Below are 72089 nucleotides of genomic sequence, written 5' to 3'. Positions count from 1 at the left end.
GTCTTTTCTACTCCATTCAGGAGATTAATGCAAACTTCTTAAGAGTAGGGACAATTTGGGGCAGCTAGGTGGTGCAGTGGATAAAGCACCAGCCCTGGAGTCAGGAGGACCTGAGTTCAAATCTGGCCTCAGACAGTTAATACTTACTAGCTGTGCGACCCTACACAAATCACTTAACCCCAATTGCCTCACAAAAAAATGTAGGGACAATTAGGGTGCCCTAATGTTTGTATTCCTAGGATATAGTACAATATTTTGCAAAAATGCTTATAGAAGTAAAGCTATCCATATAGTTCTTATGTTTGTACTAAAAAGGAAATTTCATGAAAATGATGAATGGCTTATTGAAACTTCATAGCTCCTTCAGCAATATCACAATGTGTTGTACATTGTAGATGTCCAATAAATGTTTGATGAAGAATTACTATTCAACAGTGGCATAATTCATAACTAGCCCACAGTCTACTTCTGCTTCTGTGGTACCTGTAAATATCCCTTAAAAATCACAATGACTTTAAAGTCAGTAGTTTCATATCTTTTGGTGTCAGGTTCATTTCTGGTTTTAACTTCATATCCTGATTTATTCCAGGTCAAATACATTTTTTCTCCTTTGATGAGATAGAAAATAGGGAGGATGCTACTACTTGGATTGGGAAGGAGGAGATAAGCATCTTAGTCAGGTATTATAATGGATAAAACCATAGACATAATGCCAAAACTGAGGTCTAGGGTTGATAAGGACACATTATTATCTTCTTCACCTCTCTGAGACACAGAGAAGAAAAAGTATGATAACAGGAGAAAAGTATGAATGGAGATAAATGTAAATTTGAATGATATTTAGGGTATTGTTACCTGAAATGTGAGCCTAATTCTGTATTATTACTCATTAAAAACCCTATTATGCTTCTCCTTTTAAAAATAATTTATAGAAAAATTTTAAAGAATAGATACAAAGTTCTCTTCCTACTTCTTCACCTATTTGGGGTGAGTAGTAGAAATGTCAGAACAACATTTTCCTCTCTGGCTTCTCACTCTGATTAACAGAGTTAAAACTATTTGTTTTAATTAACAGAAGGGCTGGTGAAAAAAGAGACAGTACCAATGGCATACAGTTTATACTGGACCTGGACTTTCCAACTCATCTACAAAGCTAATGTTTGTTTCTAGTGAATCTAAAAGCAGGAATTCTTAACCTGGGTTCTGTGAAACTTTTTAAATGTTTACTTACTGTGTTTTAACTTTCTATTCTTATGTATTTTATTTTATGCATTTAAAAACATTATTTTGAAAGTGGTTTCACTGGACTACTAAAGAGGTCCATGACATGAAGGTTACAAATCCTTATCTTAGAGTATTGCCTGTGGCATTTATTAAGTATAAGTAGGATGTGTGGCACCAGATATATTTTAGATATATAGCACATGACAGAGAAGACAGCTCTTGTACTAAGTGCTTGTCTAACATACCTAAATATATTAAAGATGAAGTTCAGATTTATCAAGAAAAGTAAATGAAAAAAATCAATACCCTTAATGACTGAGAATGCTCTGAAGAGATATGTTATCCAAAGTTGAAAATGGAATGATGAGAGGAATGTTTCATGGCATATGTAGTGAAGGGTGTTCTCCTAAAATGGAAGAACATGCAACAAAATAGAAAGGCCATTGATGATTTCAGAGATCATATGAAAGAACTGGGAGAATATAACACCCTGAAGAGAAAAAAACAGAGATGAGGCTAAAAATATGACAACATTCTCCTCTTGGTGATCAATATACATAGACTTCTTTACTAACAGAGTAAGACAAGTTTGGAAATAAGGAAAATGTGGAATAAAATACTCAAATCACATGAATAAGTTTTCATCCAAATGAGTAAATATGAAGTAAAAGAAATGGGAAGCCCAAGGAGAATTTGGTAGCACAAAATGGTTCCTGTTGTCTTTTCTGTGGGGACAGATGAGTTAGTGAGACTGGAAGAAAAGGGAAACTACTAAAGCAGTCTCAATGTAAGGTAGTGATTTGCAAACCATGTTTAGAAGGTAGATTTGGAGTAGTAAATAATAACAAAGGTAGTAGATGAAAAAGAAAATTATATAATTGACACTTTTATATTTCTTTAAATTTTATGAAGTCTCTTTTTTTTTCTCATAACCTGTAGAGAGAGTTGCATCATTACTTCTATTCTGCATGATAATGAAACTGAGGCTCAGAAAGGTTATGCAATTTACAGGGAATCATACAACTTGTTACTATCTTAGCAAATACATGAATGTAAGTTTCTAAAACATTAGACATATTTTCACATTTGTCTGAGTAGTTTTAGTTATATAGTTAGAATATTAACTGGGGGGACTTAGAAGTCATAAGAAATTTGGGAGAAAATAAGCAATAATCTAGGATAATAACTGGGAAGAGAAATGAAAAGTTTTATGTCAAAACTCTCCAGGTAGGCAAGTTTAAAAACATGAGCACAAGGGAAATTTTTCCTTGAATAGTCAGTATGAAAGCCACTGTGTTGCAAATCAAGGATGATTTTCCCCTATTATTACCATTTTATATTAGTCATTCCAAAATCAGGCAACTCTGGAGTGTGGTACATTCACAGTCATAGGATCTGTATTCATCTCACAGCTGTGCCTACTGTAATCTTGGGTGGGTGTGATCTTATTCAAGTCATATAACTACACAAGGTGTCATTTTTCTGATCTGAAAAATAAGGGAAGTCATACTAGGTAGGTAACCTTTAAAGGCATTTGAGGTTTTAAATGTATATCAAATGAAGTACTATAATACTTCTGCAAATGACTGAATAGAACAGTGAGAGATGAAAGATTTGATTTCGCCCACAGAATAAGTCAGGAAAAAAAGAACAGGTAACAATATAAATATTTATTTTCAGGTACATTTTAGAGACCTACATTACTGACCTTACCACTTTAAGCTTGCTAATTGCAAAACAAAGACTACAAAAGACAGAATATTTTTTTAAATTTACTTTACATAGATTTTACTCCTGTCCTTTAATATTAATTAAAATAGCAAATTTTATACTCTATTCACCTAAAAGAAGGGGCTACCAATCAAGACGTGGTTGTCTTGGAAATGACAAATCTTACCAAAACAAATGAACAACAACATCTCTGTTCTAGCTGTGATCAGTGTTTTTCATGTTTGTGTGTTTGTTTGTTTGCATTGACAATGTACTCTGTTTTTATATGCCTAATAATTTATGTTTTGTCTTCCCAATTTGAATGCAAGCTCCTTGATAACAAGGGTATTAATGACAATATTTTTGCTGTCCTTTGTATCTTCAGTATCTGACATACAATGAATACCTAATACATGCTTCTCAATTGATTAATTATTTTTAGACATGGAGATCTCCTATTGTTGAGAATCAGATGGAGATCCTTCTGGCTTCAGAATTGTTCATGGAACCACAAGGAAGAAGGCATTATATTCTACCACAACTGCATGCACATGATTTCCAGCTGACATGCTCTGTGAACAGAACAGGAGTAATATTCTACTGGGCAATAGACCTGAAATGATGCTGTGAGAAAGAAGATTATAAGTATAAAAGGACAGTGATACCAGCAGGTGAAAGAACAAAGTGTAGAGTTTGGACAAAAAATGTTATTTACTGACTGTGTCAATACCAACACGTTTGGAAGATTAGGCCCCCACCCTGTTGGAACATGACAATCTCTCTTTGGGTGTGAAGGGAATAGTGACAGAATTGGGAGAAAACAAATATAAAATAAAAAGCAAGCCAGATTGATGTCAGGATATCTTTGAAATGATGCAATCCAGTGGGCTGACATAAACAGGAAAACTGGTTATATGCTATTGATTCAGACATGTGAACTAAATAAAGGTTCAAAATATATAATTATTTGATTCAACTTGTACTCCCTAAACAGTCTCTGTACTTTTTTATCATGTTTGCTGACATTCTACTCTACTTTTTTGCCTATATGCCAGTGTTATCAGCTATGGAGTTCAGATACTTCTTTATGATTCAGACCTATTAGACTTTGAGGTCTTAGAGAAAGGACATCTCATTGAAATGTTAATTCCTTGTAGGCAGATTGAAGATGGCAGAGGAAAGGCAGTAAATTCATGGAACTCCCCAAACGATCTCTCCAAATAGCTCCAAATAATGTTGTGAACAATTACTGGAGCAGCAGAACCCACAAAAGTATGGGGTGGGATAATTTTCCAGCCAAAGAGAGATTATAAGGTTGGAAGAAAAGGTCAGTTGTACAAGGATGGGAATGGAGCCCAGTCCTGCAGGAGCTGTGCAAATCCAGCCCCAGGTGACACTGACACAGATCCAGCCCTAGGCAGGCCATGCTAGAAGCAGTAGCAGTTACTTTTGGAACTCAGCTCACAGACCAGTGAGGGGGTTAAGTGGTTTGCCAGAGGGAGATAGGAGGGGTCTCTGATGGTGCTGGGGTGGAACTCTGTTGTGTTCCACATGCTTGGAAATAGGAAGCAGTTTTGCATGGCAGCGACCCAGGTTGGGGAGGGGCACAGGCATGTCCAAGCTTACAACAAGAACGAAAAAGATTTATGATCCTGGGCTAAAGAGCAAGCAGGACTGAGGTAACTTAAAAAATAGAGCACAGCCCAGGGAAGTGTAAAACATGCCTCTCCTCAAATCATACCACCTTGCACCCTCTGAAGCTTGGAAGAGGGTATCCTGGAAGCAGTGCCCCACTTTAAGAAATCAAGTCAAGAAAGAAGTCAAGAAATAGGTCAGTAATATAAAGAGACAGAAAAAATGTAGACCATATAAAGTTTCTTTGGTGACAAAGAAGATCAAAATACATCCTCAGAAGAAGATAACAAAGTCAAAGTTCCTACGTCCAAAGATTCCAAGAAAAATATGAATTGGTCTCAGGCCACAGAAGTGCTCAAAAAGGACTTTGAAGATAAGGTAAGAGAGGTAGAAGGAAAAAATGGAAAGAGAAATGAGAGTGATACAGGAAAGTCATGAAAAGTAAAAAAAGCCAAGAGCTTAAAAGGCCAAATGGAAAAGGAGATACAAAATCTCTCTGAAAAAAATAAATGGTTAAGAATTAGAATTGAGCAAATTGAAACTAATAACTTTATGAGAAATCAAGACCCAATAAAGCAAACCCAAATGAATGAAAATGTAGAGGGTAATGTGAAATATCTCCTTGGAAAAACAGCTGACCTGGAAAATACATCCAGGAGAGATAATTTGAAAATTATTGGACTACCTGAAAACCATGATTAAAAAAAAAGAGCTTAGACATCATCTTCTAAGAGATTATCAGGGAAAATTGCCCTGATATTCTAGAAACAGAAGGTAAAATAGACATTGAAAGAGTACACCAATCACCTCCTGAAAGATATCCCAAAATGAAAGCTTCCAGAAATATTATAGCCAAATTTCAGAGCTCCCAGCTCAAGGAGAAAATATTGTAAGCAGCCAGAAGGAAACAATTCAAGTACTATGGAGCCACAGTCAGGATAACACAATATATAGCATCTTCCAGATTAAAGTATCAGATGGCATGGAATACTATATTCCAGAAGGCAAAGGAACTGGGATTACAACCAAGAATCACCTACCCAGCAAAACTATGTATAATCTTTCAGGATTTAAATGGGACATCAGTGAAAAAGAAGACTTTTAGACATTGGTAATGGAAAGACTTGAACTGAATAGAAAACTTGACTTTCAAATACAGGACCCTAGAGAAGCATAAAAAGGTAAACAGGAAAAAGAAATCATGAGGGATGTTAAAAGATTAAACTGTTGGGGAAGCTAGGTGGCGCAGTGGATAGAGCACTGGCCCTGGAGTCAAGAGTACCTGAGTTCAAATCCAGCCTCAGACACTTAACACTTACTGGCTGTGTGACCCTGGGCAAGTCACTTAACCCCAATTGCCTCACTAAAAAAAAAGAAAAAAAAAGATTAAGCTGTTGACATTCCTACATGGGAAGATAATACTTCTAACTCATAAGAACTTTTTCATTATTAGGGCAGTTGAATGGAATATATTTACACAGAAGCACAGGTGTGAACTGAATATGAAGGGATGATATCTATAAAATATTTATTTTTGTTTATCATGGCTTTTTTGTGGGGCAGTCAGGGGAGAGTGACTTGCCCAGGGTCACACAGTTGGGGGGGTGTCTTATATCTAATGCTGGATTTGGGCTCAGGTCCTCCTGGGTCCAGAGCTGGTGCTTTTCTCCACTGTGTCACCTAGCTGCCCCATGATGACATCTTTAAAATAAAATTAAGGGGTGAGAGGAATGTACTGGGAGAAAGGGAAAGGGACAGATGTAGTGGGGTAAAGTATCTCATAGAAAAGAAAAAAGCTTATGGAGTGGAGAGGAAGATAGAGGAGATACAGGGGAGTGAGCAAGCCTTATTCTCATCAGAATTGTCTCAAAGAAGGAATAACATTCACACTCAAGTGGGTATAGTAATATATCTTGGCCTTTGGGGAAGTGGGAGGGGAAGAGGGAAAGGGAGGAGGGGAAAAGAAGGGAGGACAGATTGGGGGAGGGGTCAGTAAGAATTGAAACACTTGAGGAAGGATAAGGTAAAAGAAGATAGAAAATAGGGGAAATATCGAGGGGAAAGAATAGTATGGAAGGTAATACAGTAAGCAATAGTAATTGTGAAAAAACAAAGCAAAACAAAAAACCTAGAAGTAAGTTTGTCTGATAGGCCTCAGGTCTCAAACACATAGAGAATTGAGTCAAATTTGTTCAAATAAGAGCCATTCCCCAATTGATAGATAATGAAAAGACATGAAGTTTTCAGATGAAATAATCAAAGCCACCCATAGTCAAATGAAAAAAAAAATACTCTCACTATTGATTGGAAAGATTCAGGTCAAAACAATTCTGGGTACTACCTCACACATATGGGATTAGATAATACGACAGCAGAGGAAAATGACAAATGTTGTCTGGAATATTGGGGAAATTAAATATTAATACACTCTTGCTAAATTGTAAACTGACTAAAACATTATGTAGAGAAATTTAGAACTATAGCCAAAGGACTATAAAACCATGCATACTCTTTGACCTAGCAATACCACTACTAGGTTGGTACCCTAAAAGATTTTTAAAAGTTGAATTCAAAATTAGGGTGGTGTCCATCAATTGGGGAATGGATCAACAAAGTGTGGGATGAGATTAGGATGGAACACTATTGTGCTGTAAGAAATGGTGAGCAGGATGCTATTAGAAGGATTTATGAAAAATGTAATCCATCTACAGAGAAAGAACTGATGGTATCTGAATACACATTGAAGTATATTTTTTTTGTTCATTCTAATGTGGAAATGTTTTGCACAACTGCACATGAATAACATATTCAATTGCTTGAGTTCTTAAGAAGGGCTGCTGAGGTAGGGAGGAAGAGAATTTGGAAAACAAAGTTTTAAAAAATCAATGTGAAAATTTGTTTTTACATGTGACTTGGGGAAAATTCTAAGCAAATAAAATTTTAAAAAAGAAATGAAATGTTAACTGCTTGTGGACTCTGAGCCAGTCTCAACTGTTTCAGAAATCGTTGTCAGGAATATAATCTGAAAACAAAATGAATGTCTTAGTCACAATAATACATTCACTATACATTTCCATTTGAAAAAACTAAAACTCCTATAACTGTCTGAAAGAGAGGAAGAGATTTGACTTTTAGTCAACAAAATAACAGAATTTGTATAAATCCTGCATGAAAAAGCTGAAATCAGCTACCTTAAAAAAATAGACTAGGGGTGGCTAGGTGGCGCAGTGGATAAAGCACTGGCCCTGGAGTCAGGAGTACCTGAGTTCAAATCTGGCCTCAGACACTTAACACTAGCTGTGTGACCCTGGGCAAGTCACTTAACCCCAATTGCCTCACTAAAAAATAAATAAATAAATAAATAATAGACTAGATTTGGTATTTGTTACCTATGGCTTTCTTGGATATTAGGGAACAGGAATCCCTAATAATTGAATCAAGTGATAGCTTGGCATAGTGCAAGGAGAGATAGATCTAGAGTCAAAAAGGCCTAGAACTCATACTTCCTAGACATGTGACGCTAACCTAAATCATTTAACCTCTTTGAGCCTCAGTTTTGTTGTTGTTGTTGTTTTTTAGGGAATTGGGGTTAAGTGACTTGCCCAGGGTCACACAGCTAGTAAGTGTTAAGTGTCTGAGGCCAGATTTGAACTCAGGTCCTCCTGACTCCAGGGCCGATGCTCTATCCACTGCACCACCTAGCTGCCCTGTGTGTTTTTTTTTATAAGTAAAATGAGGGTGATGATACTTCAGCTAATTACCCCATAGTGTGGTGTCAAAAGATGTTGGATGCTATATGTGCTGTCAAATGTGATAATTGTGGATTTGTTTTACTTAAATGTTTTCATTTTGTTGCCAGAATGAATATTTGGGGTGGTAGTTAAGGGGAAGAGACATTAAATTCTCTATGAATCTCTTTTTATCAATGCATTTTCATCCTTCTTTTTGATTAAGCTCAGAAAGAGACAGTATTTTCATTTCCTTCTCATCTTTTTCAATAGAGTTCAGAAAGAAATGGTTCCTAGAAAAATTCTTATGCATTATTATTTTTATATTTAACATTTTTGTGGACAATTACACAGTCAATAAAAGGGCTGGGATGCAAATGTATTCAGTAAGATAATTCCAATAGTATATAGGGGAATGACATTAGACTCATTTTCTTTTTAATATTATTATCATCATCTCAGAGATCTTGAAGACTATATGTATATGTTTGGTTGCATGATTGGAGTTCACCACCCTGATCTCCTCACCTTAGCATTTCTATTAGGAAGAGGAACATGACTAATAGCTATTTTCCTGTCCCTCCTCTACAACTCCCTAAAAGTAAACTTTTCTGCCTGTTTAACTTACTGTGTCAATTTTTCCCACCCCAAGCTATTCACATTCCAAACCCCTATTCCTATGACTTAGATTTTCAATAAAAGCATAGCTCTATATTAATTACTTATTTTTGTCATCTACAACCATCCCCACACTTCCTAGTAACTGTTATCTATGATTATAATTTCTGGGAAGAAAATTTAAAATAGAATTTTCTTTGGAAAATGGATTCTATACCAGAGAAGAAAAGTTTAAAGCAACTGAAAAAGGCTTACTACAGAATTATTTGTGAACCATTACTTTTCTGACCAGTGTATAAAAATGTCACTTCATAATCACTTCATAAAAATAATAATTGCCTATAAAAGCAGCATAGCCTCAGCCCCTAAAAACATTACTCTTACTCTGAAATGCATTCTGGATCCATGGAGACCTGCTTCTCACATTTATGGACTTTACCACTCCAATTCCTTTAGAGGAAATGATTCTAGGCCATTTAACACCTTAATCATATGCATCATAAAACCAATTTTTGTTTTCTTTGTAGGATATAATCCAGAAAAAAATCAAAATTAAAATCCAATCCCTTTTTTATCCTGTAAGTAATCCTTCACTTTTGGGAGGAAAACAACAAAAATAAAAACAAAACAAAAAGTCTTTTTTTTTTTTTCAATTCACTCCTTTCTTATTTAAGCTAATCTTTCCAAATGTTGTGAGACATACTTGTAGGAGCTCCTTTTTCCTGGTCTCTTTAGAAGCAAGGATTTTAAAAATTCATTAGCATACACATTTTAGCTGTGTAAGGGCCAAATTTAGTATGGGAAGAGTTAATTGGGTGGCTCGCCTTAATATTGGGGTAAGAAGAGAAACAGCCTCTTTCAAAAAACAAAACAGGTTTATTAATGGGAACAAATCTAATATCCAAGTGAGGTTAACAGGACTAGGGACAAAGAGAAAGAATCTAAATCTCTGGGGTAAAAAGGTCTGAGGCATCCCAAACCTGCCTCCACCCCAACAAGCTCCAAAGAACTAATTTTGCCTCAAAAACACAAACTCACCACCACCCGAAATCTGTAGCTCCAAGGAGAATTAGCTTGAAGTCTCTTCTGTTTTGATCCAAAGGTCAAACACCAGCAGCCCCTCTACCTGCCTGCCTTCCTTCTCCATTCCCCTCAGAAAACTCTCCTCAGAAAAAACTCTCCTCTCCCTCTTCCTCTAACTGCCTCCAACTGTCTCTCCCACAGGAAGGGGCAGTCCTTAGCCATGCTGAGTCTCCAAGTGGCTCAGCACACCCACAAGGGCTATCCCCATTATAATCTGGCCAGGCCCATGTGGGCATGGGGGAGCTATTAGGGGAGGCTTGGTTACTTAATTTGATACTTTAACTCAATAAATATTCCTTGTGGTCAGAGTTCCTCTTGTTGGTTCAATTATCTCCCAAAGTACATACCCTCCTTCTCTTAGGATTTTAAGCTTACATTTTTTTTAGTCTGACCATAATGAAGCAAAGATAGAGTTATGAAAACCCCAAATCACAATTAATTCCTTACATTCCCCCCTTTACTTTGCTAAGAAATATGGGTGTTTCCTTGATGAAGCAGTAAAAAAATGACAGAATATTAAACCTAAGCTAACAAACAATATGCTAATAACAATATAGGAAAGGGAGAAATGTAAAATTTTGTCCAGAGGGGCAGGTTCTCCTGGATTCCTGCTTTGACAATGTCTACAGAGGGAAGGCCTCTGCAGAAAATACATATTATAGATGGTGTATATAATAACAGAAGGAAAAAACAAAAATATTCATTTAAAGCCCTGGAAGTCTTGTCTTTGTTGAATGTTAAGATGCCATCAGGGAAATTGTATTCGGCTCCAGATTCTGGATTCTGGTTTTCTCTGGATACTTCTACTTCTTTAGTTGTTGTACTGCTGGATTTCCATAATCTTTAGTATGGCATTGTCGGTGATCAAATTAAACAGTGAGAGTTCTTCAAAATATTATTCATATAGGACAAATTAAACTTGATACATACAGCATATTATATTCTCCCATGTGGAGGATACTTATACCCATACACAAAACAGAGTTGAGGCAGTTATGATATCAATATCAATAACACTTTTTTCTACCATATGTCTGGATCAAGGCCAAATTTAGTAATGTGTTCATGATGACACCTGAAAATGTTATGGGAAGGTTACCATACCATATGTCGTGGTTCTGTCTACATCCAGTAATTGTGCTAGGCCTCAGGTGGGTGGGTTCTGAGCATGTCACCAGACAGAGTGAAGAAACCATATTAAGTTAAACCAGGTACATGTGTTGGCGTTACCATGACACCAAGATATTTTTGGAGGGAGAGAGGAAGAAACTATCATCTGCAAACTATGGACTTCCTGAATGTATTTGGCCTAAGGGAATCAAATTAATTGTGATTTGGGGTTTTCATAACTCTATTTTTGCTTCATTATGGTCAGACTAAAAAAAATGTAAGCTTAAAATCCTAATAGAAGGAGGGTATGTACTTTGGGAGATAATTGAACCAACAAGAGGAACTCTGACCACAAGGAATATTTATTGAGTCAAAGTATCAAATTAAGTAACCAAGCCTCCCCTAATAGCTCCCCCATGCCCACATGGGCCTGGCCAGATTATAATGGGGATAGCCCTTGTGGGTGTGCTGAGCCACTTGGAGACTCAGCATGGCTAAGGACTGCCCCATCCTGTGGGAGAGACAGTTGGAGGCAGTTAGAGGAAGAGGGAGAGGAGAGTTTTTTCTGAGGAGAGTTTTCTGAGGGGAATGGAGAAGGAAGGCAGACAGGTAGAGGGGCTGCTGGTGTTTGACCTTTGGACCAAAACAGAAGAGACTGCAAGTTAATTCTCCTTGGAGCTACAGATTTCGGGTGGTGGTGAGTTTGTGTTTTGGGGGCAAAATTAGCTCTTTGGAGCTTGTTGGGGTGGAGGCAGGTTTGGGGTGCCTCGGGCCTTTTTACCCCAGAGATTTAGATTCTTTCTCTTTGTCCCTAACTCTGTTAATCTCACTTTGGTATTAAATTTATTCACATTAATAAACCTGCTTTGTTTTTTGAAAGAGGCTGTTTCTCTTCTTACCCCAATATTAAGGCGAGCCACCCAATTAACTCTTCCCATACTAAATTTGGCCCTTACACCTGTCAACCATATGAGGTATTCATTCCATGGTTAGTATTATGTGTCATTATTGGTACATGAGTGGATGGAATTGCCTCCAAAAAAATTATATTTTTGTATCCTAAATGTGGGAACCCATGCACTAATAAATTAGCATACTTATTGATGGAGGAATTCCTCATCCTTTTGTCTAAGCTAAGCAGGGAAAAAGACATTTTAAAGAACTTTTCCTCATTGCTTTCTAGAGTTCCACACAGGTATCTATCACTCTTGAGCTTTCCTTGACTACATAAGACACTTAAGTTTAGAAATCCAACAAACCTTGTTGGCCAGAGCCTCATGTCCCAGATACCACATACTTCCCTTTTCAACAGCAAATCTGTCTCATTTTTTTGCACCCTTACCAAGTAACTTGCTAATTAAACTCATCTTGATTCAGGTACCAATAACTGGTAAAATTTAGCATTTTATTATCACTCCCTCCAAAATCCTAACACAGCACAAACACACGAATACAGTCCTTCAGACACACACACACACACACACACTCCTTCCAAATTTATAAAAGGCTATACACACAGGCTCTGCATAGAAAGCATCTGAGTGTTATCTGTGGTTCTAATCCAGCACAGTTTAGAAAGTCACTGTCCAGTACTGATAGTTACCGTTGCTAGCAATAATCATATTTACTTCATACACACCCAAAGCTAGAAGATGTACACAGGGTTTTAGCTCTCTAGTGTAACGATTGGAATGACGCCACCTGCTGGATACTTACTGTAGAAGAGTTCTGCCCATGAAGCAAAGGTCTTTGAGGGCAAGACCAGGCTTCAGGAAGTGACGCGGACTAGTGGGAGGAGGAAGGAAGAGACTGGCGCTCGGTCTCACTCTTTTTCCTCTGGACTCTGGCGGAGAAGGGAGCTAGAAATGCGCTCTCCCTTTAATAGATAGGAATCTAGACCTTTCTCTCTCTCTTTACCAAATTCTTATTCTCCTTAATAAATGCTTAAAAGTCTAACTCTTGCTAAAGCTTATAATTTATTGGCCAATATTTTAGACAGACTAGCTAGAATTTTAGCCCTTAACAGATGGCTGACCACGAAGAGGAAAGCTAACCCTCAGTCTTCTTCTGATCTGCTGGTTGGGTAAGAAATTTCCCCTCCCTCTCCCTTTAACTGCTAAGTACTGGTGTACTGGCTGTGTTTTTCCTTTAAATTTTTTCAAATGGACCTTTTAAACTCCCTAATTATCCTATTTTTGATTTTAGTCTGTTTAACCAGACAAATGGGAGATAAGATCATGTTAATGCTTTGTTTTTGTGGATTTTCTATTTTTCTTTTTATTTTTGTTAAAAGAGCCAGCAACTTACTCACACAAGGAAATATCTCTCCCTCTCCCAACCATGCTTTTTCAGAGAAGCCTGAAGAGATTCCCGCAGCTTTTCCCAGTTCTAACAGTAATTGTTGCTTTAATTTTGCATGCCTGGAGGCAATGACCCACCCTCTAGAAGCTTTTAATCCCCTAGCACCTGGAGGCAAAGTGGGGGAAGAGGAATCCAGGCCTGAGTTCAAAATCAAGTCTGATTCAAATTGCTCTGGTCCCTCCCCTCCTCTCCAGACCCCACCCTCTACTCCTCACATGGCCAAGCCCATTGCTTCCCCTGCCTGGGAAGTCCAGAGATCTGATGCGCATGCTCAACTTTTTCTACCTGCATTTGCAGCTTCAGGCTCAGCCCTTCCCCATCCTGGCTGTGCTTTTGAGACAACCTTAGAAAGCCCTTTAAATTCCAGATATGCTCGTTTTGTTCATAATTTTGCTAACCTGCTTTTGTCTTTAATTAGTAATCTTATAAAGCATTTGTATGGTGAAAAGACTGACAGACAATATAGAGGGGTTAAAGAAGAAAAACTTAAGCTGAATAAGAATGACAATCATCACCATAGTTCAAGACTCCGCTTCTTTTGCCATGGAAGGGTATATATTGTACAGAAATGTAGAAGTAAGCAGCAAGGTATTGATATGAGTATTGGGGATTTTAGATACCGGAATCAAAAGTGTTCTGAATTCATTCAGAGTATTAATGTCAGTTCAGAGGTTACATAGGATTTCTATGCTATTACATATACATTTTGGAATTAATGGTATAGGTTTATTTTCATAGAGATTTTAATGCTTTTGAGATTGTGTCTTATACTTAGTTTCTAAAACAAGGAGAATATTTGTAAAAGCTTTTTATAGTCATGCGATCAAGTTTATATTTTGTAATACTCTTATTAATATTAAGTTCATATTCATTTAGATTTCCCTAGTTTGAATTTCATTGTCTTTTATTGTTCCATGTGTATTTTTTTTCTATTTATTCATCTCTCTAAATTTTGAAACATTACAAGATGGTTTTGATTTCATAATACAATGTTAATTCTTGGAATATTGTGCTCCCATATTTTGAGTTGTTTTTGTTATTTTTTTTTCTCAACTGATTATTTGATCAAACTCTTTAAAGCATTTCCCTGGCAAATTGGTTGCCATGGCAAGTGTAAAGAAGTATTATTTTTAATAAGCATATTCCAAAAAAAAAAAAGAGGGGAACATTTGTAAAAGTTTTCTTTTTTCAAAAAAAAAAAGTTCTTTGAGATTGTATTGTGCTTTAACTTGTATTTAAATATGTTCAGATTTTTCAAAAAAGTAATTGTATACTAAGTTAAAAAAAAAGGTATTATTTGAAATTGTTGCATAATTATATATTATATTCTGAGTCAAGATGTATTCACATTTTTTGCAATCATTTATTATCCTCAATTTTTAAATCCATATGAGACTTGGATTATGGGAACTTATCATTTAAGACATTAATTGCCTTTATTCTGAGTTATCAGATGCCAGTTGGCCAAGATGCCATCCAATCACAAGAGGAATACATGCAAGAGCAGACACTGAACTGTCACATGAGGGGAGACATGCATGAAGTCAAGGTATGGCCAAGGGAACGGCTTTTGACAAATGTTGAGGTTGGATTCTCTTGGTTTAATATTTTATTTTATTTTTCCCCACAATATCGTACAGATGGCTGGAAGTATTGATCCCACCCATCTCACTTCTACACCTGGCTTCTATGCTCCCTCCTATATGCCTGATGCCATGGACCATCTCAATCCCATGCATCTGATTAAGTCTGACTCAGTTTCCTCCAATATGTTCGGTGGCATGGACGTATATTCCATCCACCTATTTTAAGCCTGGCATACTGTATGGGCAGTACATATTGCTCAAGTGTGGGAATGCTCATATCCCATCATTTCTCTGTTCTTTTATGGTAACCCCCATAATTATCTCAGGTGTCATGATAAATAACAGTGTTGAATTTGGCCTTGACATCTGTTACTAATTATATTAGATTTTAAAATTTCTCATAATGGCATGAGGATAATTAGGCAGATGATGCAAAAAGTGATGAAACAGATAAAAATTATTTTTAATAATTAATATTGCAGCAATTGTCTTCTCAATTACCCTCCATAAGGGGGGGGACTATAGTAATATTATAATTTTAAAGAATGTTTCAATTTTTGTTTTATTATATGTTTCATGTGTAACAACTAAGATTCTGTATTCCCTTAGACATGTTTTTGAGAACTTTCATTGTTTGATTTTATTATTGACAAAGCTATTTTAAAGTTGTGTTAAGCTCAATTTTGTAGGAAATTTCCTGGCTGATTACCAGCATCCACACATCAACCCCTGAAAAGACTTCCATTCTACGACTACACCTAGAGGACATCTGAGAAAAGACTTTCAGAGACTTTAAATGAACAGTTTTGTTTTGTTGTTGTTTTTTTTTCTCTTTTCTCTTTCTGTTATAATATACACCATCTGTAACGTGTATTCTCTGCAGAGGCCCTCCCTTTGCAAGACTAATGTCAAAGCGTCGGTTCATGAGGACAAAAAAAAAAAAATCGCCCCTCTGGACAAAACTTTCCTCTCTTCCTTTTCTATATTGTTGTTCACATATTATTAGTTAGCAATAGTTATTATATTGTTTTTACTGTTCCGTCAAGGAAACATTTTGTTTCTTGAGGAACAACAGGGGGGACTGTAACGATTGGAATGACGCCACCTGCTGGATACTTACTGTAGAAGAGTTCTGCCCATGAAGCAAAGGTCTTTGAGGGCAAGACCAGGCTTCAGGAAGTGACGCGGACTAGTGGGAGGAGGAAGGAAGAGACTGGCGCTCGGTCTCACTCTTTTTCCTCTGGACTCTGGCGGAGAAGGGAGCTAGAAATGCGCTCTCCCTTTAATAGATAGGAATCTAGACCTTTCTCTCTCTCTTTACCAAATTCTTATTCTCCTTAATAAATGCTTAAAAGTCTAACTCTTGCTAAAGCTTATAATTTATTGGCGACCACTCATTAAATATTTTAGACAGACTAGCTAGAATTTTAGCCCTTAACACTAGTAAACCTTACAAATCACTAAAGAATCTCAAGAATGATGCTATATATAGCATCAATTATATTTATAATACTTACTCTTCCAATACCTGATGAAAAAACATTCTTAAAAGTTTGTGTTCATACAAACAAAGCAAATTAAATTCTCTCAAAAGCATAGAGAATCATAGCTTTGTTCCTCTTTTTCCTTCTTCTATATGAGCTGCATGTTTCTATATTTTTAGGTGTTCATTTTAAAATATTCAAGGGAGGATGGATGTCCTGTGTGGATCTACTTGTCTGCTTCAATTTAGGAAGGACAGTTGAGATTAAAGGGAGGAGGGATTGGTGGAGAGGATAGATCCATAAAAGACTTCTGAATAAATTAATTTGCCAGATTACAAGGCTTATTATACTAATTATCCAATTCTAGTAAATCCCCAGGTTCTGAAGTGAATGTTTCTACTTAGCCATGCTCATAGTCACAATTAGAGAGAAAAACCTCATCAAGAAGCAAAATATTCTATAAAAATTAATATATGCAGGGGCAGCTAGGTAGCACAGTGGATAGGAGTCAGTAGTACCTGAATTCAAATCCGGCCTCACATTCTGGGCAAGTCACTTAACCCCAATTGCCACACTAAAAAAAAAAAAAAAAAACCCAAAATTAATATATGCAGAAGGAAATCATGTAAGCTAAAACCATACTTATCACACAAAGATTGTGAACAGTGTCACAATCAGTAGAAAGACACCAAAGGAACAAAGACAATGATGGGGCAAAGAGAAGAACAGACACACAATATATTCAACTAGAAATAGGTTTACAAAATCTCATTTGAATGGAAACTCATAGACCATCTAATTCATTCCAAATTTAAACAAGAATCCCTTGTAGAACATGACTGGCAGGCAACTAGATTTTAGTCAAAGATCTATAGTGAGGAGGGGAGGAGGAAATCTACTTTCTTAATGTATCTCATCACAGTAGTTTTACCTCTAATTTTGTTTTTGTTTTTGTTTGTTTTTTGTGGGGCAATGAGGGTTAAGTGACTTACCCAGGGTCACACAGCTAGTAACTGTTGAGTGTCTGAGGACGCATTTGAACTCAGGTCCTCCTGAATCTAGGGTTGGTGCTTTATCCACTGTGCCACCTAGCTGCCCCCTTACCTCTAATTTTAAGGAAGTTCTCCTTTTGCATAATCTGAGTTTGCTTCATTGCAATTTTTATATTTCAGTCCAAATGCCAACCTATACAACCAAAAAGAACAGCTATAATCCTTCATAGATGCAACATTTTCTTCAAATCCTTTTCCCTCATCCTTGAAGTTTTCTATTCTCCAAGATGAGATCATTCAGGTCCTTCAATTTATCCTTGGATGAACAGAAATAGTAAATGCCTTTTTTTCAGATCACAGTGTAATAAAAATTACATTCAATAATGAGCAATGGAAAGATAGATTAAAATTTTAGAAAAAATAAGTGGGTCAAAGAATAAATCATAGAAACAAACAATAAATTAATTAAAGAACATGACAAGAAAAGATGTCATACCAAAATTTATGGGATATAGTCACATATGTACTCAGGGGAAATTTTATATCTCTAATTGCATACATTGATAAAATAGAGAAAGAGTATATCAATGAATTGGGCATGCAACTAAAAAAAAACTAGAAAAAGAACAAATTAAAAATTACCAATTAAATACCAAACTGAAAATCAAAGGAGAGATTAATAAAATTGAAAGTAAGAAAACCACTGAACTAACAAATAAAATTAGAAGTGGGTTTTATGAAAAAAAAACACAATAACATCAATAAAGCATTGGTTAATTTTACTTAAACAGGAAAGAAAAAAGCAAATTACTATTATCAAAAATGAAAAGGGTGAATTTGCTGCCAACAGTAGGAAATTAAAACACTTTTTAGGAGCTATTTTGCCTAATTATATTCCAATTAATTTGACAATCTAAATGAAATGGATTAATAACTACAAAATTATAAATTATGCAGATTAAGAGAAGAAATAAAATAATTAAATAAACCAGTCTTAGAAAAGAGAAATTGAACAAGCCATCAATGAAATTCCTAAAAATAAAATCCCCAGTGCTAGATGAATATATATGTGAATTTTACCAACCATTTGAGAAACAGTTAATCCCAAATAACTACATGAACTATTTGGGGAAAAAAAGTAGGCTAAGAAGGAGTTATACCCAATTCCTTTTATGACACATTTTGCTGATACCTAAACCAGAAAGAACCACAACAGAGAAAATTTATAGACTAATTTTCTTATTGAATATTTATGCAAAAATCAAATAAAATATGAGGAAGGGAATAACAGAAGTATAACTCTGGGATCATATACTATGACAGGTGGGATTTATACCAGTAATACAAGGCTGGTCCAGTATTGGGAAAACTATCAGTGTAACTGACCATATCAATAACATAACCATCTGATATCTCAATAGATGCATAAAATACCTTTGACAAAATGCAATACCTTTTCCTATTAAAAAAACAATAGAGAGCAAAGGAATAAATGGAATTTACCTTAAAATAAGTAACATTTATTTGAAACCATCAGCATGCTTTATCTATAATGGGGATAAGTTAGAAGGCTTCTCATTAAGATCAAGGATGAAGCAAGAATACCCATTCATTCACCTCTATTATTTAATATTGTACTAGAAATATTAACTATAGAAATATGAAAAGAAAAAGAAATTGAAGGAAATAAAATAAGCAATGAGGAACCAAAACTATCACTCTTTGCAGATGATATGATAGTATACTTAGAGAATCTCAGTGTGTTAACTCAAAAGCTACTTGAAACAATTAACAACTTCAGCAAAGTTTTAGAATAAAAAATGAACCCACACAAATCATCAGCATTTCTATATATTACCAACAAAATTCAGCAGCAAGAGATAGAAAGAGAAATGCAATTTAAATAATTGTAGACAATATAAAATACTTGGAAGTCTACAGTCAAAACAAATCCAGGAATTATATGAACACAAAGGAACCTTTCACACAAATAAAGTCAGATATAAACAACTGGAAATTGCTCCTAGGTAGGCTGAGCAAATATAATAAAAATGACAATTTTACTTTAATTAATTGATTAATTAATTGATTGATTTAGTGTCATACCAATGGAACTATCAAAAATTGTTTTGTTAAGCTAGTAAAATAATAATTTAATTCATCTGGAAGAACAAAAGATTAAGGCTATCAAGGGACTCAATTTTTAAATATGTGAAGGAAGGTGGTCTAGCTATATGAGATCTCAAACAGTCTTATGAAGTTATAATTACAAGAACAATCTGATACTGATTTAGAAACAAAGTGTTCAATCAGTGTTCTAGATTAGTTATTTATTATAACTATATAACAATATAGTAAATTATTATGGTAAATGCCATAGTAATATAGTAAATAGTTTATCTGATAAACCCAAAACCCAAGCTTTTTGAACAAAAACTCATTATTTTGCAAAACTTCCTGGGAAAACTTGACAACAGTATGGCGGAAATCAGGTACAGACCAATATTTCACACAATATATCAATATAAGGTCAAAATGGATACATGGTTTATATATAAAAGGTGATACAATAAACCAATTAGTAGAACATGGAATCATTTATTTGTCAGATCTACAGACAAGAAAAGATTTTAAGGCAAAAGAAAATATAGATAACATTATAAAATTCAAAAAATAATTTTGATTATATAAAATTAAAAAGGTTTTGAGCAAACTAAATAAATGGAACCAAAATAAAATAGGAAAGAGGAAAACTGAGGGTGGGGGATTTGCAACAGATGTCTATGATAAAGGCGGCATTTCTCAAATATATAGAGAAGTGAATCAAATTGATAAAAATACAAGTCATTCCCTAATGAGTAAATAAATGATCAAGAGATATGAACAGGCAGCTATCAGACATAGAAATCAAAACTATCTATAGTGATAATGCTCAAAAGCACTATTGATTAGGAAAATACAAATTAGAATAACTCTGAGAGACCTATCATATTGGTTAATAAGAAAAAAAAGAAAAACGATGGATGTTTATGGGGATGTGGAAAACCTAGGACACTAATACATTGTTGGTGGAGCAGTGAACTGATTGAACCATTCAAGAGAGCAATTTGGAAATTTTCCCCAAGGGCTATAAAACTGTTTATACCCTTTAATCCAGCAATACCACTGCCAGGTCTATATTCCAAAGAGATAAAAAGGAGAGGGGGACCTACTTGTACAAAAATATTTATATCATCTCTCTTGTGGTGGCTAAGAATTGGTAATCAATGGGATGGCAATCATTTGGGGAGTGGCTAAACAAGCTGTGGTATATGATTGTGATGGGATATTATTGTGCTATAAGAAATGACAAGTGGGATGATTTCAGAAAAACCTGGAAAGACTTACATGAATTGATGTAAAGTGAATTGAACAGAACCAGGAGAATTTTGTATGCAGAAACAGCAATAGTGGATGATGAAGAGCTGAAAATGACTTAGCTATTCTCAGCAACACAATGACTCAAGACAATCTCAAAGGACTAATGGTCAAGGATATCTGCCTCCAAAGAAATAATTGATTGTTTGAATTCAGACTGAAACTTGCTATTTTTCACTTTCTTTTTTTTTCCATTCTTCTTTTATATTTGTGTCTTCTTGTACAAAATGACTAATATGGAAATGTTTTACATATTTGCACATGTATAACATATCTGACTACTTACTGTCTGGAGAGAGGGGGAGAAAAGAATAGAATTTAAAACAAAACTTAAAAGCAAAGGTTAAAAATCATTTTAACATGTGAGAAAAAGTAAAATATATATTAAAATGATAAAAAATATACTTGGATGGCATGATTATGAGACCCTTCAGCATCCTCATTTCCCTCCTTTGGATAAGCTCCAGCTTATCATTCTACCTTATATATTCTAATACATGATGCCTAGAACTGACCACAATTCTCTACCACAGTAGAATATAGCAAGACTTTAACTTCTCAAGAATTAACTACCAGCCTGATTTTAGATTACTGGATTGGCTGTAAAGTACTAAATTCAAGGTTATATTTGATGGTGGTAATCTAATATGCAGTGTTTCTTGGCTCTTTTCTGTTATAGAGCAAAAACTCAGTATAAATTCACAAATTTAATGTTCATATAAAATCATGTAGTCAAGGGAATTCTTCTAATTGAATACAAGCCTGATACACTTGTTGGGATCTCACCAGCAACTGATATATAGCATGAATTTGTGGTATCTCTATATTTCAGTTCTTTTTGAGCTGGTACAAAGGGACAAGGAATATATTCCTTGACATTGTGTTCCTGGGTAAACTGAAGTTTTTGGCAAGGGCCCCAATAGTCTATGTCAATCCTAAGGTAGAATGAGGAATCCAGAGAATTAATGTTAGCTGGGTCATGACTGATGAAGAAAAATGGCTTAAGAGAAGCTAATTAAAGTCTCTTCTAGAACAGTTAAAGGCTCCCCCTGTCTTTACTCTCAAGCCTGGGGGAGGAGGCAGTCCAGAACTCTTAAAAGTTATAGCTCCTGGGGCAGGACCTTCTTATCTAGAAATGCCCAGGCAGGTTCTGCCCAAATTTGAAGAAGGATTTAATATCATTCAGCAAGAAAATTGTGTCAACATACTTGGAAAGAGGGCTTATAATAAGGTAAATATTTTTACCTCTGATTGGAGCTAAGCTGTGAAAGGATTTTTCTCTCCCCTGGACACAAGTTTCAAAAAAGGAAACAAGTTGAAGCTCAGAAAGCATGTTATCAGCTAAACACTCACCAGCAGCGTCTATAACTTGTTTCATTATCACCTTTGCCTGAAGGAATCATGGCCAGTTCAAGCCAATCCCTTAGGTATCTTTCATGTCTATATACAAACAAAAAACCAACCTTAAACAGAAGGAAATCTGTTCTCTCTCTCTCTAGCTCTCTCTCTCTCTCTCTCCCCCTCTTTGTGCATGTGTATGTGAGAGTGTCTTTGTCTTTCATATATATATATACACACACACACATTTATACATTTGTAAATACATACATATATGTGTTTATATACATGTGTATGCTATTGTGTAATGTACATGTGTATGTGTGTGTGCAGACAACACATCTTCTTTGAGGTCAGAACCAGTTACCAAAAGCCCCAGGGAGACAGAGAAAACAGAAAGATCAACAGGGCACATCATGCCTAGATTGTTACCATTGAAATAGATCCCCTGGGCTCTCATCTCCAAAGGACTTCCATGCCTCCTGGACCCATATCTAAAGCATGCTACATAATAAATTTTAGTGGAATGGTAATAGGAGCAGTCCACCTAATCCAAAATAAACTGCTAGGACTGTGTGGAGCAAGTTCTTTTATTAGATGACTTGCATGTTATCTGGGGGGAGGGAGAGAGAGAGAGAGAGAGAGAGAGAGAGAGAGAGAGAGAGAGAGAGAGAGAGAGAGAGAGAGAGAGATGACATTGGGTTGTTAGAGAAAGCTACCAACCTTCAGTATGTCTATCGCTAAATGCTCATTCTGCCCTCTACAATTACCTTTTTTATTGTTCCATTAAGATTTCTGTTTATTCCCCTCTGTCTTGTGGCAGCACTTCTATGTCCATAGCCATGCTGTTCTTTTTTTAAAGAATATTTTATTTTCCCCCAGTTATATGTAAAGACAATTTTTATCTTTTTTAAAAAGTTTTGAGTTCCAAAATTTCTCTTTCCTCCCCTCACATCCTTCCTCCCTAAGACAGTAATTAGTTTGATAAAAGTTATGCATGTTCAATCATTCAAAACATATTACCATTTCAGTCATGTTGTGAAAGAAGAAACACACCAAAATGAAAAAAAAAGTAAAAAAAATACATAAAGTGAAAATGGTATGTTTTGATGTAAATCCATATTCCATTAGTTCTTTCTCTGCAGTTGAATTTCTGTTGCTTTTGTTATTGACATGGTCAATTATGCTAATAGTTTTCCCAATATTGAATCAGCCTTGCATTCCTTGTATAAATCCCACCTGGTCATCATGTATTATCTTTGTTACATATTGCTATAATATCTTCGCTAGAATTTTATTTAAAATTTTTCCATCAATATTCATTACAAAAATTGGTGTGAAGTTTTCTTTCTCTGTTTTGGCACTTCCTGGTTTAGGTATCAGTACCATATTGGTGTTGTAAAAAGAATTCAGTAGGTCTCCTTCTTCACCTACTTTCCCTAATAGTTAATATAGTGTAGGAATTCATTGTTCTTTAAATGTGTGGAAGAATTCACTTGTGAATCCATCTGGTCCTGAGGATTTCTCCTTAGGGAGTTCAGTGCTTGTTCTATTTATTTTTCTAATATGGCATTATTTAAGTATTCTATTTTCTTTAGTGCTTGACTGGGTAATTTGTGCTTTTGTAAATATGCATTCATTTCACTTTTATTGTCAGATTTATTGTCACAAATTGGGCAAAATAGCTCCTAATTAATTATTACTTTAGTTTCCTCTTCATTTGGTGGTGGCTATCCTACTCTATAGTATCTCTCCCTTATGGGTATTTCTAGTCCCTATCACTACATTGTTGATGCAGTTGCCTACAAAATTTTTCATGCTTAGTGTCCTATTTACTGTCCTACCTATCTCTGTCCTAAGGGAATACTGTCCAGAAAAAGGAGCATAGCAGTAAACATATTTGAAAGTACTTGTGAGGCTTTTATATTTGGGGAATGTTATTGCAATGATTTTGAAAAGCAAATAAAATAAAATGCTGAACTAGTTCTTATTTGGGTAGTAAGGAGTTATTTATTCCTGACTTTTAATTATTGAAGCATTTCTTTGCATATTTGCAAATGACTAGCTTTTTTTAATATAATTATGATATAATTTATACGACTAGGTCTTGCAAAAGTTATACACACTAATACTTTTTGGACTCTGTATAGTACAACTTATTGATAGAAGAATAAACATTCATTTGCTTATCACTTACATAATAATTCTTTTTTCAGGTTATATGTGATGAGTTACCAAAAATCACTCATTTGGCTGCTCACCTAGTTAAACTTAGAGAGATATGTTGCCCTAATAGTTGTGCCACAGCTATTGTGCTGTATATCACAAAGTAATAGAGTAGAAAATGGGGGAAAGAAAAAAATATAACACATTATAAAGACTCAATTCTTTGATAATTTAACTATATAACAACTTATTCTTTCTCATATCAAATCATATTATTCTCTCTGCAATCATTAAAATCAAACTCAATAACATCAAGACAAAAGAAAAGTTGTAAGTTATTCCCCATGTGGCACAATAGAAGTTTTTCTCCCAAGGCTTAAATTTTAATACAGCTCATGGCTGTCACTTTAATTATCATCTGCTCTAGAACATAGGTGACCTTGTAAACTCAGTGCCAAACTTCCTGTGTAACTTGGACCACTCCCCACTGACACTCACTCATAATGACAAGGAGCTAGGTTTTCTTCCTTCATTTAAAAAAAAACCTGTCAGAGATAGCATCATTGAGTTATTAAAAGCTAATTAATTCAATTCAATTTAAGAAATATTTGAGTGCCTGACATGTACAATGCCCTATATTATGTGTTAGCAAAAATGAAATAGCCCCTATCTTCAAGGAAATTATTTCTTTGGGAATATAAAACAAACACATATAAAATATAAACTATATGTAAACTCACAGAGCAATAAGAAAATACTTTGTATAAGAGGTGGTATAATTATACTGTTTTGAAGGAAATTATTGATTCAACAGAGTGAATGTTAAGAAATATATTCTAAAAATTTTGAAATCATCTACATTAAAGCACAGATGGGGGCATGAAATAGCATTTATAGACAAAACTTCATGGGGGAATTTGACTGGGGAAAACGTATTGTTGAAATGAGGCAAGTTCAAATGAATAGGTATTTTTTTTAAGATGAAGCAATTTTAGATTTTTTTGAATATTTAGATTTTTAGTTTTCATATTATCCTTTTATCTTGTTATACTCCTACCCAACTGAGAAAATTATCCCTTATGAAAATAATAAAAATAAAGGAGGGAAGAAACAGTTTGGCAAAACTAACCAAAACATTGACTAACTATATGTGTTGTACCATACTCATCATTCTGCACCTCTGGAGGAAAAAAAGGTACATTATCATAACACTTCCTTGGGCCGAAATTAATCATTACAATTATAAAGTATTTTGGTTTTTTAATTTTTATTGCTGTTTTCACCATTTACATTATTTTAATCATTATATATATGTACACATACATACACATATACAAATATATATGTATGCATGTATATATACACACATAAATATATGTGTGAATATATTTATATATATGCAAGAAAGTGAGGGGAGTAGAACCATATATGTTTATGTAGGTTCCTGGTGTGTGTGCATGCATGCATGCATGTATGTATGCATGCATATTCCTTGTATGTAAATATATACATATGCACATAGCTATTCATGTATACATATGCATATACACACATATATGTGTACATACACACATGTTCTTATATAGGAATATTTAGATATATGTACCGATGTATTACTTGTTCTGCTTACTTCACTTTGTATTGGCTCATATAAGTCTTTCCATATTTTCCTTTATTTTCCATATTTATTCTTTCTTACAAAACAGTAATATTGTATTAAAATAATGTACTCCAATGCATTTAGTAATTCCCCAGTTGATGGAATTCTGTTTTATTCCTGCTTGTTTCCTAAACATATTTGTTAATGGCAGGAAAGAAACCAATAAAGGAGAAACTGAAGAAGAAAAGAAGGGGAGTGAATGAGTAGGTTAGTCCTTAATTTAAAAAATGAGGGAATTACATAAAAAAAAATAAGTGGATATACTGCCTTTGGCACAACAAGCAGCTATTTCATCTTCAGGAATTTGGGGAAAGAACTTGAAAGAGAGGTTTTTCAGTGTAATGGTAAAGAGATAACCCAACACTTAGTCTATTCTTTCTTTTGTTCCAATGTCACAGTCATGAACCATTCACTATTAGACAATGTAGACAGGAATTCAATGTCTTCTGGTAAATTCCAAGCTTCCATCAATATAAGAAGATGGAAGGAATGTAAATTGAAGAGATCTAAAATAAGGACTATGGAGGGATAGGGCTGAGGTGAATAGAAGTAAAATACAAAGAGTGACCAGTAGGAAAGAGGATTTTTGCTTCACTAGATATTGAGTCTGAATCTCACAAATGAAGGGAAAAGAAGTAAAGAGTCTGCCTATCACATAAAGGGAAATTACTGGTTGAGAGGGAGCCTATGGTCCTCTCATGACCTAGTGCAGGCTATCATTGCTTCTGATTCCCAGAATCCTAGGGAGACTATGTCATTGGCAAAGGGACAATAAATTAACAACTATGTGCCTGGGTGATGAGATCTAATCATATCTACATTCTCATTCTGTCCCTACTTGTCCATTCTTCAGTATCATCCCCCAAACAATTGAAGATGAGACACAAAAGATGCTCTGCACATTGTATAGGCCATCAGTTCTTGATTTCTGAGATCCATCAAAAAGGAAAACCTTCCTTAATACCCTTGGTACAATAAGGCTCAGGATCCGTGCTCACCTAGAGTTACCTTTGGAGTAGATCATCTACTGCCCCTGGGGCTTAGAGGCTAAGGACTTAAATGGAAGTGAATGCTGGCCCCTTCATTTCCTCAGTATTCAAGAGGCCAAGGCATCTTATAATTCTGAGATACAAGCAGCAGAAAGAAAATAAAGTAGTGATTGGATACCTCTGTGTCACTGGACTTAACTCCCTCTCCCTCTCTATCAAATTGGAGACTTCATCTCAAATTGGTAGAGGATAAAGAACAGCCAAAGGCTAAAGAAGTTGTTCATAATTACTATCCATTTTCATAGTCAATAAAGGGAAATGCCTTGCAATCATTAAAATGTTGGATTATGTCCAGGTAAGTACCCCTGAAAGACAATGCAACAGGTAAAAGAAGATAATCAAACATCTAAGCTTTTCCAAGAGTATGCTACATGCTAAAATGCATATATAGAAAGATATACAGGAGTACCAATCTGTAACACAAGTATACTACTCTCCTTTTCCTTCCCTAAAGCACTACATAGTTACCTATTTTAAGTATTATGAGGGCTTACTTCAAAATATGGCAGTGGAAACCCTGCTTTTTCTCTGATTATAAGGCACAAAATTGACATACAATTCAATTAATTCTTTTCTACCAACATAAAATGCCTCATGTTGGTCTAATAAATCAGTTAGTGATAACACTACAAAGATATATGGCTATAGACATATACAGGTGTGTATTTATATGTGATTCACATATGTGTGTACTTACATGTTTACAATCTCAACTCCTCAAGGGATTACTGATCTTACTCATATGTGCATTTCATCAAAAGTATAGATCACAACACATCCAAACTTCTTCATCCTATAAAATTCTTGTCCATATACTCCAAAACATCTTTTTTGTTAAATGTTTAAATATATTTTTATTTATTTCATTAAATATTTCCAACTACATGTAAAATTTTTAACATTTTAAAAATTGAGTTCCAAATTAACTCCTTTGTTCCCCTTTTCACCCTCCTTGAGAAAGGCAGCAATTTTATATAGAGTATACATGTGAAATCATGCAAAACATATTTCCATATTAACCATTTTGAAAAACAGGGCAAAATAGTCAAGAAAAAATACAGAAAATTTAAAAAGTGTATCATTCAATCTTCATTCAAAGTTCATCAGTTCAGGGCAACTAGGTGGCACAGTGGATAGCGCACCAGCCCTGGACTCAGGTGAACCTGAGTTCAAATCCAGCTTCAGACACTTGACACTCACTAGCTGTGTGACCCTGGGCAAGTCACTTAACCCCAATTGCCTCACCACAAAACAAAACAAAACAAAATTCATCAGTTCTCTCTCTGGAGATAGATAACATTTTTCATCATGGCTGCTTTGGAACTGTCTTGAATCATTGCCTTGATCAGAGTAGCTAAGTTTTCATAGTTGATCATCATTACAATATTGCTGTTTTTATATATAATGTTTTCTTGATTCTGTTCTGTTCCCTTCACTTTCCACAACTTCATAAAGTCTTCCCTGACCTTGCAGTCGTATTTCTGGGTCAAAGGGCATTTATAATTTTATAGTTCTTTGGCTGTTGTTCCAAATTGTTCTCCAGAATGGTCATACTAATTTACAATTCCAATAGTAGTGCATTAGGATACACATTTTTGGATATCCTCTCAAGCATTTGTTGTTTTCCTTTTCTGTCATACTAGCCAATGTGATAAGTATGAGGTGGCATCTCAGAATATTAATTTGCATTTCTCTAATCAATAGTGATTTAGAGCATTTTTATGTGCCTTCGATAGCTTTGATTTCCTCTTCTGAAAACTGCTTATTTTTACCATTTGCTCATTTATCAAGTTGAGAATAGTTCTTATTTTTATAAATTTAGTTAAGTTCCCTGTATTGCTATAATTTTTGTGAGGTTTCTATTTTTTCTTCTAATTCTGATGGCATTGGTTTTGTTTGTGCAAAAAGCTTTTTAATTTCATCCAATCAAAAGTGTTTATTTTAGTTTCTGTGATCCTATCTTTCTTTTTTTGGTCACAAATTTTTCCCTTATCCAATATATCTACATAGGAAGGTTTACCAACATATGAGAGGCCATGTTTCTGAGATTTTAATATTAAAGTACATTTCAGTGATCAGACTGTCCATCTGTTATACCTTACACTCTCTGCTTTAATGGCCCATCTCCCTTTCTGACTATATATTTCATACATAATACATTTCACAGTACTTCATGTACTCAAATTATCTTTGGTAATGTTCCTTTCTCATGTTTATCTCTATCACTCTTTTAGTGTCCAACAAATTTGATACCTTGGAGAATGTGGGATTCTTTGATTTGCAGTAGCATAGTACAACATTAGAAGAATATTGGAACTGAAAACTTAGATTATTTCAAGTAGTAGTTTGACAATCTTTGGTAATAGTGTATAATTCCTCCAAGGTTATCCAATCTGTCTCTTTTCTCATGTCAATTAGTAGGATTAAGCTCATTATCCAACTGTATTGTTTTTCAAAATATATTTCATTTTCCACATGTTTTAGCATTAATATCTAGTTTAAACAGGTATGGTTCAGCTGTTAAAACTGCACTCTGTATTTTTTCCTCATCTTGCTACTTCCTTCTAATTTTGTATCTTTGCTCTAGCAAGTTGAAAGCATGACTGCACAGAGAGAGCTGATTCAATTTGACATTTCAGTGGATGTTCTGAAAACATCTTAAACACAACATGTCTAAAATGTAGCTACACCCTCACCTTTTCCAAACTTCCCTGATTCTGTCAAAAATACCACCATCTTTCAAATCTCAGGTTTATACCTTTGGCATTACCCTCTGTTTCTCATTCTTCCTTACCAGTCACTTCCATTTTCTTAACTATTTCATTTTGAAGTGAAATCACTAGAAGATCACGATTATGTAAAAGTCATTCCCCAGTTGATAAATGGTCAAAGGAAATTAACAGGCAGTTTTCCGATGAAGAAATCAAAACTATCTAAAGTTATGAGAAAAATGCTCTAAATCACTATTAATTAGAAAAATGCTAATTAAAACAACTCTGAGGTACCACCTTATAACTATCATACTGGAAAAATGTGACATAAAAGAAAAAAATAAATGTTGGAGAGCTGCAACACTAATAATGCTCATTGGTGGCATTATCAACTGATCCAAACATTCTGGAGAGCAGTTTGGAACTATGACAAAAAGGCTATAAAATCCTATATAACCTTTGATACAGCATCCCAAAGAGATGTTTTTAAAAGGGAAAAAATTCCTATATGTACAAAAATATTTACAGGAGCTCTTTCTGTGTGGTCACAGAGAAATAGAAATTAAGAGGATTCCCATCAATTATGGGAACAAATTGTGGTATAGGATTTTAATGTAAAATTATTCTTATAAGAAACAATGAGCAGGGTGGTTTCAGAAAATCTTAAAGACATACGAACTGATGCAAAGTAAAATGAGCAGAACTAGGAGAACATTATACACAGTGACAGCAATATTTTACCCTCAAAACCTGTGAATGACAGCTATTTTCAGCAAAACAAAGATCCAAGACAATTTCCAAGGACACATGATAAAAGAAATACTCCCTCCAGAGAAAGAAGTGATGGAGTCTGACTGTAGTGCAAAGCATACTATTTTCTACTTTCTTTCATCCTTTTTTGGTTCATGTTTTCTTCTACAAAATAACTAATAGGGAAATATATTTTACATGATTGCACATTTACAACTTATATCATATCTCAGTGAAGGGGAATAAGAAGTATGGAAGGATAGAATTTGGAACTCAAAAAAAGTGGAATGTTAAAAATTGTTTTTACATTTAATTAGAGAAAAATAAAATAAATTTTTAACAGTCAGGAATTTTCTTTCCCTGGTCAGTGTGAGAATTAGAATGGCACCCCCTGCTGGGAAAGAGAATGCAGGGAACCTCCTCCATGAGGAGAAAGCATGTGATTTAGAGAGCTAGAATTTGAGCTATGATGTCTAAAACCTAATGAGTGGTTGCTTTAAATTAAAAGCTTTAACAAGAGTTTAAACATTTAACCATTTATTAAAGATCATTAGAAGCTAGTGATCAGAGAGAAAGAGGCCAAGACACCTTCCCCTATCTATCTAACAGAGCCAGAATCTCTCCTTCACTCAAGCAGAGGTCTGGGCCGAAAAAGACCTTTCTTGCTCCTTCGTCCTCACAGAAGCCTCCTCTCCAACAGGAAACAGGGCCATCCACATACACATAGCTCCAAGCTAATTGGCTGGTAGCTCTGATTGATAAGTCCCACAGGTGGTTCTATAGATGTCACTTCTGGACATCAGGTAACTTCTGGACACTGGTTAACTTCTGGATGCTGAAGTTACATGGTCTCTAAATCACATGCTTACTCCTCATGGCAGAGCTTCCCTGCAATCTCTTTCCCAGCAACAGGTGCCATTCCAATTCTTACATCAGTCTAGCTAAGTGATTCTGGTGGAAGGTGCTTAATCTCTTTAAATTTCAGTTCTCCCATTTGTAAAATTAAATTAAATAAATTAAATTAAATTAAATAAATAGTAAATAATGATAATAAATAGTAATAATAATAAAATTAAATAAAAATAGTCCTTCAAAGACTTCATATCTATGATACCAGCTTTCATGGTCTATGAGTCTAAACAGAAAGATCTTTGGGGAAGAAAGTAAGGTGTAAGTCAATAATTTGCTCTGAGTTACAGATGCTTGACAGCTAGCAGTGATCAGTAAATAACACTGAGAATTAAAGTGTAACCACTGAATACAATTTCCCCCTATCAATCTCTCTAGGTTTATATCTGCAGAAATAAGCATTCCTTCTCCTTGAATAAAACTCATTCAAAAAATATTCAGATATCTAAGAACAAATAAGGAAACCAGAAAACCTTGGATGGAAGAGCTTATTTTTAGAAATATTGCTTCTGAAATCTCAAAACAGCAGTTGCTAGTAGCAAACAGATAAACTAAATTGCAGAACCCATTAACAGGACAACATAGCTGACTCACTGCCAAAAATTGTTCATGTGTAATTCTTCAGCAAGGTCAGTGGCTGTAATCCCCCTCGTAGATCTGGGGATATATCCCGTCTGGCTGGGACAAGGTAAGAATTTGCCATCTCAAAATTCAGAAGCATAAATGCATCCCTCAACATTAGATGACTACCTGGGCATTCAAGCAACCAAAAAAACCTTAACTACTCATCTTTTTTTTTAACGTACTGTTTCCAATTATGAAAAATATATACATATTTATAGATATGTGTGTTGATACAGTATTGGCATTAGTAACAGAGTTTCAGTGAATAAGAAGTTGTTCTAAATAAAGAATATGGGGGAGGCTGAGCCAAGATGGCAGAGAGAAGCCAGGAACTTGCATGAGCTCTCCCAAGCTTCCCCAAAAAACAACATTAAATCAATAATCTAAATGGATTCTGAAACTACAGAACCTACCAAAAGAAAGAGATGCAATGTTCCAACTTGAGATAACCTAGAAGACTTCAGGAAAGGTTGGTCTCACTCAGACAAAAGAGGAGCACAACACTTCACAGGCAAAGAAGCATAGCATGGAGGTTTTCAGGGCAAATCAGCAGGAAGCTCTAGGTCATAGCTGAGCAAAAGAGGTCCCTTGATCCTGGCTCAGCAAGCCGGTGGTGCAGCAGGTCAGTTGTGAGATCCACCAGCACTGGCAGAGACAGCAGGCTGCCAGCTGGAGGGCCAACCACAGGACAGATATGACTGGGTCTGACCATGCCAGTGCCTAGAGCAAGTGCAGTGAGCAAGCCCAGGGCAGTTAGAAATCCATAAGCCAAAGAGGCCTCAGAGTAGAAAGCCAGTGACACAGCTCCTATCTGCCAGCACAAGAAACTTGAAACAGTGACCCTTGTGCCCCTGGAGCAGAACTCAACTTGAAAAAAAACTAAGCTGCAATATGAGTCAGAAACAAAAAAGAATTCTTTCCATTTAGAGCTTCTGTGTTGACAGGGAAGAGCTAAACACAAACTCAGATGAGGACAATACTCTCAGATTGCCTACATTTGAAGCCTCAAAAGGGAAGATGAATTGGTCTCAAGAACAAAAAGCCTTCTTGGAAGAGCTCAAAAAGGATTTTAAAAAACAATTTTAAAAAATCAAAAACAAAAAATCAATTGAGAGAGGTTGAAGAAAAATGGGGAAAGAAAAGAAAGCAACACAAAATTATGAAAAAAGAATCAGCAGCTTGGAAAAGGAAGCACAAAGATTGATTGAAGAAAACAATTCCTTAAAAAATTAATTTGGCCAAATGGAAAAGGTGCAAAAGCTTAGTGAAGTAAACAATGCCTTAAAAATTCAAATTGTACAGATGGAAGATAATGACTCCATGAGACACCAGGAATCAGTCAAACAGAATCAAAAGATAGAAGAAAATGTGAAACACCTCATTGGAAAGACAACTGACCTGGAAAACAGATCCAGGAGAGACATTTTGAGAATTATTGAACTACTTGAAAGCCATGATCAGAAAAAGAATATAGATATTATATTCCAGGAAAATTATCGAGGAGAACTTCCCTGATATTATAGAATCATCATTGAAAGAATCCATTGATTACCTCCTGATAGAGACCCCAAAAGGAAAACTTCAAGGAATATTGTAGCCAAATTCCAGAATTATCAGTTGAAGGACACAATACTCCAAGCAGCCAGAAAGAAACAATTTAAATATTATGGAGCCACAGTAAGGATTGCAGAGGACCTGTCAGCTTCAACATTAAAGAATTGCAAGGATTAGAATTTGATATTCCAGAAGGCAAAGGAACTTCCATTGCAGCCAAGAATCTACTATGTAGCAAAACTGATCCTTCTCTTTCAGGGTGAAAAGATGGACATTCAATGAAATAGGAGACTTTCAAGGTTTCCTGATGAAAAGACCAGAACTGAATAGAAAATTTGATCTTAACATACAAGGCTCAAGAAAAGTTTAAAAGGGTAAACAGGGGGGGAAAAGTTATTCAATAACATTAAACTGGTGACCCTCATACATCCCTCCATGGGAAGATAATATTCTAACTCTTGAGAACTATTTATCTATTTGGGAAGACAAAAGGAATATACACAGAGGGTTTAAATATAAATTTTCTTTGATATGATGATATAAAGAAAATTAAGGGGTAAAAAAGGAGGTTATAGCAGAAGATGAAAAGGGAGGTGGAATGGGATGAATTATATCATATGAAGAGGTGCAAAAAACCTATTACAATAGTGGGAAAGAAGGGAGGAGTTAGCATTGTTTCAATCTTACTCTCAGATTTGGTTCAAAGAGGGAATAACATATATGTTCATTTGGGAAAAGAAATTTAGCTTATTCTGTGGAGAATTAAAAGGGTAAGGGGAAAAGTGGGCAACTGATAGAAGCTGGGGAGAAAAGGGTAAAGAAAAGGGAAGGGAGCTGATAAAAGGGAGGGCAGATTGGGGGAGGCAGGGGAAAGAAGCAAAACACTGGAGAGGAGGAATACGGTGAAAGAAGGGGAAAAGGGGACAAAGGGGGTAAATAGAATGGAGGGAAGTAGACAGTAATAATAACTGTAAATGTGAATGGGATGAAATCTGCCATAAAATGGAAGCAAATAACAGAGTGGATTAAAAACTGGAATCCTACAATATTCTATTTAGAGGAAACACATTTGAAGCAGAGAGATACACACAGAGTAAAAAGTTGGAGGAGAATATGTTATGCTTCAGCTGAAGTAAAAACAGGAGTAACAATCCTTATCTCAGAAAAAGCAAAGGAAAAAATAGATCTAATTAAAAGAGATAAGGAAGGAAACTACATCTTGCTAAATATATGATAGATAATGAAGTAATATCAATACTAAAAATGTATGTTCCAAGTGGTATAACAACCAAATTCATAGAGGAGAAGTTAAATGAGTTACAAGAGGAAATAGACAGCAAAACTATACTGTGGGGGATCTAAATCTTCCCCTCTCACAATTAGATAAATCTAGCCAAAAATAAATAAGAAAGAAGTTAAGAGGTGCATAGGATGTCAGAAAATTTAGATATGATAGATGCCTGGAGGAAATTGAATGGGGATAGAAAGGAATAAACCTTTTTCTCAGCAGTACATGGCACATATTCAAAAATTGACCAAGCATTAGGGCACAAAAATCTCATAGTCAAATGTAGAAAAGCCAAAATAGTAAATGCATCCTTTTCAGATCATGTTCAATAAAAATTACATGCAATAAAGAACCATGGAAAGGTAAACTGAAAATTAATTGGAACTTAAATAATCTTATTCTAAAGAATGATTGGATCAAATAACAAATCATTGAAACGATCAGTAAGTTCATTCAAGACAATGACAATAATGAGACAACATACCAAAATCTATGGAATGCAGCCAAAGCAGTGCTTAGGGAAAACTTTATATTTCTAAATGATTACATGAATAAAAAAGAGAAAGAGGATATCAATGAATTGGGAATAGTCTACCTTTCAGATCTTTGGAAAGGAGAAAAGTTTATGACCAAACAAGAGATAGACAATATTTTTAAATGCAAAATGGATGATTTTGATTACATTAAATTAAAAATGTTTTGTACAAACAGGAACAATGCATTCAAAATTAGAAGGGAGGCAGAAAGCTGGGAAGCAGTTTTTAGAGGCAGTATTTCTGATAAAGGCTAATTTCTAAAATATATCTGGAACTACATCAAATTTATAAGAATCCAAGTCATTCCCTAAATGAGAAATGGTCAAGGGATATGAACAGTCAATTTTCAGATGAAGAAATCAAAGCTATCTATTGCCATATGAAAGAAAATTCACTAAATTACTATTGATTAGAGAAATGCTAATTAAAACAATTCTGAGGTACCACCTAACACCTATCAGATTGGCTAATATGATGAAAAAAGGAAAATAATAAATGTTGGAGAAGCTGTGGAAAAATCAGAACACTAATGCATTGTTGGTGGAGCTGTAAACTGATCCAACTCTTCTGGAGAGCAGTTTGGAACTATGCTCAAAGGGCTATAAAGAAGTGCATGCCCTTTGACCCAGCAATACAACTTTTGGATCTTTTTTCCCAAAGAGATCATAAAAAAGGGAAAAAGACCCACATGTACAAAAATATTTATAGCTGTTCTTTTTGTGGTGGCAAGGAATTGGAAATTGAAGGGATGCTCATCAATTGGGGAATGGCTAAACAAGTTGTGGTATATAAATGACATGGTATACTATTGTGCTGTAAGAAAGGATGAGCAGGTGGATATCAGAGAAACCTGGAAGGACTTACATGAACTGATGCTGAGTGAGATGAGAAGAACCTGGAGAACATTGTACACACTATCAACAACATTGTGTTTTGATCAACTGTGATAGACTTGGGTCTTCTCAGCAACACAATGGCCCAAGACAGTTCCAAAGGACTCATGATGGAAAATGTTCTCCAAATCTAGAAAACAGAAACAAAAAAAAAAAACAAAAAATTAAAAAAAACCCTATGGAATCTAGATGTAGATTGAACTATATTTTTTCTATTTTTTTTTGTTTTTTGAGATTTTTCCCTTTTGTTCTGATTCTTCTTTCACAGCATGACTAATGCAGAAATACATTTAATGTGATTGTACATATATAACCTATATGAGATTGCTTTCTGTCTTGGGGAGGGCATAGGGAGGGGAGGGAGGGAGAAAAAATTTGAAACTAGAAATCTTATAAAAACAAATGTTGAAAATTATCTCTTCATGAAACTGGAAAGTAATAAAATACTTTTATGGGGAAAAAAAGAATGCAAGTAATTCCCCAAATAAGAAATTTTCAAAGGTTATGAATAGGCAGTTTTCAGATGAAGAAATCAAAGCTCTCTATTGCCACATGAAAAGATTCTCTAAAACACTATTCATTAGAGAAATGCAAATTCAAACAACTCTGAGGTACCACCTCACACCTATAAGATTTGCTAATATGACAAAAAAGGAAAATAATAAATGTTGGAGAAGCTGTGGAAAAATTGGAACACTGATGCATTGTTGGTAGAGTTGTGAACTGATCCAACCATTCTGGAGAGCAATTTGAAACTATGCCTAAATGTCTATGGGACAATGCATACCCTTTGAACCAGTAATATTATTATTAGGTTTATATCCCAAAAAGATCATAGAAAAAGGAAAAGGATATAGTTACTCTTTTTGTGGGGGCAAAGGATTAGAAATTGAGGAATGCCCATCAACTTGGGAAATGGCTAAAGAAGTTGCCGTATATAAATGTAATGGAACACTGTTGTGCTATTCAAGGCATTTTGAGCAGGCAGATTTCAGAAAACCTGTTAAGACTTAAGTGAACTGATGCTGATTGAAGTGAGCAGACACAGGAGAACTTTATACTCAGTAACAGCAAAATTGTGTGATGATCAACTGTAATAGACTTGGTTCTTCTCAGCAGTTCAGTGATCCAAGACAATTCCAAAGAAATGATGATGGAAAATGTTTTCTATGTCCCAAAAAAGAACTATGGATTCTGAATGTAAATTGAACCATACTGTTTCTACTTTGGGTTTTTTTTTCTTATTTGAGGTTTTTCCTTTTTGTCCTAATTTTTCTTTCACAATATGACTAATGCAGAAATATATTTAATATGATTGTTCATCTATAGCCTATATCATATTGCTTTCTGTCTTGGAGAGGGAGGAGGGAAGGGAGGGTGGGAGAGAAATTTGGAACTAAAAATCTTATGAAAACAAGTGTTGAAAACTATCTTTACATGTAACTGGAAAATAATAAAATACTTTTATGATTAAAAAAATTTTAAAAAGGAGAATTAGGACTTTCTAAGCAACTGAACAATTCTTAAATTTGACTTTTAGTAATAGATATCTGGTTCTGGGGGCAGAACCAAGATGGTGGAGGAAAGGAAGTAAGCTCTCGGAACTCGCGACACGATCGCCCCCCAAAACCTCCAAAGAATTCCATAGGACAATTCATGGAGCAGCAGAACCCACAGAAGAACAGACTGAGATCATTTTTCAGCCAAAGATGGCTTAAAAGTTCGACAGGATGGGGCTGCTGTGGCGGAGCGGGACTGGAGCCCAATCCTGTGTTCATGCTGACACAGATCCAGTCCCAGGCAGGCCAAGCCAAAGAAGGAGACTCCCAGATCCTCTGAATCAGCTTCAGCATCAATGTTGTCTGGAACTAAGCCCATGGTCTGGTGAGAGGGCTGAGCGGTTGGCTGGGGGGAGATTACAGGGGTCTCTGCTGGTGCTGAGGCAGAACTTGGGTGTTTCACCCTGGCTGGGAATCAGTAAATAAACTTAAGGGGCAGTGGCTCAGGTGGGGGAGGGGAGCAGGATTGTCAGAGATAACAACCACAGCAGACAAAGTTTTGTTTCCTGATTAATTAGCAAGTTGGCCTGGGATTATCTATGGACCAGGGAACAGGCCAGACAAGTGAAAAACCTGAACCTCCTTAAATCCTAACACCTTGGACCCTCTGAAGTTTAGGACAGTATATCCTGGAAGCAGTGACCCACTTTAAGAAGGAGTTAAAACTCAAGTAAAAGAGGTGCAAGATGAGCAGACAGAGAAAGATGTGGACCATAGAAAGTTTCTTTAGTGACAAGGAAGATTGAAGTACACCCTCAGAAGACAATAGCAATATCAGGGCTCCTGCATCCAAAGCTTCCAAGAAAAATATGAATTGGTCTCAGCCCATAGAAGCACTCAAAAATGACTTTGAAGATAAAGTAAGAGAGAGAGGGGGAAAAGAGAGAAGAAAAAAATGGAAAAAGAAATAAATATTTGCAGAATACTTAGTAAATTTCACATGTTACAGAGATGTAATCCAGGAATTTAATAACTTGGTTTGGTTTGGTTTGGTTTGGTTTAATTTCTCAAAGTAGCCAATCCAAAGTGCTTTCCTTAGGTTTCAGGTGCGTGATATATATATATATATATATATATATATATATATATATATATATATATATATATATATATATATATATATATATATATATATATATATATATATATATATATATATATATATATATATATATAACTTAAGCCCTGAAGTCTGGAAATCTGGCTTAAATGCTTATTCTGACACTAATCAGCTGTGTAATCATAGCCAAGGATCATAACCTCCATTTCCTAATCTGTAAAATATGATTGATAATGATGTTTGCACTTCAGGACTCATAAAGTTATTTCAATGTAAGCAATTTATAAAACCTTGAAGTTCTATAAAAATGTGTTATCATTTCTAATTTGATCTAACATTTGTTGAACATCTAATATGCACAAGGGATGGTGCTAAGCATGGGGATACAATGACATGAAAACAATATAACAATTCCTTCCATTATATTCTCATAGGGCATATTCAGATGATCACATTGTATAATCTGAACAGGATGAGCATCCTAAGAATTAGAGGAAACAACATAAATTTCCCATGAGAGAAAGCAAATAAGGTGAATGTGGAAAGGAAACTAGAGATTCTAAAATGTGGTAATCAGAAGAATGGATGATGTAGGCATGAAGGTAGGAAATGGAATGGCAAGGTCAGGAAAAACTAGAGCAGTTTGCCTAGAATGTCAATTGTGTGAAAAAATTTCTATAGACCAGGCCTAACTCAGCCTTGTCCTGTCATTTAAGTTTATGATTAGAATGAAATGAGACTCTTGTGTATTCATAGTTGAAAAAAGAAAGTTTACCTAGCTGTAGCATAGAAAGAATTTTCCACAAAGATAAAGTCTTGATTCCACTTTTTCCATGGTCATCTGCTGTTGTCAGATAAGGAAACCATGACTCTTCATGTGCAGGATTTTTGTATTTGGGCCATCAGGAAGCTACCTTAGTTCTTCAAGCCTTAGTCACTTGAGCCAATTTAGATTTTTTATTTTATTTTATTTTATTATTTTTTATTTTATTTTTTATTTTTTATGAGGCAATTAGGGTTAAGTGACTTGCCCAAGGTCACACAGCTAGTAAGTGTTGTGTCTGAGGCCACATTTGAACTCAGGTCCTCCTGAATCCAGGGCTAGTGCTCTATCCACTGCACCACCTAGCTGTCCCCCCAATTTAGTTTTGAGGAGGTTTTCAATACCTTTTAAGGAAAATATAGGTTAGTTTTCTGTAGAGTGTATCTTTAGGAACATCTAGTTCAGTTTATGTGGCAAAGAGTATCATAACTGCTGCTTCTATCACAAGCAGAAGCCAAGGTCATCTGCTGGAATCCAGGCTATCTCCAGCCATCTTGATTTCTGTCCTGCCACTGGACTTAGATGACTGGAAGAGAGAGTGAGGTTGATGACTTTGTGCAACCCTGCTTCACTTAAATCCAATTCACACAAGTCAAGATATCACCTGTGACATTAATGGTCTGCTTCAAAAACAAAAGCCAAACAAAATTGTAAGCAATCATACTGTATACCTGGGAACTAGAGCCAGGTTATATATGGTTTGAAATGCTAATGAGTGTATTTTTACAGTTCATAATAGGTATTGAAGTTTCTAAAAATTTAAGTTACCTTGTGAGTCATATATTAAACCAAACAGTTACATACCTACCCCATATACTTTCCTGAATATTGTTAAATATTTTTGGTGTAATTTTCCCCAAAGTGATTAAGGTCTGACTGAGCACACCCTAGGCTCATGGTTAAATTAAATACTTAAACTACTTATATTCATTTTCTCCTTTCCTTAACCCCTTCACACTCCCACAAAATTGCCTATATTATGATGTAATTGAGTCATCCTGCTAAGGAAAGCTAATTTCAAAAGATGTTAGAGGTTCTTAAGTGGAGTAGGATTTTGAATCCATGTCTAAAAGTAGCTAATGATTGTATAAAAAATCATTCATTAACAAGGGAGATTAAAAATCAGTGCATATGTAAAGGAGAAAAAGCAATAATGAAAACCCACTGATCACTATATCAGTCCAGGATATGACTTCATTCTTTAATACTTAATGAGCAGACAGTTTATGAGGTGAACTTCACATTACTCAATTTCTGTCAATAAGTTAAAATGTGACCTTATGCAAGAAATCACTTGAACTCTTTATTCTCATTTATCTCCTTGAAGGAAAAAAATGCAACAACATTTACCGATGAGGGGTTTGCTTATGTTAATTAACTATGGTTGATAAAGCAATTTCCAAATATTGGATGAAGGATATTATATAAATGTGAAGCAGGATAAAATTGTTGCCTCTTGTCCTAATGATTCATAAAATGGAATTTAGTTAAAAGTAAAACTGTAACATTTTTCATGTTGGTGGTGATGGGCTTTTTTCTTCTTCTTAGCTTTAATGAAGTGTTTTGCCAACTCATGCCAAGACTGCTTAGAACTATGCATAAGTTTATGACTTTAATAAAAAGCCTGTTTCCCATGAAGTTGATCTACAAGATTGATCTTTAGGAATGGTACCAGAGTTTGGTAAACATATACCATTCTCAGAAATTTTATTAATGTGAGCCATGAAGGATGAAGTAGTTATTCATATGTCTTGTCCAACCTGACCCCACCAAAACTGGGACACATTTTAGTGTGGCATTTAAAATTTTATGGGGTTAATTTTTTTAATTATATGGGGTTTCCCTTATCAATCTGAAGTTTTGGGGGGTGGTTTGACTGTTTTCTCTCACAGCCTAGCTAATATCAGAATGTTGTCCATGACTACTCATGTATAACTTATTTTGAAATGCTTGAGTTCTAGTGGGTGGGGGATGGGAATGGAGGATAAAGAGACGTTGGAACACAATTTAAAAAAAACTGATGTTAAAATTTGTTTTTACATATATTTTGGGAAATAAAATTCTATTCAATAAAAAAAGGATAAGAATGAAGGACAAACAACAACAGCAAAACATTATATGGGGTTGCCCTATTTCTGTCCCAAGTTTTAGGGAAACTTAGCTGGGGTTCTAATATATAGCTACTTAGAAATTGTGGTGGTAAGGAATTAGAAATTGAGGGGATGTCTGTCAACTGGGGAATGGCTAAGAAAATTGTGGTATATGAATGTAATGGAATATTATTGTGCTATAAGAAATGATAAGCAGGCAGATTTCAGAAAAATCTGGTCTTACATGAAATGAGCAGAACCAAGACAACATTGGATACAGTATCAACAACATTGTGTGAGGATCAACTGTGATAAATTTAACTCTTCTCAGCAATACAATGATCCAATATAATTCCAAAGGACTCATGATAGAAAATGTTCTCCACATCCAGAAAAAAGAACTGTGGGATTTGGATGCAGATTGAACCATACTGTTTCTACTTTTGTTTTGCTTTTTCTTTCTTGAGCTTTTTTCCTTTTGTTCTGATCTTCTCTCACAACATGACTAATACAGAAGTATGTTTGATATGATTGTACATATATAAGCCCTATCAGATTGCTTTCTGTCTTGGGGATAGGGGAGGGAATAGAAGGAGGGAGAAAAAATTGGAACTAAAAATCTTATAAAAACAAATATTGAAAACTATCTTTACATATAATTGGAAAATAATAAAATATTTTTATGATAAAAAACCCTTGAAAACATGGCTTATAAAAAGATTTTTTTTCTTAAAATGATACAAAGGTCTACTTAAGAACATAAGAAAACATTATTTCTAATGTGGACAAGCTAGAAGCCTTCCCAGTAAGATTAGGAGTTAAGCAAGGATGCCCATCATCACCAACATTATTTCATATTATGTTAGAAATGCTAGCAATAGCATTGAGAGAAGAAAAGTAAATTGAATGAATCAAAAATGGGCAATGAGGGGCAGCTAGATGGTGTAGTGGATAGAGGACCAGCCCTGGAGTCAGGAGCACCTGAGTTCAAATCCAACCTCAGAAACTTAACACTTACTAGCTGTGTGACCCTGGGCAAGTCACTTAACTCCAATTGCCTCACCAACAAAAAAAAATTTAAATTAAAAAAATTTAAAAATAAAATTTAAAAAATGGGCAATGAGATAAAATTATTTATCTTTGCTGATGATATGTTGGTATACTTGAAAAATCCTAGAAATTCAAATAAAAAGTTAGTTGAAACAATATTAGCAAAGTAGCAGGATATAAAATACATATGAATATCAGCATTTCTATAAATAACTGACAAAACCCTACAAGAAGAGATAGTAAGAGATACCCCATTTAAAATAACTGTAGTCTGCATAAAATATTTGGGAGTTTATCTGACAAGACAAACCCAGGAATTATAGGAACCTAGTTATAAAACACTTTTATGCAAAAAAGGTAATTTCAATAATTGAAGAAATATTCATTGTTATGGATGGGCAGAGCCAATATAATAAAAAGTTTAATTCTACCTAAACCAATCTATTTATTCAATGTCATCCCAATTCAATTACCAAAAAATATTTTATTGAGATAGGAAAAATATAATAAAATTCAGTTGGAAGGACAAAATGTCAAGAATATCAAAAGAATTTATGAAAAAATATATAATGGAAGGAGGTTTAGCAGTATCAGATCTTAAACTATGCTATAATGCAGTAATTATCTAAACTATCTGATATTGGTTAAGAAATACAAAGGTAGATCAGTGGTACAGAGAACACATTCAATATACATTTGTAAATTATTATAATAATCTCATGTTTGACAAAACCAAAAATTTAAGCTTTGGGGAATACCCTATTTGATAAAAAACTGGAAAACTGGAAAGTAGTCTGGCAGAAATTGATACTGACAGATAAGAAAAGAGGTATCTTGAGAAAACTTGAAGAACATGGAACATATTAAGTATCAGACTTATGTACAGAAGAAGAATTTGTTAATAAATAATAGCTAGAGAGCATAGGAATATGTAAAATGGATGATTTTGATTATGTCAAATTAAAAAGGTTTTGTAAAAATAAAAACAATGTAGCCAAGATTAGAAGGAAAACAGAAAATAGGGGGGGGGGGATTTATAAACAGTTTACTGGATAAAGGTCTCATTTCAAATTTATAGACTGCTTTTTCAAATGTGTAAGAATATGAGTCATTCCGCAATTGATAAATGGTCAAAGGATATGAATAGGCAATTTTCAATGAAGAAATCAAAACTATACCTAAGCATATAAATATGTCCTAAATCATTAATGACTAGAGAAGTGCAAATTAAAACAATTTTGAGATATCATTTGGCAGCTATCAGATTGGCTAAAATGATAGAGGTCAAAAATGGCAAATGTTGGAGGGAATGTGAAAAAATTGGGACATTAATACACTGTTGGTAGAACCGTGAAGTCATTCAACCATTTTTGGAGAACAATCTGCAATCATTCCCAAACAATAATAAAATTGTGAATACCCATTGATCCAGCAGTACCACTATTAGGTCTGTTTCACAAAATGATCAGAGAAAAATAAAAGAACATATAAGTTCTAAAATATTTATAGTAACTTTCTTTGTGGTAAAAAAGAATTGGAAATTCAGGGGATAACCAACAACTAGGGAATGGCTAAACATGTTTTGGTATATAATGGTGATGAAATACTACTCTCCTATAAAAAATAATAAACTGGTTTATTTTAGAAAAACATGAAAAGAAATGAAATAATAAAAGAAAAGTCAAGTGAGCAGAAACAAGAGCAAAAACTATATACAGTACTGGAAATAATGTTCAAAGAATAATTTTGAACAACCAAGTTATTCTGAGTACTATAAATACTCAGATAAACTACAAAGGACCTATGAAGGAATTCCCTATCCACCTCTGGAGAAAGAACTGATAGAGGTACACATAGTATGGTTTTACATATATTTATAATTCTGCTTGAAATGGTGGCCTTCTCTAAAAAAGGGTGGGGAAGGAGGGCGACAATTAAGAACTTAAAATGGAACCATAGATAGATAGATAGATAGATAGATGATAAGTTTTTATATTTATATATTTGTTCATTCATCCATCCATCCATTTATTTATTCCTTCATTTATTTATCTATTCATTTATATATATACATATATATACACATATCCTTTTATTTATGAATAGATAAGTAAATAAATAAATGGATATGGGTATATGTAAATGAATAGATAAATAAATGAAGGAAGGAATAAATGAATGAATGGATGAATGAATAAAGAAATGGATGAATGAATGAACAAATATGTAATAAATAAATTGAAGGATAAATAAATGAGTGGATGAGCAAGCAAATAAATAGATGAATTGAGTGAGTGAATGAATGAATGAATGAATAAGAAATAAATGAATGAATGAATGAACAGGCAGATGAACAAGCAAATGAATTAATGAATGAATTAACAAACAAATGAATTATCTGTTAAAAACAAATGAATGAATGTACAAATGAATGGATATATGGATGGTTGGATGGATGGATGAATAAATAAAAACATAAGTGAATTAATAGATAAATAAATAAAGTGATTAATTAATAGCAAAGAAAAATTAGAAATAAAAGAGGCAATGAGACCCTAAAGTACAATGGCTATAATTATAGAGAAAAGGGGACAGATAAGAGAGGTGTTAAGGAAGTGGAATCAATATTTTGTATATCATGAGAGAGAGACAGACAGAGAGACACAGGGAGAGAGAAAGAAATAAAGAGAAAGACAGAGACAGAGAAAGACAAACAAAAAAAAATCAAAGAATGACTCCTAGGTTGCAAAGCTAGTTGACTAAAAGAATGATGATGTTGTCTACAAAAAAAATACAAAGTTAAAAAAGAAAAGAAGAGGTTAGGAAGGGGGTTGTGTTAAGACCAGTGTAATGATCCACTTTCCTGAGGCAAGCAACAAATTTATATAGCTTTTCATTCCTTACTCTCTATTCCCATTACCAACAATGTAACAAAGGACCTTTTCACTTCCTGCTGACTTTTATAACTTCCTTGAAAGACTTCACATATTGACTTTCTCCATCTTCCAATCTATTTTTCATGGCCCTGCTAGAATAATATTTCTTAAATAAATCTGGCCACCACTTTACTTGGCTCAAAAATCTTCAGTGGATCTATTTAGCAAAGATTAAAATTACTTTGCCTGATATTCAAGGCTTCCCAGAAATTGTCAGTACCCTGCATTTCCAGACATACTTTCTATTATAATTCTGTTCATAGCCAATTTTCCATCTACATTGTTCTATTCTCTCACATGTAAATGTTCCAAGCATCATTTCCTTTTCTTGACTTTGCTCAAAATGTTTACAGTGTCTGATTGTCTTTATACTTCTCTTTATTGAATTCCTATCCAACTTTTAAAAGTCAAATCAATTTGCCAAAGCCTTCAGATAACCTGTCTTGATTCCATCAATTAAAATGAGTGGATGATCAAATATTATAAAGGTTGAGGTGGGAAAGGAAGTTGAAAAATAATTACCATGGGAACAGGAAGGAAGTTGGAATCTGATGACACATCATGTTGTAAAAATGACACTGAGTTCTCAAGTCTAGGCCAATGGAGCACAATTGCTTTGATTATAGTCGATTTTGTGAGGCTTAGCCCAACTAACTATGAAGATGTTCATCAGCAGTATATTGGCCTCTTGGTTGTGAATTGTTCAGTCATGACAACCCACAAAACAAAGAAAAATACAAAATGGCTCACAAGCATGAATTATATCAATCTGGACATACTTTAAATGAAATCAGAAAATAGAAGAAGGTTATAGACAAAAGTAAAGCACACAGTTTATCCTTGTGGCAGCAAGTAAAGGCAATGGAGTTTACTTTATCAAATTCTTTGAAAGCAACATTCAGCACATTTTCATGGAAAATTTAGGATTATATATTGTGAGACTAATGGTAAACATCTGAAAAAGTCAACCAGAAATGATGTACTTCAGACATAAAGATGGAAGAGTTTAATACAAAGATTTGTTTTCCTTACAATCCTAATCCATTCTTATTCTGCATGCATTGCTTTTTGTTGTACAGAATATTTTAACTTTTCATGACTTGTTAATTTTATTTAAATTTTGGTTTACTTATATTATTTTTCATTTTTTCCAGTTTGAATATTCTAGATTTTGTCAGTATTTATCCATTTCTTATAAAATTTCAATTTTGTTGGCATATAATTTTATGCAGTATTTTCTTCTTACTATATTTCTTCACTGTCTGTGCTATTCTTTCCCTTCTCACCCTGTGTTATGATTGTTTGACTTTCCTCTGTGCTAGGTTTTATGAATTTAAGTAATGATATTGTTTTTGCTTATCTTTTTAAAGATTGCATTGTTTATTTGTTCAATTTTTTGCTTTCAATTGTTACTTTCCCCTTCAGTCTTGATCTCTGTATATTTTGCTTATTTGGTTTTATAATAATTTATTGATTTTCTATTTTTTCCACTATAAATTCAACTCATTAATCTCTTTTATTTTATGTTTTGCTAATACAAAGATTGAAAGAGGAAAAATGCCTTCAGGAAATGCTTCAGCTATATCTAGTATATTTTGAAATGCTTTCTTATTAATATTATCTTCAACATAATTTGTATTTTTCTATAATTCTACCATTAATCCAATTTTTCTTTTCTTTCTTTCTTTTTTTTTTTGCAGGGCAATGGGGGTTAATTGATTTTCCCAGGGTCACACAGCTAGTAAGTGTCAAATGTGTGAGGCCAGATTTAAACTCAGGTCCTCTTGAATCCAAGTCTGGTGCTTTATCCACTGCACCACCTAGCTGCTCTGATCTAATTATTCTTAATCAAAGTTTTGGGGTTTTTTTGGTGTCTAAGTGGTTTATGTTTTAATATTCCCTTTATTGATTGACATTCAAATTGTATTATGGAAGATAAAGAAGTATTTAGGTTTGGGGTTTTTTTCCAAATAGGATTTTAATAAAAGCACAGCATTCTGAATGAGATAATCACCATCCTGACAAGCTTAGATTATTATTTATTTTTACAGGGCAATGAGGGTTAAGTGATTTGCCCAGGGTCATACAGTTACTGTCAAATGTCTAAGGCTGGATTTGAATTCAGGTTCTCCTGAACCCAGGGCTGGTGCTATATCCATTCTGCCATGTACCTGCCTCCAAACTTAGATTATTGTGTTCAGCCATATGTACCATATTTTAGAAATTATAGCAATGAGCTAGAGGCCATCCAGAGAATAGTCACCAGGAAGGTTAATGGCATTGGATTGTTGAGGATCTCATCACCTGCATATTTAAAGGAATTAGAAATGTTTAGTTTGGATTAAGGAATACTTCTTTAATTGAAGGAATACTTTATTTCCATTTAACTTGAGTTTTAATAGTCACTCTGCTCTTTACTTTGATATTTAGTTCCTAATTTCGAGTGGTACAAAAGTTGCACAAGGTAGGAAAATTTTAAGTGTTTGCTACATGCTACATAAATGCCAAAATTATAAGGAGAAAATAGATCAAACTTTTCAGGGTTGGGTTTATTCTCCATGCCATTGTTTAGATTAGAGTTGGTCCAACAGTGACAGAAAACAGAATTGCCATTGTCAGAATAGCAGTTTAATGGAGAGGGAAAGAAAGATCAGGGGTTTGGGTTTATTGTTTTCTTTTTCTTTTTTCTTTTTGCTCTGGCATAAGCCCCACAACCTCCACCCCCCACCCTCAGCAATGGGCAAGCCTCAGGTTGTGTAAAATGAGCAAGATAATCCATCAAATGATCCTTATGGTCCCATTCAACTCCAAACTATAAGATCCTATTTTTTTTTCTTTGTAACATAAAGGGATCAGTTGGAGGAACTCAGTTCTAAGCTTGAAGAAAAGAAAACAGTGCAGTCATGATGAATTTCTTTAAGTATTTAAAAGACCATTGCCATGCAAAGGAATTGGATTTGTTTTGGTTGACCACAGAGAACAGAACAAGGATGCTGTAGAGAGACAGATTTGGGCTCAATCTTATAAAAAAAAAAAGACCATGAAAATTAGAGCCATCCAAAAGTAGAATAAGTTGCCTTCAGAAGTATGAGTTCCTCATCTCTGCAGGTCAGCCAGCAGAGACAATGTGATCTCTGAAGAATATTGCAGAAGAGATGGAGCTATAGAATGGGCTAGATAAATTTTGAGATCCTTTTAAAGTTTGAGACACTGTGATTCTATGTCATCAGATATGTTTTGAAGATGGAAAGCCTCAAAATGCCACAAATCTTAGCAATGACATGCATTAGAAAAGTCACAAAAATCATAGAACTTTAGTCACTTAGAAGTTCTTTTAGAATATCCCAGACAACTGTGGCTTGAACATTTCCAAAAACATGGAACCTCCTAACTACAAAGCATCTTATTTCTTTTGGAGGCAGCTCTGTTAGAACTTTGTTATTTTGGTCCAAAAACTTCCTGCATTTGCCTTTTCCCAGATGTCCAAAGATTTGCTTTTTAGGTTAGGAAGAATAACATTTTTTCCCCCGAACGACACTATTCAAATATTTGAGAATAGTTACTGTGTGCTATTTCCTATTTCCCAGATAAATTTATTTAGGTTCTCTAATACATTCTTCATATCACATGTTGTCCACAGTCTTTGTACTCTTCCCCTAGATGCCCTTCGTTTGGTTACTGTTCATGTTAAATAGTGTCAATCAGAATTAAACCATAGTGAAAACAACACTTTGAATATGGTAGGTGTTTAAGAAATATTTGTTGAATTGAATTGTTGAAAATAAAACTCCAGATATGGACTCAGTGCAGAGTATGATGGGATCATTGCCTTCCTTGAGCTATACAATATTATTCTTCTAATGCAGCATGATTATATTAACTTTGTTTGACAATAACATCACTTTTAAATCACAATAAGTTTGGATTTTACTATAATACCTTTCAAATAAACTTTTGAAACAAATCTCCCTCATTCTATACATTTAAAAATTCATACATATATTTCTACTCTATTTTATCTTGATGATTTTGGCCCATTTTCTGTACTTATGGCAGTTTTTTGAATACTGATCCTACTGACGCTTGTGTAATCTGCATATCTTATGAGCATGCTTTTTCCATCTTCATACAAGTCATTGAACAGAAGCAGGTTGAAAAACAGAACCTTAGAAACCTTCTGTCACGTTGACATCACTCCATAAATCAATAATCTTTGGGCATGGGTGTTCAACCATATGTTCTGTGATGTGGTCTTTGTCTTCTTTAGAAAAAAATATGCTTACTCCAAGTAATCACTCCTCCACTTCTAAAAGCATCCAAGTGTTTAAGATCTTGTTGTAGAATTTTGGCTGGGATCAATGAAATACTTTGCTCAGTAGTTTCTAGAGTCCAACTTTTTCCTTTTTGGAAAAATATGGTTTTTACCTTATATACATATCTGTTCTTGTATTGTACCCGAATTATTTCCCAGGATTTCTCAATTTTCAACATTCACATCTGTGATTTCTTTCATTGTATTCTAATAAAATCTATCTGAATCTGGAGACTTGAATACATTTATCACCCCCATCAGGATTTTTTAGCCTTGCCATTTTGAAAAAAGTCTCCTTGATAGAGAAAATGTAAGCAAAATTACAGTTAAATAGCTCTATTTTCTGATTGTAATTTTTTAGCATTATACCATCTGGTGGTGTGCTGGTAAAAGTTTAACAACTAGATCTCCAAAAATATACACATGGCACAGTTTTAAGTTTAATCTGCATTATTAGCATATTCTCCCTCATTTTCTTTCTAGATAATCAGGAAAACAATAAAGCAAGCCCTGATTTATATCATTTGCTAATTTCTTAGGTATATATGATCACAGGGAAAATTTAACATATGACTCTTGCAAGCTAGTTAGAAGTGCTTCCATCCCATTATTGTTATTATCTGCCCCATGCAGTGAGCCTTTCCCTTCCTTATATTTCTTGTTGACCTGAATACCCACTTAAAAGCCCATTTTGTTGTCCTTATCTTTTTTGAAACATTCAACATGTCCTGCCTGGGCTTTAGTCTTACTGACACTATTCTCACATATCCATTTTTTTCTATCCTCACTAGCAAGTTCTCAGGTGTGGTCACATTGGTCTCACTAGCTACTTCTCTTTTTATTTCTTTTTTTTTTTTGTGAGGCAATTGGGGTTAAGTGACTTGCCCAGGGTCACACAGCTAGAAAATGTTAAGTGTCTGAGGCCGGATTTGAACTCAGGTACTTCTGAATCCAGGCCCGGTGCTTTATCCACTGCGCCATCTAGCTTCCCATCTCTTTTTATTTCTTCATTTGAATTATTTGTGCAATCTAAATCCAATAAACATTTTTTGAGTGCCTACTTTGTACTGTCCTAGACAAGCAGGGAGATACATTTTGCTTTTTTTGGTGAGGCAATTGGGGGTTAAGTGATGTTAAGGGTAAAATTCTAGCTAAACTGTCTAAAATATCTAATGAGTGGGCAATAATAAATTATAAGCTTTAGCAAGAGTTAGACTTTTAAGCATTTATTAAGGAGAATAAGAATTTGGTAAAGAGAGAGAGAAAGGCCTAGATTCATATCTATTAAAGGGAGAGTACATTTCTAGGTCCCTTCTCCACCAGCATCCTCAGGAAAGAGACCCAGTCAGAGTGCCAGGTTCCTCCTTCTTCCTCCCACTAGCCAACGTCACTTCCTGATGCCAAAGAAAAGACACATGTTCTTGCCCTCAAAGACCTTCCTTTCATCGTGGAACTTTTCTACAGTAAGTCTCCGGAAGGTGGCATCATTCGAATCCTTACAGTGACTTGCCCAGAGTCACACAGCTAGTAAGTATCAAGGTTCTGAGGCCAGATTTGAACTCAGGTCCTCCTGAATCAAGGGCCAGTGCTCTATCCACTGTTCCACCTAGCTGCCCCCAAGATGCAACATTTTTGATACAACTTTGTTGCTGCTGGCATGGACAGTTTTATAGTAAGAAGAGGATATAGGAAGAAATAAAAATACAAAATCATAATAATAAGCACACAATATGAAGTAAAAGAGATGCAAATAAAATTTTCTATGAGGTTTGAAGAAGGAAAGTTCATTATTTGCTACAGAGGGATAAGGAGAACCTGCATTTGAGTGACATTGAATATAGAGTCAAGGAAATTAACTTCCAATCTGGCCTTTCAACTAAGTGGCTATGTGACTTTCAACAAGTCATTTTACCTTTCTGGGCTTTCATTTGCTAATCTGTATAATGGTAGCATTAGATTAGGTCATCTCTAAGGATAAATCCTTAATAATCTTCAAAGGATAGACCTGCTTCTTTGCATTTAAAAAAATATCTCAGGCTTCTTAGGTTATCTTCCTTTTTAGAATCTCAGGTTCTAATATCAGGCCTCCCTTCATTCTTAACTTTTAGAAAACTCTTTTCATGAAGTACAATGATGACAATGAAATCAATTTAGTAAGTAAATAGCCACAATCTGTCCATGGTAACAAAATAAGCATCAAATTGAAGAAAATTTACACCAAAAGAAGTGGTTTAGGGGCAGCTAGGTGGCCCCACTGGATAGAGCACCAGTCCTGGAGTCAGGAGTACCTGAGTTCAAATCCGGCCTCAGACACTTAACAGTTACTAGCTGTATGACCCTGGGCAAGTCACATAACCCCAATTGCCTCAAAAACAAAAAACCAAAAAAAAAGAAGTGGTTTGCTAAAGCATAACACCTTAATAAATATTACTGCTTAGAATAGAAAAATGCTGTTCATGAAGAAGAATAGAAATTGTGCATTCTGATGGTTGAAGTGGGAGGGGGGTCAAGGGAGGGATACAAGCAATGGCTCAGTGAACCAGTGAGCATTTAGAAATGGAGAAGCAGTGGAAATGAGCTAGACTTCTGAGTCAGGAGGAACCTGGGTTTGAATCTTATCTCTGATATTTACTATGTAAGGGCCTAAAGTTCTAGCTATGATGTCTAAAATCTAATGAGTGGTCACCTTAAATTAGAAAACATGTGGTATCAATCTTTGGGCATTATTTATTAAAATATATTAGGGGATAGTAAGGAGAAACATGTGGATAAAATATGAGATTTGCCTGATCTCCCTATCCTGCCTGTCTCTGCCACCAAGCCCCCATCCAGCAACAAAAAAGGCTTGCGCCTCCCAGAAGCCTCCTATGAAACAGGAAATAGGGCCATCCACACACACACAACTCCAAGCTAATTGGTTGGTAGCACTGATTGACAGGACCCACGGGGCAGCAAAAGTCACTTCCAGATGCTAAAGTCACATGGTTTCTTTTCAGGCCAGAGCTCACAATGTCCCTTCCAGCAGGGGGTGCCATTCCAATTCTCACAGTCCCCCCTGTGATTAATGCAAAGAAACATTATTTCCTCACATGAAGCAATATTACAGAAGCCTATGACTAACAAAGTAAAGGGAATGAAAAGAGAGAAGAAGAAATTGAGTGACACATTGGCAAAGGCTAAAGGGTGCACTACCCTATTAGCAGGTGGGCATTACAAACAGAAAAACTAAGGGGGCAGTCCCCTTTAGTAAGTGGGCAATATAAACAGTGTATACAATGTGTAAAAGGAAAACAGGAAAATGTCCATTTAAGTCTTTGGAAGTGTAATGGGCTAAAAGTCTAGCTATGATATCTAAAATCTACTAAAATCTAATGAGTGGTCACCTTAAATTAGAAGCTATTATGAGTCCTACATGTCAGAGGGAAAAAAGAAAGAAACATAAGGGGCAGCTAGGTGGTGCAGTGGACAAAGCACCAGCCCTAGTTTCAGGAGGACCTGAGTTCAAATCCAGCCTCAGACACTTGACACTTACTAGCTGTGTGACCTTGGGCAAATCACTTAACCCTCATTAGCCTACAAAAATAAAAAAAGGAGAGCCATGCTGTGATTATTTTCTCAAGGGGGAGAACTGTATCTTATAATTGCTAAAGCTAACATTTCTAGTACAATATTAAATAATAGAGGTGCGAATGGACATACCTGTTTCACCCTTGATCTTATTGGGAATGCCTCTAACTTATCACCATTACATATAATGCTTGCTGATAGTTCTAGGTACATACTGCTTATTATTTTAAGGAAAGAACCACCTATTCCTAATCTCTCTGGTGTTTTCTATTAGGAATAGGTGCTGTACTTTGTCAAAATCTTTCTCTGCATCTATTGAGATAATCATATGATTTTGGTTAGTTTTCTTATTGATGTGGCTGATTATGTTAATAGTCTTCCTAATGTTGAACCAGCCCTGCATTCTTGGTATAAATCCCACCTGGTCATAGTGTATCATCCTGGTGATCACTTGCTGTAATCTCTGCTAATAACTTATTTAAGATTTTGGCATCAATATTCATTAGGAAAATTGGTCTACAATTTTCTTTCTCTGTTTTGGCTCTGAATGGTTTTGGTATCAACGCCATATTTGTGTCATAAAACAAATTTGGTAGGACTCCTTCTTCACCTATTTTTCCAAATAATTTGTATAATATTGGAATTAATTGTTCTTTAAATGTTTGGTAGCATTCACTTATAAACCCATCTGGCCCTGGAGATTTTTTCTTAGGGAGTTCATTAATGGCATGTTCAATTTCTTTTTCTAATATGGACTTAAGGATTTTATTTCCTCTTCAGTTAATCTGGGCAATTTGTATTTTTGGAAATATTTATCCATTTCATTTAGATTGTCAAATTTATTGGCATACAGTTGGGCAAAATAGTTCCTAATTATTGCTTTAATTTCCACTTCATTGGTGGTGAAATCACCCTTTTCATTTTTGATACTAGTAATTTGGTTTTCTTTTTTCTTTTTTAAAATCAAATTAACCAATGATTTATCTATTTTATTGGTTTTCTCATAAAACCAGCTCTTAGTTTTATTAATTAATCCTATAGTTTTCTTGCTTTCAATTTTATTAATTTCTCTTTTAATTGTCAGGATTTCTAATTTAAAATTTGTTCTTTTTCTAGCTTTTTAAGTTGCATGCCCAATGCATTGATTTCTTTCTCTTTTTATTGATGTAAGATGTTAAAGATATAAAATTTACCCCAAGCACTGCTTTGGCCGTATCCCATAGATTTTGGTATGTTGTCTCATTATTGTCATTCTCTTGGATGAAGTTATTGATTGTTTCTATGATTTGTTGTTTGACCCCTCATTCTTTAGAATGAGATTATTTAAATTCCAATTAATTTACAGTTTACCTTTCCATGGCTCTTTATTGCATGTAATTTTTATTGCATCATGATCTGAGAATGATGCATTTACTATTTTGGCCTTTCTACATTTGACTATGAGGTTTTTGTGCCATAATACATGGTCAGTTTTTTAATATGTGCCATGTACTGCTGAGAAAAAGGTATATTCCTTTCTATCCCCAGTCAGTTTTCTCCAGACATCTATCATATCTAACTTTTATTAGTCATTTTTTTGTGAGGGGCAATGGGAGTTAAGTAACTTGCCCAGGGTCACAGAGCTAGTAAGTGTCAAGTGTCCGAGGCCATATTTAAACTCAGGTCCTCCTATATCCAGGGCCAGTGCTTTATCCACTGCACCAATTAGCTGCCCCATATCTAACATTTCTAACATTCTATTCACCTCTTTCACTTCTTTCTTATTTATTTTGTGGCTAGATTTATCTAATTCTGAGAGAGGAAGATTCAGATCCCCCACTAGTATAGTTTTGCTGTCTATTTCCTCTTGTAACTCATTTAACTTCTCTATGAATTTACATGCTATACCACTTGTCCCATACATGTTTAGTATTGATATTACTTCATTATCTATAGTAAGTTTTAGCAAGATGTATTTCTTTCCTTATCTCTTTTAATTAGATCTATGTTTGCCTTTGCTTTGTCTGAGATAAGGATTGCTACCCCTGCTTTTTTGACTTCAGCTGAAGCATAATATATTCTGTTCTAACCTTTTACCTTTACTCTATGTGTATATCTCTGCTTCAAATGTGTTTATTGGAAACAGCATATTGTAGGATTCCAGTTTTTAATCCACTCTGTTATTTGCTTCCATTTTATGGCAGAGTTCATCTCATTCACATTCTCAGTTATTATTACTAGCTGTCTACTTCCCTCCATTCTGTTTATCCACTTTGTCCTTTTGTCCCCTTCTTTCACCCTATTCCTCCTCACCAATGTTTTGCTTCTTACCCCTGCGTCCCCCAATCTGCCCTCCCTTTTATCAGCTCCCCTCCCTTTTCTTTACCCTTTTCTCCCCTCCCTTCTATTAGTCCCCCCTTTTCCCCTTTGTCTTTTACTTCCCTAACAAATATACTAAGTTTCTTTATCCAAATGAACGTATATGTTATTCCCTCTTTGAATCAAATATTGTGTGAGTAGGGTCGAAACAATGTTCACCCCTCCCTTATTTCCCTCTCTTGTAATAGTTTTTTTTCACCTCTTCATTTGATGCAATTCATCCTATTCCACCTCCCCATTCCTCTTCTCCCCATAAACTACCTTTTAACTCCTTAATTTTCTTTATGTCATCACATCAAAGACAATTTATATTTCTACCCTCTGTGTATAATCCTTCTGTCTGCACCCCCCCACATACACACACATTTCTCAAGAGTTATAGGAATTATTTTCACATGTATGAATATAAGCAGAACATTGTACACAGTAACAGCAATATTGTACAATAATCAACTATGATACTTAGCTCTTCTCAGCAATACAATGATCCAAGACAATTTCTAAAGATTCATATTTGAAAGTTGTATCCACAACCAGAGGAAGAACAATGGAGTCTGAATGCAGATGGAAGCATACTATTTTCACTTTGTTTGTGTGTGTGTGTGTGTGTGTGTGTGTGTTTGTGTGTGTCTTTTCCATTTTGTACTATTTCTTCTTTCACAACATGACTAATGTGGAAATATGTTTAACATGATTGTACAAAACAAAAAGAAAAGACAACAGACTATGACTGTACAATAGCCATTAAAGAAATTGTACTGATGATATAGCCACCAACAAAACTAGTGACATTGCCAGGGGTTCTGGAAATGATGTCCATTTTATTCATGACTCCATCTCAATCACCTATAACACTACTTCAAGCACCCTGTACTTCTACAATGTGGACTTCATCCACAAAGGGAATTGCCCCATATTCATGGGACATATCACATAGTTCTTTCTTTCTTTTTTTTTGTTTATATTTTTTTTAGTGAGGCAATTGGGGTTAAGTGACTTGCCCAAGGTCACACAGCTAGTAAGTGTTAAGTGTCTGAGGCTGGATTTGAACTCAGGTACTCCTGACTCCAGGGCCAGTGCTCTATCCACTGCGCCACCTAGCTGCCCCTCACATAGTTCTTCAAATGTATATACTGCTTCATTTCTTAAGTAAACTATTTCAAATTCAACAATCTTGGGGGCTGATGTGGCTGAGTTTTTTTGTAGCTCTCTAAGATAGCATACATTATTTTGGTGAAATATACATTTTAGAATTCTGCTATTATGAATTACTTAGATAATGGAGAGATGGCTCCCAAAATCAAAATGAATTTCACAGCCTATAATCATCTTAGCAAACATGATGGTAAAGTCATTAGCAACAAAATGGGATGAAAACAGTAATGTTGTATCTTTACCATGGAAATCAGTCAATTCTTGCTTCAGATGAACATAAAACTTATTAGTTTCAGAAGTGTTTCTAGAACTACTCATGTCAGTACCGTGTTTTTTATGTCTCTATCACTGCCATACACAACCAAAGACGGCAACTCATTCCTAGGTAGGTATGTCTATAAGCAGACAGACATTTGCTTTTTAGTAACAAAATACTCATCTGTCATGGGGAATACCTGTGTCCTTCAGTTCATGGTATTAAACACTTGCTAAGTATGACAACTTTTTTCCTCATCAATATTTTTTTCTCAAAAAAAATGATCATACTCGAAAATGGAAACAGATTTTGACAAATTATCCTGAAAGATGTGGAATACCTTTTCTGGTCTGCTTTTATATGACATCCTAATAATTCTTTAGCAAACTATTTTGGTCTTTTTTACCAGCCATAAAATTAGTCACAGTGGTGTTAACTAGAGGTTGAGCAACTTCTTTCCTTAAAACTTGCATTTCCTGCCCATCCTTTTAAAACTCTATATTGGCTTTATAAAAAATTTTACTGGTTCTTTGGTTCATCTAAGCTGCTATGATGAGGCATTTACTGGCACTAACCTAACTCACTTACAGAGAATGAATGGGCAGAGGGAAGCAGGGATCCACAAGGAGTCTGCTGAGAATCACCAGCGTACTGGACCAAAGTTTTGGAAATCTTTCTCCTCATTGACTGGAGGTGCATCTTTATATGCTGGAAGTGAGATAATAAAGTGGTCATAGTCTGAGAAATAAGTTTGGATCAAAATTCCATCATCTGGTGGAAGTTTTAGATGGATAAGGATAGAAATTCACCAGGCTTCTTGAAAAAGGTTTGGGATATTCTTGATGAGAACAGGACAGGATTAGGACAGGATCCTGAATGGTATCTGAGAAGGCTGGGCTGAAACATGCTGGTGGGAGGGACTAAGGTCACTATTCTGGTTTCTAGTTTGAGAAGACCTAGAATAGATTAACTCCTCTTCCTTAGTTAACCACATTAGGATGCATATGGAAGTTATAGTGTGTTTAAATATTTCCATGTTTTAATTTTATGTGAAATGTAAACACCTTGAGTTCAGAAATCATGGCTCGTTTGATTTTATATTGCACTTAGCTCTTGGCATAGTGCTTGCAGTAGCAGGAAAATAATAAACACATGTTGAATTAATCAGTTAACATCAAAACATTTTTATGCTAAATCAGTACCTTCCATATTAATATGTATGATCATGATATAGGATCTTACCTTAATGGAACAATTAATAGTAATGCTTCATGTTTGGAAAGGGCTTTTTACCTTTTAAAAGTATTTTTGTTTTGTAAAAGAAAAATTATTGTATCTCTTATAATATTTGCTATTCTTTTAAAAAGCTGAATTTGCAAAAAAAAAAAAAGATCTTAAGGGATGTTAGTTCCTCCCAGATATTTTACAAACAGTTTGAATATCTGATATCAAGTAGTGGATGGTACCTGTATGTACAATAGCTACACTTATTCTAGATATGGATAACTAAATATTGTGAAAGATTACAGTACATAATTGAGTCAATTTGGTTTTACATAATAAAATTCTTTTAAATCTTATTTATTTTGTTACATTTTAACTTCCAAGTTGTCTCCTTTCCTCCCTCCCCACCCTGAACCAGAGAAGGCTGAGATTTGACACAAATAGGTGGGTGTACACACACACACACACACACACACAAACACATATACATACATGTGTAAATATACACACATACATGTATATATATATACATATAAATCATACTATGCATACTTCTATTTATCTGTTCTTTCTCTGGAGGTGCATAGCATTTTCCTTCATAAGTACTTTGTAGTTGACTTGGATATTTATAATACTCGGAATAGCTTAGTTGCTCACAGTTATTATTTAAATATTGACATTATTGTATCCAATGCTCTCTTCATTCTAATAATTTCACTCTATTATTTCATGCATCTTTCTATGTGTTTTTTCTAACATTAACCTGCTCATCATTTCTTACAGCACAATAGTATTCTATCACAATCATATACTGCAACTCACTTAGTCATTTGCCAATTTATGGTCATCCCTAAATAAAATTCTTTAATAATGTAATAAACAAATTAATAAGCTGGGGTAGAACTAAAGCAAAATTTGAAGGAAAAAAAACAGAAGTCGGAAGTAGAATGCGTTCACTCACTGATTCTAAACTTTAATTATTGATAGTTAAACTGAAGTTGAAAATTTACTCTAAATCTTTTCTTAGAGTCAAAAAATTTCAAGATCATACACTTTCTGTCCTCTTTGCAGATTTTCTTTTGTTTGATTGATTTGTTGGTGTATCCATCAAGCTATTTTTACCAGGCTTTTTACCTGAGGGCAGATTATCTCCTTTATATCCCTAGATATGTTCATTAAGTGTGGAACAAAATATTCTTCTGGAAATTCAATGTCTCTTCATGGACAGAATAACAAATTTCTTAGGTGCCAGGACTCTGGCTCTATGCTTCTTTCTCTATTTTCTCTCCTGTGGTTAATTAATGAAAGTCTTCAAAGAAGCATGGAAGCCATGTACCTACTATTGCCCTGCAAATATGTTTCCTACTAAAGGGGAGAAAGGATTACTGATTAGTTTGACAACCACACTTCCGCATCATTCAACTCTAAGTGAATGGGTAAAAACAATATCCATTCATCCATACTATATGATGAAGATTCTCTTAATGTTCTACAGTTCAAAGGAACTTTCAACCTTTTCCATTAAAGATCTCTTTACCTCTGTCAGGGAGGGAAGTAAGGTGCAGTATAGTAGGACAGGGCTAAAAATTGGCTTTTTTTTCTGACTATTGTTTATAAAGGTTACATTTTCACCCTTTAAGAACTCTGAAGCACATTTTAACACAAATGAATAATCTTCACACTATCGATAGCTATCTTCCTCATACCCATTTTACAGGTAAGCTAATTTAGATACAAGGCTAAGAGATTTTCCCTAGATTTCAAAGTAAATAATTTTCAGAGCTATAACTAGAATCCAGGTCTCCTGACTCACACCATTTAATCTTTACAAGCAAAGTATAAATAAGAACCTGAGTGATAAAAATGTTAATTGTTCTTAGTATGTCCTTAGTTAATATACTACTAGATAGATTCAATAGATTTTGATACATCATTTCCTTATACATTCTTCTCATTCTTTTCCTATTTTTCTCTTTGTTTCTCTCTGTCATCAATTTTCTCTTTGTATTATTTTCTGCCTGTTCATAACCTATATCCAGAGAGTATGTTTTTTCTGCTCTTCACACATGGTTTCTATTTTTTTTTAATCTCTAACTTTTTCTTGTTTATATGTGAAAAATTTATAAATAATTTCTACTGTATCTTCAAGACACATCTTTTTATATCTTCCTGTATCTGGTTCTAATATGTTCTTTCCTCTTAAAACCACAGCTCAGCTCACTCTACCCTACTCAGGACCCACAAATACTCTAGAATCTTAGCTTTTTGTCTTTTTTTTGGTATTGAATCCAAAACTAATCCCCCCACTCTCTCCCTCTATGGCATTTTTCTACAGGCCTTGCTCAGCATCATGTGACTCCAACCATAGGTCATACGGTTGCTATTTTTGCCTTTTATACTTATCAGTTCCTCAGAATTGAACTTTATTTGTACTGGGAACCAGAAAGTAAGGTACAGAAAGACTCAGAAGATTCTAGCAAAAAAATGCAGTCACATTGGTTCATTTTGAGTTCAGTTCATTAGCTTCTTCTGTTCAGTGTTATGTGAGCTGGAAACTATGGCTAACACTCCCCAAAACTGCAAGCCCATAAAACACTAGGCATTAATGTGCAACTGAAACAGATTTAATGGAGGAACTCATTCTGTTCACCCTATAACTATTGCATGAACTAGGGGATTATTTGAAAAATAATTACAGAAGTGGCAAAGCGCTCACATTTATCTTTGGGGATTATGATCCAAATGATATTCCACTCTATGATCAGGACTTTTCCACTTAAGCTGTTTTATTTTTGGACAAAGCACAAGTGGATGGTGGTGATGTCTTTTTCATGTTAAAATTTTCCAAAAGGACTAAACCTTGTCAAGCCCAAATGTCATTAGGTACAGAAAAGGGGGCAGGAAAGATATTTCACTGGCTACTTTCCTTTCCCACCGAGTCTGTGAGGCTAAATTAGGTAAAGACACAAACACTGCTATAGGTAAGTCATAGCCTTAGTCATAGATTCCTCTCACTGAAAGGGGCATTGGATATTATCTACTCCTACCCTCTTATTTTACAGATGGTATATCTGAGGCTTAGAGGGGGGATGTGCTTTTTTCCAAGGGAGTTAGTGACAAAGCTGGGATAAAAACATGCCCTGTGTGAAGAGATAATCTGTCATTAAAACCACAGCCTTGGGGGAGCTAGGTGGCACAGTGGATAGAGAACTGGCCCTGGAGTTAGAAGTACCTGAGTTCAAATCCGGCCTCAGACACTTAACACTTACTAGCTGTGTGACCCTGGGCAAGTCACTTAACCCCAATTGTCTCACTAAAAACAAAACAAAACAAAACAAAAAAACAAAAACAAACCAAACCACAGTCTTTCAAATACTCCAATGGACCTGTGATCTCATCAATTTGCGAACTTTCTTTTTAGTTATAGATCATGACCCATATATGCCTGTTCAATCTGCATTACTCTTATCCAACACTTTCCATAATTAACTGCAGGAGATCTACCTAACTTCCAGTGGACCTTCCTTGCATTCTGTTCACATTACAAGAACATGAATAGACAATTGTTATTCTTAGTACTTTCTGGACACCTAGGTGGTGGTACAGTGGCTAGAGTACCAGGCCTGGAGTCTAAGAAAAGACATTTGCTAGCTATGTGGCCCTGAACAAATCACTTAACACTGTTTGCCTCCATTTTCTCAACTGTAAAATGAGCAGGGAAAGGAATGGCAAAACACTCCAGTTATCTGCTGAGAAAATCCCAACTGGGGTCATGAAGAGTCAGACATGACTGAAACAATTGAATAACAACAATTGCTAGTGCTCACTATGTAATGATCTTATATTTTCAGTTAGTCAGAAAACACTTATTAGTTGTCTACTATGTGTCAGCCACTATGCTAAGCACTGGAGATACAAAGAATGGCAACAGATAGTCCTTGCTGTCAGAAAACTCATAAGCTTTTGAGGGACATAACAAGTAAACAAATATGTAGTAACAAGCTATGTACAGAATAAAAAGAAAAGAATTAAGAGAGGGAAGTCACTGTAATTAAGAGGGATTAGGGAAGGCTCCTTGCAAAAGATGGGATTTTTAGTTAGAACTTAAGGGGAAACCAGGAAAGCTAGTAGACTGAAATAATTTTTGATAACTGTATTCCTATCCTATCTTTCTACAACAAACAAAAAACAAAAACAAAACTCTTCACTAAACCCTATTATCCCCTCAAGTTATTATCCTATTCCTTCTGTGTGTTTGTGTGTGTATTTGTGTGTGTGTGTGTGTGTGTGTGTGTGTGTGTGTGTGTGTGTGTGTGTGTGTGTGTTTGTCTCTCTCTCCCCTCTCTGGTGAAATCCATGAAAAGATATCTACATTTGATTCCTCCACCTCCTCTGTTCTTATTCATTCTTCAACCCTTTGTAATCCAGATTTCAGTCTCATCCCTAATCTGAAAATATTCCTTCTCCTATTAATATTTCTTAATTGCCAAATCTAGTCACCTTTTCTCAATTTTCATTCATCTCAACCTAATTCATTTGATGCTGTTGACAATTCTCTATTATGAGTTTTTGTGATATTATTTTCTCCTGATTTCCTGTCTGCTCTTTCTCCATCATCCATATCACAACCCCAAATGTAAGTGTTCCCTTAAGGTTCTGTCTAAGGCCCTCTTCTCTAGACCCTCTTATATTCTTTTCTCTGGAAATTTCACCAATTTCCATGGCTTTAGCTATCATTTCTTTGCAGTGATCCATCTCACCAACTGGCTATATTAAGCCCAGCAGCTTCGTTGAGTTTCAATCTGCATCTTTTCAGATCAACTCTAATAACTGAGCATGGCAAGAAGGTCATTGTGAGTCTTCAAGGTTATGCTAGTGGATATACAGCCATTGTATATCATGTCCTACAAAACAGAAAAGGTTTGAAGTGGAGACAAAAATATGCAGCACATGCAATCAGCTTTTAAGATTGAAAAGTCTTTAAGGATTCCATTAGGCTACTATCTAGTATTCAAGATCCTTTGCTAATTACTAACAGATGTTCATGCCAGCTTTTATGTAAAATATTATATTTCTTCTTAATTACAGGTGATTTCCAGAATCCTTTTGACTCCTCTCTGACCATCTGTAGATCTGATATCTCAAGGTCTTCTCCATATTTTCCCAGTAGCTTTCTTAGGTCTATTAAGTTTTTGAGTCCCCTTGGGTTCCCTCTTTCACTCATGCTCTTTTATGCTTAGCCTATCTTTCCTTATCTTATTATTAGTAAGTCCCCTGTTCATGCCCACACCCAAAATCTTAACTGAGAACAATAATGAGATCAATTCTTTGGAAGACAGTTGAGCTCTTCACATACTTAAACAAAAGAACTCAGATCCAAGCATGTTTATTAGTTTTTAACCCTGCAAAATAAAAACATGGTTTTCTAGCTATAAAATGTAATGAAATGTAAAATGTAAATTTACCCACACAATATATAATAATAATAATCTTAGTATTAGTAATCTATAATTTTAGTAAAATTAGCTTAATAATTAAACTGATGTGTTTAGGTCTTTGAATCTTTGCTGCAGGGGCAGCTAGGTGATGCAGTGGATAGAGCACTGGCCCTGGAGTCAGGAAGACCTGAGTTCTAATCCGGTCTCAGATACTTAACACTTACTAGCTGTGTGACCCTGGGCAAGTCACTTAATCCCAATTGCCTCACAAAAAAAAAAAGAAGAAGAAGAATCTCTGCTGCACAAAATGATACTGAGAAATGAATAGAAAGAATGATTGATAGATTGATAACTCATATCAAAGGTGCTTCTGGTACTATACTTCACTATTCTCAAGCCTGCACTCAGAAACCTAAACAAAATATCACCTAATGCAACAGTTCCCAACTTATAAGGATATGATGGAATTATATTCAAAATTTGATTTAAAGTGAAGAAAATTCATGATAGCTAATTGTTTGGCTAAAAACAAATTACAGCAGTCTTAAGTCTTATTGTATCTTCTGGTCATATATTGTCCCACATGTATGGAAAATTATATAGTCCATGTATGAAGAATATTTTTCTTTGGAGTAGTTCCTTTACAATTTACTATGCCCATGAGTTCTGCCACACTGCCATTGATTGTTATAATCCTCCATCAGCATGGTCTGCTTAGCCCTTTCTACAGGCATGACATGCTTATGACACTGTTGAAATGGTTATAAACACTGATGTACATCTCAGATAAATACTTCTTCTCAACACCTTCTGAAGTGTGTATGCTAAAGATTACAAACAGGACTTGCTATAAGCAAATTTTCTATATTATATTTTTTCAAACTTAACCATTAGTAGGCACTGTTGACCAGTTACTTGATTCTGTTCAATAAGAAGAATATAACCATGGGAAAAATGTAACCTGAAATCTAGCAGTTCTGCCCTCCTCCGAACAACAGGGGAGTTTGGGGTTCAATGCCAGCTTTTCCCTATCTCTTTGCCCTTACTTCCTATATTCTGTTAGTCCATTCATGCTCCTCCTATTATTCTGAGGTGTTAGTAGAGTAAGAGGATTTATTCAAACAGACTCAACTCAATTTTTTAAAAGATTCACCCCTTTTTCATTCCCCACTGCATTTCAATGGAGTTTCCTCATAAAGAATGCCATAACTGTATACAATTTTATATTATAAACCATAAAAGGGAATAAAACTAAGTATATTAAACCAAACACCCAAAAGCAGCTTCTTCTGGAGTTCAAATCCTACCAAAATCATTTAGCTCAAACCCACTTTTATTTCTAGGCAAAACGTTCAAAGAAACCACGTTCAAGTGCTGAAATTCAAACCTTATCCTTGAACCACCCCCTTGATCTTCACTCTAACCCCACAAAAGAAGAAAAGCATTAGAAAATCACAGTGTCCCATGTTTAGACTAGTCACTGAAGGTAGTAGGTGGCTTCTACTATGGATGTACTTCTACTTTATCTCAGCTCTGGTCTCCTTCTCTTTGCAAGTCTCTGCTCAGGCCATGCCTTCTTTACTGTTCAAGAAACTCCCTGTATATTCATGGTTTGCTCCTAAGCTAGGCTCCTGTTCAAAAAGCTTAGGTTTGTTATCAGTCTTATCTCCGAAAAGTGGATACAGAACAAGGAGAGACTAGTGCTATGAAGGCCACCATCTTTTCTCTGTTTCACAAAATTGTGTACTCCTTTTGTTATCCCTGTGGACCCAAAGCTGAATGAATAGATTCACACCCTACTGATATACATTAATTACATAAAAAAATAAACTTATCGAAGTTATTTGTAATAAAATACTTTTCCCAGTACAAATGGATTTACCATTGTATTGATTGTGATGGTGAACTCCTGTATTCTAGTTACAATGAGTCAATTTCCCAAAAAAAAGGAAAAGATACAATTGTTCTGCACATCACCTTTTTAGGAAAACATCTGTTGCCTCAAGCAAAGTACTCTATGTTAATATTATACATTAATACATTAAGTTTGGGGGTATTTTCAAATTTCATTTCCATTGATTTGGGGAGCTATTTGTCAAAAGAAGTCCAAGACACAGGTTAGCTTGCTATTTACTATTTAGAGAAAAAAAGGAGTTACTCAAACTGTTTATTTGATATTTGGATTTTCACCCCTCATCCATGGACAAGAAAGAATTATAAGCTATGGTGCCTGGGATGTACATATGCTGAATCACAGTTTGAAAACCTTTATCTACACTTCAATTTTATTTTCTGATATTTCAGTTTTTCAAGGATATGTGATTTCATCATAGTAGTCAGGAGTTCCCTATGTGAATGCACATTGCAACCGCGCCATGCATTCATGGATAGTGGATGAGTTTTTATGACTGAATAAAATCACCTGTAGCCATTTATTTAATGATGATCCCCTCCAGATTTAGCCTGGTTGATGCTCAGATTAAGACTATTAGTGTATCTCTAGACTCATCTTTGAAGCCTTTCCAAATCAGTAAAAACTTGCAAAAGCTCTTGCTTTGCCAACAAAGCCTTTGAAAATCATAACAGGACTCTCATGGAGGAATAATACCATGAATGAGTACAAATCGGTTAATTATGATTTGTCCATGGTCACACAGCTAATAAGAGTCAGAGTCAGAACTTGAACCCAGGTATTTCTAACTATAAAACCAGTCCTCTTTACCACATTGTCACATATTTATACATAGGTGTCTAAAATCTTGATCTTTTTACACATATATATTTTGTATAATAAATGTTAGTAATGTATCACTAATGATAGCTCATCTTACATAGAGCTATATGGTTTAAAAAATAAAATATTAATAAAAATAACTATAGGCAGTATAAAATACCTGGGGGTATACCTGCCAAAACAAACCCAGGAACTACATTAACATAATTATAAAGCATATTTTCTATAAATAAAGTCAAATTTAAATAACTGTTCATGGCTGGGAGGAGCCAATATAATAAAAAGGAGGAGAATAAAGAAAAAGAATTAGAAGAGGGAAAAGGAGAAGGAGGGGGATATGTGTATATATATATATATATATCAGTTTAAGATTTACAAAGCACTTTAAAAATATTTTTCTCATTTTATCTTCATAACAAATGGGAGGGAGGTACTAATATCCCCATTTTATAGAGGAGGGAAATGAGGCAGGCAGAGGTTAGGTGATTTATGCAGGGTCACACAGATATAAAGTGTCTGAGGACAGATATACCTCAAGTCTTCCTGACCTCATCTATAGTACTCTAACAATTATGCTACCTCAATGACTCTAGGTTTTGAACCCAGGGCTTCTGGTCCCATTAGCTTTGCATGCAAAGAAAAAGAAATAAGTAAAACAGTTCCCCCATTTCCTGTATACTCTTTTTACCCTGTTTTCCTCTGTTGTTTTATCTGGTGCTTAAATTTGAGATGATGTCAAAGAGATTTTGACCCAGGCCATTAATCTATTACAAGCATCAACAAGTTCCTACTCTAATGATGATGTATCATAAATACAAGTTGAGAGGAAAACTTCTATTTCATGCTTTATTAACTGTACCTCATTTTTAATATCCACCAAATTTGACTCAACCTAGAAATGTGTCAGTATTCCTCTCTTTGTTATTTTTCCCACCCCTTTCAACAAATGAGTGAATCACAAAATATTAAGGGGTAAAAAGCCATTCTGGGAATTTCAAAAAGCACTTGGCAAATTTCCATTTTGATTCTAGCTCTGAATCAATTATTTCTTATTAAAACACCAAATTATTGACTTATTAACAAAAAAAGTGCAAATAACATTATTCTAGATGTCCCCATAGAAATCATGACATTTTGACACAAACAAATAATGTTTATCTCTACTTCATCATCCAGCATTATAGTATTCTAACAAGTCAGCCTCATCAGGAAACAGCAAACAAATTACTGAATTTGAAATCAGTGGATTTAGTTTTGAATACTGATTCTGTCACTTTCTACTTATATAACCTCAGGCAAATTACTCTACTACTCTTGGACTCTTCTTTTTTATTAGCAAGAGTGTTATGCTTAATTACCTTCTAGCTCTAAATAAGTGTCTCTATAACCTCCTCATATATGAGACTCCTACAGAAGATCTTCTTTGATATATAATTTTCCTATCCTATTGGAATTATAATTTGTACCAGAGAGATTTGAGCACTGAAAAGGTACCAGAATGACATCACAACAGAGATATTATATATATATATATATATATATATATATATATATATATATATATATATATATATATATATATATATATCCATTTTTATTTGAGTTCATTCCCTTGACTCTTCTCAAAACTATTAGCTTATCGAGTGTTGATAATCTTTTGGTTCCATGAACCCCTTTGACTAACTGACCAAGCCTATGAATTCCTTCCAAAAATAATGTTGTTTTTTTTTAAATGATTGAAGTAAAAACTAAATTTCAGATAGAGGTGAGTGAAAATAAAGATGCATTTTTCCCTAAGTTCACGCACTCCCTGAAATCTTTCCATAAAATCCAGTAGGAGGATGCCAGATGAAAGGTCCTTGTTCTAGAGATTTAAGCCTCCTTTCAATGAAAATTTTTTAAAAATGTATTTGGGTTTATTTTAGAATCAGTTCTTTTCTCCAACCCTACAATCCTCACTCTGAATCAGTTAACTTATTTACTATTTAAATTGGCTCCACTAAAGGCTTCCTGGTGGCTATGATGTTAGATTGGTTTCTCACTCTTTAGGAAGCATATAACAGACTCCCTGTATGAGCCAAGAATTACTGTATAATTATCAATGATTTCAAGCTCAAAGTCCAATTCCCTCTTTTTACAAGTGAAGAAACTGAGGCTGGAAGAAATTATTTGCTCAAGGTCACACAAAAGTAAATGTCTGAAGGGAGATTTGAACTTTTCTTTGACTTTATGACAACTATCTGACTCTTGATCTCTAAAGCTCATGTGTTCTTTGACACCTGACTGATCCTCATGCTTCACTTTACCTTGAGGGTCTGGAAATTCCCAGAGTCAAGTCTTCTGCCCTTCCTAGTCTCCCTACTTGCTATTACCAGGTATGTTTTACTTTGTCTGTCCTGAGTTCATTTTTTCCTCTCTTATCTGCTGCCACCCATGGTCCCAGTCACACATTTAGTTCAGTCTCAACCACATGAAAGAGTTTAATCTTTAAAAGAAGGCAATGCTTTTATGATCTGTGAAGAAAATCCTTTTAAAAACAAAATTCAAATGTCAATTTCTTCTAAAGAAAATACTGGTGAATCTATTAACCATCTAAGCATCTTGATATTCAAAATTACTACTCTTGGTACAACCTCTGAAAAGAAGTTTTTATTACAGTAAATCTTTATGATAAATACAGTATCTACCCAGTAGCATAACCTCATTATCACAGGCTGTATTAATTACCATAATAAGCTACACTCCAATAGGGCTCTAGGTAGACAAGTTTTCCAGCCTCAGGCCTCTCCTCATTAAGCCACAATTAGTATGATAAATGAGGAGTGTGATTTCACTGCAGCCACTAATAGCCCCACTTATTCACTAAATGATGGGAAAACAATCATAGATAAGAATTGAAGATTTTGAAATAAAAAAGAAATTAGTAGTGTGCTTTCTGTCACCTGCCAATTAGACCAATGCATCTGTGTGCAGGTGTTCCTTGCATATTGCAGCTGGAAATGCCCAAATCCCCAAATCACTATCTGTATTAATATAAGGCAATTTAGCTGGCCAACTGAATTCATGTTTGTCCTTGAAGGGGTATGTTGTGTGCCCAGAATTCAAGATGATTTTAATTTTACTAAAGTGCTAATAGGAATCACATTTAGTAGGAGACCAGGACAAATGGCTCAGCAAGCCACCTCAACAAAATTTGTGATCTTGGTAAGATTTTGTAGCATTTTCTGTGAACCAATGATAAAAATCAAGAAATATTACAGCTCTGCACATAAAATCTTCATAACTGGGAATTAATGCTGCAAGTTGAATGACAAGAATGGTTTGGTAAGAAAAATATAGAATATAAGAAAACAAAATAAATTTCTCTTCATCTAATGAATTCTGAACCATCTTATTTAGCTCCTCAATGAAGACTGCTGTGATGCCCTTGACATGTTTTTTTTTTTGTATCATACCTCACATAGTAGTTTATTTTGTATCTCTTAGATACATTTACCATAATTCACATTTCTATCATACTTAAACATTTGCAAAATTCTCAAAACATCCTTCTGAGGTAGGTAGAATTATTATTCATATTTAAGGGTGATGCTCAGTGAGGTTATGCTATTTGTCTGTGGTAATACAACTAGGCTATAAAGGGTCAGAGTTAGTATTTGAATGTAGTGCCTCTCACTCCAAGTCTTCTTTGTTTTCAACCCTACCATGCTGCCTTTCTTGCTTATTATCTATTATTGCATATTATAAGCATATGCCTTATTGCTGCCTTCTAGACTCTAGAAGGAGTTAGAGAACTCTTTATTTGGTGTATTTTTCCACCAGAGCTCAGCACAATCACCTGCACATGGTATATGTTTAATAAATATTTATGGAATTCAATTTTAAACTTTAGATTTTGCTACAATTTTTTCTTCCTTTTAAAAAGTATAGATTCAGAAATACTGATTTCTGGGCCAGCCAGCTAGTCAATTTGAAAGGATGAAAGAAAGAATCACATATATTATAATGGACAAGGATCTGCCATCTTGACAAATGAAATTTAATGAATCTATGCACCAAGCCATACTGAAAATCTATTTGTTACAAACTTTTTACATAGAAACCCACTCATATGCTAAAAATAGTTAGTTATTGTAAACTCTATTAAAAATGCCTCTTTGACTTTGGACATATGAATATTTCCTTTTATAATTCTAAAATTATGAACCAAATTCCTATTGGTAATTAGCAATTTTTTTCTAAACACCATTTAGGTTATTTCATATTGAAAGAAAGAAAGAAAAAGATAGAAAGAAGGGAAGGAGGGAGGGAGAGAGGAAGGAAGGAAGGAAGGAAGGAAGGAAGGAAGGAAGGAAGGAAGGAAGGAAGGAAGGAAGGAAGGAAGGAAGGAAGGAAGGAAGGAAGGAAAGAGCAACCCTTCAGTAAACAAATACTTACCTCTTAGTAAAATAAACTTCTAGTTAATCAGTGATCTATGACTTATTGTTAAGGTGGGCTAGTTACGCAATAATTAATGCTGATACAAAAAATAACTGGAATGGCATTTATCTTTGATATATTTTGTTAACCCTTTGTTCTTTGACAAGGCGGTGATATATTGGCAATTGCTCTGAAAAAAAGGAGCCCAAAGACCTGTGTTCAAATCTCAACTCAGCCACTTATTATTAGGTAGATTTGAAATAAGTCATTTTTCCGCTTTGGCTCTCAATTTTTTCTTCTGTCATATAAGACACTAAACTATTTTAAATTTCCCACTGGCCATTTTAGATAAGTGAAGCTTTTCAAAACATTTAGAACAGGCTGCTTGACAAACTCAGTATTTCAGCCTTGTCTCCATGAATCCACATAAAAAGTGGAATACACTTCCTCCCATGTGGTAAAAAGGAAAGTCTGTTGGATTGGGGGCAAGAAGACTTGGTTTTGAAACCAGAGCGCTATATTTGCAGCCAGATGACCTAGCACTTACTAGTTTCATGATCTTGAGCAAATCCTTTAACCATTCTGGTTCAGAATGTCTTCACTTATGAAATGATAGGGTTTGTATGGAATAATTTCTAAGGTCCCTTATAGCTCTATGATCCTAATCATCGTCTTTCAGAAT

The sequence above is a fragment of the Dromiciops gliroides genome, chromosome 3 (genome assembly GCF_019393635.1).
Source record: "Dromiciops gliroides isolate mDroGli1 chromosome 3, mDroGli1.pri, whole genome shotgun sequence".
Classification (NCBI taxonomy): domain Eukaryota; kingdom Metazoa; phylum Chordata; class Mammalia; order Microbiotheria; family Microbiotheriidae; genus Dromiciops; species Dromiciops gliroides.
Note: the sequence above shows the minus strand (reverse complement) of the source record.